General features: G+C 43.5%; 2 protein-coding genes across 4 annotated transcripts; both read left to right on the top strand.

Annotated features, from left to right (window-relative positions):
• Window positions 1-5,579: 5,579 nt before the first annotated feature.
• dnm3b (dynamin 3b) lies at window positions 5,580-28,381 on the top strand. Its single transcript, XM_084369244.1, has 21 exons — window positions 5,580-5,918; window positions 6,391-6,753; window positions 9,392-9,465; window positions 9,682-9,831; window positions 11,241-11,444; window positions 12,117-12,215; window positions 12,429-12,589; window positions 12,914-13,056; window positions 13,253-13,388; window positions 14,987-15,054; window positions 15,669-15,807; window positions 15,932-16,018; window positions 16,474-16,544; window positions 16,723-16,777; window positions 18,222-18,335; window positions 22,855-22,964; window positions 24,119-24,233; window positions 24,830-24,994; window positions 25,147-25,379; window positions 25,480-25,653; window positions 26,651-28,381. Exons 2-21 carry the CDS (start codon window positions 6,593-6,595, stop codon window positions 26,691-26,693), a joined length of 2,502 nt encoding a protein of 833 aa, XP_084225370.1. The 5' UTR covers window positions 5,580-5,918; window positions 6,391-6,592; the 3' UTR covers window positions 26,694-28,381.
• Window positions 28,382-30,638: 2,257 nt separating this feature from the next.
• Window positions 30,639-44,955, top strand: LOC311266955 (SUN domain-containing ossification factor). Of its 3 annotated transcripts, none has more exons than XM_084369683.1 (24): window positions 30,639-30,893; window positions 34,205-34,319; window positions 34,471-34,590; window positions 34,898-35,130; window positions 35,343-35,456; window positions 35,565-35,703; window positions 35,791-35,908; window positions 37,007-37,131; window positions 37,220-37,287; window positions 37,383-37,490; window positions 37,780-37,885; window positions 38,338-38,358; window positions 38,988-39,043; window positions 39,798-39,880; window positions 40,161-40,226; window positions 40,354-40,419; window positions 40,574-40,667; window positions 41,016-42,332; window positions 42,437-42,524; window positions 43,105-43,209; window positions 43,390-43,547; window positions 43,881-43,972; window positions 44,088-44,143; window positions 44,262-44,955. In XM_084369683.1, exons 1-24 carry the CDS (start codon window positions 30,829-30,831, stop codon window positions 44,727-44,729), a joined length of 3,981 nt encoding a protein of 1,326 aa, XP_084225809.1. In that variant the 5' UTR covers window positions 30,639-30,828; the 3' UTR covers window positions 44,730-44,955. The 3 variants fall into 3 exon arrangements, with proteins under 3 accessions (XP_084225809.1, XP_084225808.1, XP_084225810.1); XM_084369682.1 differs by having other exon boundaries at window positions 35,562-35,703; XM_084369684.1 differs by lacking the exon at window positions 38,338-38,358 and having other exon boundaries at window positions 35,562-35,703.
• Window positions 44,956-59,405: the final 14,450 nt, after the last annotated feature.

The raw sequence follows: 59,405 nt of genomic DNA, 5'->3' as shown, positions 1-59,405 counted from the left end.
GTAACGTGCATTTACATGGGTGCCAGTCTGACTTGTTGATGTGCAATGCAACGCAGACATGATGCATTCCCTCTCAAGAGGAGTGTTGAGCAGTTAGCGGTTTAACACCTTGCAACACATCCTCCCACCTCAACGTTTAGCCGGAGAACAGAGTTCGAGCCTGAGTTGTGTTTCTCTGAATGTCTGAGTGTGAGACAGTCTTGACGTTGTGCGTGTGTTGTGACGTCAGAGTTCAGATGAGTCGTGTTTGATTCATAGTGATCCATTGCTGACGCAGCCTGATAATCAGTGTTTATAGCTTCACGGAGTTCAGTTAATGGGTCTACATGAGGTGCTTCTGAGAAAGCATTATAAATGGCTCGCTGTCTGCTGTGTCTGTGAGGGTATAATCACATTGGATCGCACGCCCACACACACGAAACCTCTCAGCAGCACAGTAGGTGTTGTTTGGTCTTTGTCAGCTCGGTGCAGGTGTTACACCAGAGGTCCTCATTACTGATGCAGACATGGCACCAGAGTTTCCTTTGTGAAAACACAGACAGCCGCACATACAAACAGATAACACAGCAGTGATGCTTTCCATGGATGCCTCACAGGAATCTGAGGTATTTCCAGCATGTGAAGGTGGTCAGTCGTCAGCATAAACCAAATGGCGATTAGTTATGGAGTGCAGATTGATTTGATTTGCTTTGATGTGCAGAAGATTATGGGAAATACACTTATTTGTTTTCTTGCCAAGAGTTAGATAAGAAAAAACTTGCCGGGCTCTGTCCAAAGATAACAAAATCTGTTTTCAAGTATGTCTAATGTTCACTAATTAAAGGTGCAATATGTAAGAACTGACCACCTGTCGAATTCAAAACAAATAGGGTTCTAGCATATTGCTGGAGCAAACACTAACTGCTGCTAACTGTAGCTGCCGTTAGCTAGTTAGCTCAGCTAGCCGTGCAGCTAGCAGTCTGAAGTGGGAGTTTTAGGGTACCACTGGAGTGTTGGTGTTTACACCATTAGCACAGGAACTTTAGACCAGTTGGGGCTAGCTGGTTAGCATGCTAGATGACAGAACGTCAGAACTGTTATTCACACTTATTGATCTTTTTTTTATGTTTTCATCTAAAATTCTGACATATTGCACCTTTAATGAGTTTGTTTGGCACAACTTTGAAGTTCCAGTTAGTAAGATAGTTGAGTTGGGAACAAGAGCCAACCATCAACTATATTACAAATTGGACCATTAAAACAGTAACTCATCGTTTATACATTTTGTTTTTGTATCGACTGAACAAACAATTTTATTGACTCTCAGGTCCAGGAAGTTCAACTGCCTGTTAACTGTATTTTCAAAAAACATGTCAATATCAAAACGTAAATGCTAAGCATGCTAACACGCTAACAATGACAAAACACATTAATGGTTAGCAGGTATAATCTTTCCCATGTTCACCACCCTAGTTTAGAATGTTAACGAATGTTAACGGCTGCTAATTAGCACTAAACACAAAGTACAGCTGAGGTTCATGGGAGGTTCAGTTAGATTTGTTGGTGTTTGGTCATAAACCAAATTTTGGACATGATGATAACACTGAGATGAGTCTGTGACATCGATGTTTGGACCAGATTTAGTGATAATCCATCCAATACTTGAGATAGTTCAATCTATAGAGTGCCGCAGGAATTAAGTTAGCATCTTTGCACTTCCTGTTCCCCTGTCTCGAAGTCAATGGGTTTTTTGAATGGGTTTTCGGTTAAATGCCTGAGATAGGGTCTGTGGTTAACACAAGCTGAAGAGCTGAAGAGCTGAAGAGCGTGCTAGGAAGCTTAGTGGTGTGATGTTGTGTCATACAATCACAGTGTAGTTTGGTTATAGCCTAACATTAGCTTTTTACTTCTGGCAATTTCATTTGCCAGGACACCAGGGCGATGCTAACTTCTGGGTAAAAGTACGTTATCCTTGCAGCACAATATAGTGGTACAGCGCTAGCATGACTAGCAATGACAACTGATCAGTCTGACTACAGTTAAATAGGCTGAAAGTGTAAAGGATTTAAGATCCACAATATCACAAAAATAATTGACGTTCGGCTGAGAAAGCTAATATTTTCAGCCTCTACGTCTCAATATTGCCTCGTGACTTGTGCATAGCGAATGTTCGTGTCTGTCTTTTTGTGACATTACGTCATGTAAACACACGGTGCAGAGCTAATGGAACTTCTGCTGGTTGTAATTCCAGTATGTCTCGGGAGCCTCCCCCTCCAGGCACGTTGTTTTTATAAGTATGGGTTTACAGGACTCCACGAGTTCTAATACGCACATTGAACAGATTCGGTAAATTCCTCTTTTCCAACACAAACTGTCATTCCACGTGTGTGTTGTGTGACTGGACTGTTTAAAGGTGTGCGTTACGTAACGGGGCCACTGTTTTTCCCCCTATTGATGACAGTTTAACAACGGGGCCCTTCCACTGCGATCCAAGGCAGGCAAGCCACCAAACTAGCAAAAAGGAGGAAAATGAACGAAAATGTGAGTCTGTTAATTGAAATATTTTCCTCAAACAGTTGAGCCAGGAATAGTTTGCGACCTTCCACAGCTCAAACACTCCTCTGTTTTCATCTTCAAATGACAGGAGCTCACATATTTCTTCTCAGCTCAGCTCAGCGGCCTTGTAATCTCATCTGAAAAAGGAAGAAAGGGCAAGTGAACTGAATTCCTCTCTCGTAAACAGATTTAAATCTAAGGCTGTATTAAATTTGGCAGCTGTGCCTTCAGTACTGCCTTTGACTTCTTGTTGGGCTCTGTAGAAAAGGAAACACTGACTTTACCTCTTGTCCCGCTCAAACCGGACACAGTGAGGTCATTCAGTGGACTCAGACAGCACCATCTTGTCCAAACACAGTGCTGCAATGAAGCACGGGTAATGGATGATTCAGGGCGATGATGGAGTGGCGCATGGAGACCGACATGTTGATTACTCTCCCTGGTCTCCCTCTGACCTGAAGCCAATAATTTGTTTTCCACCAGCGCTCCACCATCTGTCTCTTATTCAAAACATTGGTAGAATCTCAAACACACACGAGCACAATGTCCGGTATTTCATTTAAACACGTGTTCATCATCCACCTGATGAAACCTACTGTAAACAACTGTACATCTGTGGGACATATTGTTCTGTACATGGGACAAAGTAGACAAAATAATAAAAACACCTCATGAAAAGGACTTTAATTGAGGTCGTTTGTCAGTTATGTATTTTTTCAAGGCAGCCTGAGACAACTAATAGCATATTAAATCATTTGTGTGTTTGAGTCCACAGTGAAAGATGCACCAGTAAGAACATCAGCTATATTATTTTACATTACAATGGGAACAAACATGTATTAATGTAATACTGGCAGTGGTAGAGGGAACTAAGCACATTTTTTTTTTAGGTACTTAAGATTTCCTTGGATACCAGCGAGCAGTATGTTGTGATGTAGGACTATATATAGCGAAAAGAGGGCACTTCACCACATTTTCTCCACTGGAAGGGCATTTAATCATGTTTCATTTACCATCAGGGCACTTTGTGGTGCTCAATTCGAACATGGGGGCACAAGGGGGGTTTGATGACCTGGAGACGAGCCATATGGAGCAATTTTATGTTGTTGTTGTTTTTTTTTATTTTAAGTCTCCATCTACTTCAGCTGTTTAGGACAATTCTGAATCGCTGTTTTGCTGTAAAGAGTTTTCTTTCTTTTTTTTCACGTATTCATGTAAAAACAAAACAAAATTACACAAGTAAAATTGAGAATCTAAGACATAATTTTTTTTAAAAATACATAAAATATAATACAAATAAAATATGATTTAAAATATAATGTTGTGGTAGACTGGTGTACAGCAGTGATAAAACTAATAAAATGATGTAGACAGTTTGAGCAGTGATGTACATACTTAGTGAGTACTATTTATGTACAGTATGTAGACACGTCGCTCACATAGATATACTGTGATGGTTTAACGGCATGTAAACACCAGTGAAATAATTATAGAAAATGTAAACTGCAATGTGTGTCGGTTTAAACAGGTATAGTTTCTATATCATACACATACATACAGGTAAACACACATATGTGCATGATATATAACACAATAACAATAATGCCATTCTACCATTCTGTGTCATTTCATCTGCGTTCCTATCAGTCAACAAACTACACTGTCACAAAAGTGATCTGTGTGCAGGTGCAGGGGCTTCCCTCGGATATCTACCACCTGAAAACACCAACAGTTCTGACACAATCAATAAGTATAATTCCTGGAATAACCCGGAGACGCTGTTCAGCTCGAGCCCCTTGGATCATCCAGGGCCTCCCTTTGGCGATGTCAAAATGACTGCTGCTCCTGGTCTAAAAACAGGCCAACCTATATCTTTAAGCCTTAAATACTGACCTGGAGACGACTCTCCTGTCAGCCTGGATACCTCAGGAAACAGGATCTTTGGCAGGAGATGAAAGGGACGGTTCAGACGGAGACGGAGAGAGAGGTGTTGGATTGATGTTGACGTTACTGGATACCCCTGCTCACACATCCTGACTCTGGTAGGTAAGGTCACGGGGGTCAGCCTGGGATGAACCACAACATTGGTCAGTCAGTTTTTATGTTGGTATAACTCATTACTCATAGTACACTAACAACAGATTCAGTTACCTCCACTCCTGTTTTCTGAAGACACCAGAAACGCAAAGAGCAGCAGACATTTATTTATACACTCCTGTTTTACCACCTAATATCAGTTCTTGAATGATGGAAGTGTCCACCACAGAGCTGCAGTGGTCAGGCCTTTACTGCCACCTAGTGATACCACAGCTCACTGCAGCACGACTCGACCCATCTCAAGAGGCCTGACCATAATGAAAAGGGCAAATACTGACTAAATCGATGAGATTTTACTGTCACAGGCAGATGGAGGGGGGAAGCACTGAGCTCTGCCTCTTATGTCCTCCATGCATATCAGATCTCCCTCCAACCTCTTCTGCAGAGGAAGCAAATTAGATCTGTCCTCACAGATCATCTCATGAGAGGCGGATGTTCACATCCAGCGGAGGAAAGAGAGACACTTGTCATGTGGCACAGATGTTGTCCTGAGAGGGGGTTAAGGCGGAATGGCAGCGTCCTTTCCGCATGACCGCCTCCACCAGCCTGGGCCTGCTGTGACAATCTGGGACCGAGCGTCACACTTTGTGTTGTCCGGTTAAAGCAACCCCCTCCTGGGCTTCACATGTCATAAAGGATGCGGCTCACCACCACGGCCGTGCTTTAATGTGAGACTTAAAAATGCCTGCCACGGCCTGTAGCATGTATGACACGGTGGTGTATGTAATTTACGACAGCTGGTTTCTGCTCCTACTGCGGGGATCTGAAGGAGCGCATCCACCTCTTCTGTTGCAGCGATGCGCAGCCGTGCCGCATGACTCACAACGGCAGAAATGGCACGGATGTAAACAGGGGGCGGGCTCAGGTAGGCCTAACCTGTAGCCGCGCGGCCAATGGGAAGCGCGGGATCGCGGACGAGGCGGAGAAGCGCGGCGTCCCATTGGCCCTCCGCCGCGTCGATATGCTGTAGGAGCGAGGCGCAGCTTCGCAATCACACCGCGGAACCGAGGAGAGGGGCGAAAAAATGATTAATCTGTCAAAGGCGAATTTGTGTTCGGGATGAGACCGCGCTGACATTCAGCCGACCGGAACGAGGCGCACAGGCGGACGCATTGGATGCACAGGAAGCCGACATCAAGCCGATGCACCGCCATAGCAGGTGGTGCTTGTATAATCGTCCAGGGTCTTGTCACTTGTCTTTGCTGCCTGATCTGCGCGTCGTTTCAGCACTGGACAGCGACCGGGACCATCGGCCACTGAAAACACCGAGGGAATCCTGAGGCGGGGTAGGCGCACAGAAACACGGCACCTCGGTGTGTGATTGTGACCGTGATGTGCTCTCTGTTCACTGTTTTTCTACTGTATATCAGCGGCTGTTTTGCACGCACGGAGCGATGCTTTTGTTTTGCCGTCATTACGCGTGATTGGTGCGTGATTTGTGGAGCCGTGAGCGCACGGGTCCGTCCAATGTGACTGTGTGGAGCCTACGGAGCCGCGCTCACCAAATGCCCTTGAAACTATAGGCTTCGTGCGGCTCGCTGTGTGTGTGTGTGTGTCTGTGTGTGCGTGTGTGTGTGTGTGTGTGTGTGTGTGTGTGTTTATGCAAGAAAGAGAGAGGGGGGGAGAGAGAGGTTATGGTGGTTGTGGTAAGCAACTGCGCAATTGTCTGTCCCTGTCTATTCACATCTCTCCTTTCTGCACCTCTCTCTCTCTCTCTCTCTCTCTCTCTCTCCCCCTCTCTCTCTCCATCACCCACAGTCGGTCCGACCCTCGCTTGGCTCGGGGCAACGCGCGGCTAGATGACTTCACTACATCAACAAGCACCGCGGTATCCTGGACTAATATAGCAGCGCCACATCTCCCCCCTCCCTCCCTCCTCTCTCTCTCTCTCTCTCTCTCTCTCTCTAGCTCTCTCTCTCACTCCATTCGCTGATCCCGAGTCCCTCCGTCCAAAGGCACCATGGGAAACCGTGGCATGGAGGACCTTATCCCGCTGGTCAACAAGCTGCAGGATGCCTTCAGCTCCATCGGGCAGGCCTGCAACCTGGACCTGCCGCAGATCGCGGTGGTCGGCGGCCAGAGCGCAGGGAAAAGCTCGGTGCTGGAGAACTTTGTCGGCAGGTAAAGATGACCACCAGAAATAGGATAATCCCTTCTCCCGTTAACCTTGAGGATGACATAAGAGGCCTATGGAGCCAATCTCTCTGTGCAGAGTTCAAACCATCTCTGCCCAGCTTTGCAGCGCCTCCTCAGATATGTTTCTGTGCTGTGTGTATATATTTAAACACACAACACTGTGATGTGGCCACTTTAGCAGAGCAGTGCAGGGAAGTGGTATTTGGGTTACAGCAGCACCTGAGGGATTTTCAGCCCAATCAGCACCAAACTGCAGTCGGGCCCCTTCACAGTCCTAGAAACATCCACCGCTTCTTCAGTTTCCAAGCATCCTCTCTCACATTCATTAATACTGCGCTGACCCTATAAAGAAACAACACTGTCATGTTCCCTGCTGTATGAAATGAGTCCAGAGGCTGCATGTGTCCATTTTAAATCATCATCCTTACTGCACATGCAGCAGCGTCAGCGCCCACTCCTGAAAACACATGAATATTCATCATCTCGCCCTGGATTTTTGGTCACTCACAACAAATAAATTATGAGCAGCTGCATTTTTTTTCCTTCGATGTAAGGATCAGGCGCTTCCCCAGTGAAACCAGGACTGGATTCTGTCTGTAACAACTAGTCTAGTGTTTATTTAAAGGTGCAGTATGTAAGAATTCTAGTTGAAAACAGTCGACAAACAGGCAAATGAAATGATCAACATAATGCGAAGAGATAACAGTTTTGATGTTGTGACGTCTTTGTGTTGTACTGCAGGGATAGCTACTGGGGTTAGCATGCTAACCAGCTAGCCTCAGATAGCATACCAGTGCAAAGCTCCTGTGCTAGCGGTGTAAACACCAACACTCCCCTGGTGCTCCGAGCTTCCAGTTCGAGCCCAATAGATGCACGTTTTACCAAGCTAACTAGATAACAGCAGCTCTAGTTAGCAGCAGTTAGCGGTTACTCAGGCGGATATGCTGCCTGCTGCTTGAAGTAAGAATTATGGAATCCTATCAAAGATGTAGCTATATATTGCGTTGCACAGATATCTGGTGAAGTTAGCATGCTAACCAGCTAGCCTCGGCCTGTCCTTCTTCACAATATGAGCTCCGAGTCTGGACCGATAGCTGCAGAGCAAACTCAGCTCATAGCGGCTGCAGTTAGCAGCCGTTAGCGGTTACTCTGATGATATGCTGTCCCCCATTTGTTTGGAGTATGATTCAAATAGGTGGCCGCTTTTACACACTGCTCCTTTAAGTAGCACTTAGAACAGAGTAACCGCTAACTGCTGCTAACTGTAGCTGCTAACTGTAGCTGCTGTTAGTTGTTAGCTCAGTTTGCCTTGCAGGTAGCGGTCTGGACTGGGAGCTAGTATTATGAAAAAGGACAGGCCAGAGCCAGCTGGTTAGCATGCTAACTTCAATAGGTATCTCGAAAGCACAAATCTTTGATACAACTCTTATTTCTTCACATTCTGTTGATGATTTTTACATTTTGAATGTTTTCAAACAAAAACTTGTACGTATTGCCCCTTTAATCTCAGAATTTTCTGAAACATTAACTCTCAAAATTGATTCATTTATTGTTGCATTTCATTAGCTGTGCCGTGGCTGCACCAGGTGATATAATATGTAACAAATTAAAGGGTCACTCCGTCCGTTTGACATATAAAGGTCAGTTTATTCGTCAGCACTCAGCCTGTGACATCAGTTTGTCTTCTGCGGCTCTGGAGGGAGCTCTCTAATGTCTGAGTAAGTAACCTTGATGATGTCATCAGGGTTATTTTTGATTACGTCCTAAGGGTTGTCTGAGTAAGGCTGTAGACTCTGAATGTTTGGCAGAAAATGTTTCATAAGCTGGGGGTCTCGAAGACAAGAGTAGGAAAGGTCAGATAAAAGACGCTTTAAGACGCTCTTATTTCAATCTGTCTCTTCACCGACTTTGTGGACCTCTTTATCGCCATTTCAAGAAGACACAGTCACAGGCCATTAACTAGATTGTCTTCAGTGTGACCAAGTAGTTTGTGTCTAACAAACATGTGCAGTTCCAGATGGACGCATTGATTTGTCCTGTTCCAGCCTCATTGAGAGTCGTGATGCTGAGTAATGGTCCATCTGTCCAGAACTGGCTCTGCACAGCGCTGAATGGACAAGTGGTGGGCCGGTCTTTTTTTAACTCGGCCCACTTGAGGGAGTTCCTAGGGTCGATATGCGTTAATAAGGTTTCTCAGAGCAGACCTGTAGCACGTGAGGGTTGGCATGATGGCTGCCATGACTAGTGGACAAGATGAGCTGGTGTGGAACCCATCAGGCCATGTCATCGTTTTTAATTGAGAGCAGTGCAGCTCTTCATTTTGAGCACTTTGTTGCGGCAGCAGCTGAAAGCTACAGGAGCTGTTGTTTTAAAATGGCACCCACTACACTCACACTGTGTTGAACTGGCTCATAGCATACCAGATGAGTGACATTGAAGGCTGTACAGAAGCTGGCATACCATTATAAAGACTGCAATTATAAGAAATGTGCCTTTCAAGAGTTAAAAAGACAAAAAGCCTCCAGATGAAGATATCATTATGCCCCATATAACCAGCCCTGCACTCTATGATACATGTTTACATTGGGGATGGTTAAATATAATGAGCAATGTCTTTCCTTAGGGACTTTCTGCCCCGTGGATCTGGTATTGTCACCCGCAGGCCCCTGGTTCTGCAGCTTATCAGTGCCACTGCAGGTGGGCGCACACACATTACACACCCACACATGCCAGCATGCACACACATACACACATACGCTCAAACGCGGCCTCCCCCTCTCCCTGTTTTAAATGCGACTGCTTTTTTCTCCCTGGCTTTTTTCCCTCTCACACTGGCATTATTTTCCTCTTCATACAGACGGAGCACAGCCACCACTAATCTCACTTCTGTGTTCTTCATTTGCATCCTCTCAGAATGGGGTGAATTCCTCCACTGCAAAGGGAAGAAGTTCACAGATTTCGACGAGATTCGCCAAGAGATCGAGGCAGAGACGGACCGCATCACGGGGGCCAACAAAGGCATATCTCCCGTCCCCATCAACCTGCGGGTTTACTCCCCTCACGGTATGAAGCCGTAACTCAGCTCACCTTGTCGGGTGACATCACGCAATAACACTTCTGAGTCATAGTAGACTGTGAGAAGCTGTGAGTCATCATATTCTTTCTCTTTGGACTAATTGCTTTTTAAAAAATTGGTTCATTCATATTCAAACACACCATACTGAGGCTATACTAACGTCCTGATTGTTTGCTCTGTTAAAGTGAATAACCAGAGCCTTGACGTGAATTGAATTTGAAATGGTGGACTAACTAATCAGCTTTCTACCATCTGTGATCCTTTGCCACTTAAGCTCCATTTAAACTGATACTGTGAGTTGTTTGGCATTAGCTTACTGCTGTTAGCCCTTAGCATATACTTATGATGTACAACAGTTACTAAATGGAGATTTAGCTTACACATGCACTAAATTACAACAAGTTATAAAACAGAAACATTGTTGGACGTACGTGTCAGCTTTGATATTTACACCAACAAGCTGCCAGTTGTGCTAACTGTTGTGTAGGCTAGCTAATGGAAACCAAATGATGAAGCTTGCTTGCTAACGTGTACGCTGTTCAGGATGAAGAGCAGTAGAGGTAACTTAGTTAAGGAATATGGCCAACGTATCTAACCCCATACTAGATTTAAATGCTGTTTGATAATAATGTAAATCCTAACTTACAAAACGGAATGCTAATAGCGTTAGCTTAGTTGACCAGATGTTGTTGGTTTGGCTCAGTGGCGGCTTGTGACTCTAGAAATTGGGGAGGAAAGGAGGAAAACTGACCCACCATGTTATGTTATTTAAATACTAATAGCAAGAAAAATGATTTTATAAATGACACTGAGACCTGGTAATGTTTTACTTCAACCAACTACTATTTTATCGCTCTTGCATCTCAACAATGGAGAAGGAGCTACCACCTCCGCCTCAAGGCTAGCATAGTCAGACATTTTCCTGTCCTACTCAACTACATTAACACTATGAACTAACTAACTAACAAACTAATATCTACATTAACAAAGGGTTGTAAGATAGCTTGGTGAGCATATAGCTTGTCCCCCTGAAGCTATATTCGGAAATCTAGCAATCCAAACAAAGACATCCATGAAGTTTTAATGGTGCAACACCATTGTAATGCTAGTTTGAAGCTAGCTGGTTCCTAAGAACTTGGAAAAGGCCTGATAAACAACTTATTGATGAATTTATCATCATCAGTTTAAAGACTAACTGTTATGTGGATTTTTATATATTATTTTCAGCTTCTTTGTGTGTAAATACAGTTCTGATTGTTAACGTATTTATTTTTTCCTGTTTTAGAGGGCAATGTTGAAGAGGATGAAAAAATGTAAATAAAATCCCTCTCCGGCTAACAAAATGTCACAGTAGTATGGCTCGTTCTCCTTATTTTGTATTCCTCTGACTGTGCAGTGCTGAACCTGACTCTCATCGACCTGCCGGGGATCACCAAGGTGCCGGTCGGAGACCAGCCCGTGGACATCGAGCAGCAGATTAGGGACATGATTATGCAGTTCATCTGCAGAGAAAGCTGCCTGATCCTGGCCGTCACTCCGGCCAACACTGACCTGGCCAACTCTGACGCTCTCAAACTCGCAAAGGATGTGGATCCTCAGGGTAAGGACAGTGGGAGTGAAGGAGCCTGCAGGGGAGATGTGGAAAGAGGAATGAATGCATATGAACGATTGGCGAGGCGAACACATCAAATCTGTATCAGCTGCGGGATGGTTCTCAGTGTCTGACCTTGTCCTTTGACCTCTCTGATTGTGGAAACAGAATATCCCTAAAGGGATCGATCAAGTGTCACATTATTATTAGAAACAAGGGGCTGAGAGCAGGGGAAAATGGAGGATAAGGGTGGCGTCAAAAGATAAATGGCGAGACGTAAGAAGATAAATCCAGGAGATAGAAAAAAAGACACTGGGATAAATACGAAGGGTAAGAAAGGAGAAAGAAATCAAATTAATTCAATGCCCAAAGAGTTTGACCTTCAGACAGAAGAGGAGGACACAGGAGAGGAGAGAGGATAGAATTAGCCAGACAGAGGAGGACTTGGACTAAATAACCTTGCGGGAGGGATGAATGACATCAGACAAGGAGAGTGAGTTAAAAGAGATGGAATCAAATCAGAGTAACAGTGAAGAAAGAAGAACGAAACAACAGTTTGACACCAAAACATTCAGTTTACGATGATATAAAACAGCAGAAAATACTCACAATGAAGAAGATGGTACCAGAAATTGTTGCATTTTTACATCCTTCCTTTGCTCTTTTTGAACCCTTTTAAAGGTATGAGGACCATCGGAGTGATCACCAAACTGGATTTGATGGACGAGGGCACAGACGCTCGAGATGTGCTGGAGAACAAACTGCTGCCGCTACGAAGAGGTGTGTGTTGCACAGCACAGTGAGCTGAGCCAGACACGTCTTTTGGCTCTTCTACTTTCTCTTTCTCTTTTGTCCAACATCTCTGTCCTCATCCTACCTTCTCTCCTCTTCCAATGCTTGCTTTTTCTGTTGATCTTGCTCGTGCCACTGCTGCCTTTCTCTGCTGGGATTGTCATTCATTATTTCTCTCTCCGTTTGTTTATTAATTCCTAGGTTATATCGGAGTGGTGAATCGCAGTCAGAAAGACATCGATGGGAAGAAAGATATCAAGGCGGCTCTGGAGGCTGAGAGGAAGTTCTTCCTGTCCCACCCGTCGTACAGGCACATGGCTGAAAAGATGGGCACCCCACGGCTGCAGAGAGTGCTCAACGAGGTGATCCTAGATTTACTCGTAGTGCTTTCCCACAGCGCACTTTACATAATTAATACGAGGGTAGACTTTTTTTTCACTTCCATTGTACGGCATGCCAACGTGGGTGAGTGTCAGTAGGTGGAAAACGCACTCTCTTTCTAGTTCAGCTTGTAATAATTTATCATTTCACTCAGGCGTGGATTCCACATTTTTTCGGCATTGTTACTGTGTGACACACTCTTGATGGTAAATCTCTGCAGCCAGTGCAGCCAACATGCCAGTAACATAATCTACTTATCGGTGCTCCTATGCGATTGTCATTTTTCCGGCTTTGTGTCTCCATAGCAACTGACCAACCATATCCGGGACACGCTGCCAGGGTTCCGTAGCAAGCTGCAGTCCCAGCTGTTGGCTCTGGACAAGGAGGCCGAGGAATACCGGGGATACCGACCTGATGACCCGTCCCGCAAAACAAAGCAGCTGTTGCAGTCAGTACCCCAGTTTGCTCACGACAAGAGCGTTTACATTAGATTCAGTGCATAAAAAATGAGCGTCGTGCAAAAACATCTCACTTCTGTAAAAATGATACTTTCCTACTTGGCAACCGTTGCTTGTCGGCTTATGTCCGAGAGGTCAGACGTCGTTGCTTGCCTTTTATTTATTGCACTCTGTCCGTTGTTTCAGGATGGTGCAGCAGTTCTCTGTGGACTTTGAGAAAAGGATCGAGGGTTCAGGGGATCAGGTGGACACCGTGGAGCTGTCTGGTGGAGCCAAAATCAACCGAATCTTTCACGAGCGTTTCCCCTTTGAACTGGTCAAGGTGATATATTGCACATACTGCACTTTTGACCTCTTTCAAATACCAGTGGTGTTTTTCTTTAAAGGTGCAGTCAGCGAGTCTGAGACGATACACTTTTTGTCAAACTGAGTGAATATCTCCTCAGGCTCTGTGTGCCATTAATGCATATTAATTTAGGAGAGGGCTATAAATGTAGATATTAATTCTAGCTATGTGAAGAGAAATCTACTGTTCATTCGCAGCCTTGGGTCTGAAAATGAGGAACAATGTGGCTTGGACAGTACTACACAACACTATTCTAGCCAATCAGCAACAGAGGAACCAGTTGCACACTGCCCTCCGCCTGGTCTTCTGCCAGTTACTCTTCTGCATCCTCACCCGTGATGAATGGAGATACACCATGATTGTAATGAAAGATATGAAAGCGATATAACCACGCCAACTTTGTATGAAAACAAATGTAAATCTTTTTTATTATGCCAATAATGGCAGAATATTTTTCTGTGGCTGTTTTATGGCTTTATATCGACAGGACAGTTTAGAGGTGATAGGAAATGTGATGAGAAGGGGGATGACATGCGGCAAAGGGCGGCACACTCGAACCCTGGGCCGCTGCAGCGAGGACAAAGCCTCTGTATGTGGGTCGTCGCTCTACCCCCTGAGCTACTGGGGCACCCTGTATCAGTTTTACTTGCCACAGCAGACCTCACGTTCGTTCACTTGTAATTTCTCGGCAGAACCTGTGTAACATTACTCACAGGTGCTAACCTACCCCCGGGCAGCAGACACTCCGAACTCGGCCATTTTTTTGTTACAGCCGGCCAGTTGTTAGTGTCGTTGCCATGGCAATGTGCGTCCAATCCATGCATTTGGGGGGCGGAGCTTCTGAAGGAGCGCTGAAGGCAGGCTGTGTTTGTTTGTCTGTTGAGTTGAAATAATATCAACAATCTTTCTCCAGAATCGCTTACTCCCCCTTTAAATTGGGCGTTAATGTCTTGTGTTTTTCTTTAGTGCATTAACCGGATGCCTGTGGTCCTGATTTTAAAATGAACGAGGGCCCAAGCCTTTCAAACACACCCTCAGAAAATTCTGACCATAAGGCAGTCAAATTTAAGTATAATGGATCTCTGCTCCCTCATTTGCTAACAGAAAAAACAGCGTTAATGACCTCAGTCCTCACTGACAGCTATTGCACTGAGTCATCCGCACGATTCTATCTTGTTTAAAGACAGTTACACTTTCCTGAAACTGCACAGGGAGCAACTGGAATAATAAAACTCTTTAACACTTGGTTGAATATTAGACTAAATGACACTTTTTACACTCAGTTTCCTCCTTTGTTTTCTTTGTCATCGTCATGTTTCCTCCCATCTCCTCATGCACAGCCTCTCATGTTCTCTGATTCACTGATTGTCTCTTGAATGATCCCTGAACAGCTTCACTACTGTCAGTGCCTGTTCAAACTCATTGTACAAATACAGCTTTTGGTGCTGTTTTCCTTCTTTTTTTTTAATATTGTAATTATTCTTTGTATCTCTTGATGCTGTCTCATCTTTTACAGTTTCACAACTCCACTCCCTGTGTCCCCTGTCTAAACTACACCTCTCTGTTCCCCTCAGATGGAGTGTGATGAGAAGGAGATGCGTCGGGAGATCAGTTATGCCATCAAGAACATCCACGGTATCAGGTAGGACTCTTTCAGCCACCAAAAAGTCCTCCAAATATTTAAGATACACTATTGGGTGAATCTCCTCTTTCTGCCTGTTAACATTATAAAGGTACGACTGCATGTATTCACAGTCCGAAGACAGTCTTATGTATTAGCGTTGATGTAGCAAACATCATAACAAGTAAAAATACAGAGGTTTTTAATTTGGTTTGCCAGCAGCCTAAAAAACATGGTCTGTGTGGGGATTTGTGAACAAGGGAGGAGCATGCTGTCCCTCTTTGTTTCTTCTTTTAGCTCAGCCTCTCCGTGTGTTTCTATATTGACTCAGCAGCGGTTAGCCACCATAGCGAAAAAAATTGCCACCCAAGTGAAAGAGAGTCCGACATTTAAAGAAACACCACATTTCAGCCTGAATTCTCTCCAAAAAAAATAGCAGGGGCCGCTATCTGCCATGAAAAGAAAGGTTTTGGCAGTAACCCTTTTATTATTATAGCAGCCACTGACTGTTCACTATAAAGGCTATGGTTACTACTGGAAGAACCAAATTAAAGATAAAAATAGACGTCATTGAAAAGGGAATCCATATTTCATCACAATTATATCCTTCTTCTCTTCCTCTTGGTGTGTTTCAGGACTGGACTTTTCACCCCAGACATGGCGTTTGAGGCCATCGTGAAGAAGCAGATCATTAAGCTGAAGGGGCCCTGCGTCAAGTGTGTGGACATGGTCATCCAGGAACTGATCAACACCGTGCGTCAGTGCTCCACCAAGGTAGTTCATGTGGTTTTTACTGGGGTTTGGAAGAGGGAAGGAGGGGAGGATAGTCGATGATTAAAAGTGAAATGTGTAATGCAAGTACGTGTGATGAGTGATAAGCTGTGTGATGTGTTTTCAGCTGGAATGCTTCCCAATGCTGCGCGAGGAAACAGAGAGAATCGTGACGTCTCACATCCGAGACAGAGAGAGTCGGGCCAAGGACCAGGTGACACTCATTAGTTTGTAATTATGGAGATACACACTCGCTTTTGAGGGAAGATCTGTGACACGCATACGCAGATATGTACGCAAAGCAAACAGCTCAGTCAGTTTTTCTTCATATGGAGAGATCTTTTAATTCTATGTCAAGTGCTTTAAAACTTGGCTAAATAAATACTATTATTATTATTATTATTATTATTATTATTATTTCTTTCTTTCGCTTAAATAAATTGCATTTAAGATGGGCAAATGGTGCTCGAAAGCTCATGGCACAAAATTAAAAACATGGTGGAAATTTACATATTTCATGGGTTTCAGACATGGGGGTGACAAAATTGCTCGCTAGGGCCCCTTAAATTGCAGACTTCTTTCACCTACATGTATGCTGGCAAGTTTTTATATAAGTATTTGTTTAAGAATAAGTTACACTCACTTCATGTTCATTGTGTTGTCTTCCAGGTTCTGCTGTTGATAGACGTCCAGCTCTCTTACATCAACACTAACCACGAAGACTTCATTGGCTTTGCTAAGTAAAGACTCTATCTATTAGCTCGGCCTCGCCGCAATAATAAATTATTTATGATCATGAGGCTTGTGAAAAACAAATGTTAAGACCTCCTTTTACCCCTGTCATGTTTTTCCCCCCCTCTCTCCCCCGTCACCCCGTCTCTCCTGCCATCTCCCCGCGTTGTTGTCTCTCCACCGCAGTGCGCAGCAGAGGAGCAGTCAGACTAATAAGAGCCAGAGTTCAGCGGGAAATCAGGTGAGCGTTTGTCAAGTCTCGTCTGTCATACACGAACAGCAGAGCGCAAGGTCAAGGCAGGACGGCACGTCCACACAGCAGCAGGGTGGCTACTGCAGAGAGAGATGCTGAAATGAAAGAGATCTGATCCGCTTTCATTTCAGTACATCTTTCACATCGCACACATTTTATGTTATATACATGTTTACCTTATGTTTTCTTAGATTCTATTATTATGATTTATATTTAAGTCATGCATGCTGTATTATGTTTAGTGGGGCACCAGTTGTGTACAGTGGTTTGTTTGCTTCTCTATGATTTTATCTGAGTAGTAGAATCACTTTGGGTTCTATTACTTTATGCCACCATCATCACTGGTGTTGTTGTTGAGACATTTCCCTTTGTTTGAACCCCTCCTGTGTCATCAAGGTGCCACTTTGCATTTCATCCCCATCCCTTAGTGAGAATCTCAGCTGCCCTCTTATGGGTGTCTGTTGGTGAGTATCGCTCATTGTGGGTTATGGTTTGCAATGTCATTTGTGCCTGCAGTAACACTTCTGCCCATCGTGTGGCGCTCTGCCGCACCGCTGCATAGAAACCTGTCATTTTCTCGTTTCCCACTCTGACAGGCTGTGTGTGGGCAGGGGCATTTTCTTTTAGACGAGTTGCACAAGAAAAGCTGCCATTTTTTTAGTGCCACCAGGTTTCTAAATCCCCCACATTCCTTCCTGTTGCAGGCCTCCTCTCCTCCCGCATCAGGCCTGATTGTAAGAGTTTACTATCTAACCGTTTAATCTCTAACACCCCCTCCACCCACCAAGGTCTGCAGACTACAGGGGGTTGCCACCTAAATAGAAATAAAATTTTCCTTGGTTTTGGCATTTGAAATATCAACTTTTAGTCTGAAAGTGTGAATCCGTGCACAACAGCTTTCTAATTTGCGCCTATGACAGAAAGGCTTTGTAATGATTTGGGTAACCTCCTTAGTGGGTCTTAGGCGGTGCAAGACTGACAGTAATCTAACCTAATAATCACTTGGCACTGCGCCCACAGGCCTGTTTATGTAGGGCTTGTAGGGTTAATACACCTAACACAGATAACACACACACAACAACACGCGGACACACGCTTTATTGTGTGCTCGAGGCACTTAACACAATGGCCACGTAACGAGCTCACACGGGCCTCCGCTTGTGACGTTGTGAACACAGTTGCTTGCATGAGACCGCACTGACACACAGTCACATGCCAGGCTCTGAGTGAGTCACAAAGACACACCTAACCCGACCTTCACACACATTCCCATCGCAACTCATGCATCGGTGACGTGCACAGATTGATTCATCAAAATTAGTGTGGATGAAGAGCTCCTGTCGTCTTCTTGTTTTCTGAGTTTTTATTTTATTTACCTTTTTTTTTTTGCATCAGAGCTTTTTCTGACTTTCTCACCTCACCCTCCCCTCAGGTCATCCGCAAAGGCTGGCTGACCATCAACAACATCAGCATCATGAAGGGAGGAGCCAAAGAGTACTGGTTTGTGCTGACCGCCGAGAGCCTCTCCTGGTTCAAGGATGATGAGGTAAGTTTATATATTATTGTCTCTATTTTCTCTAATGACAATGGATCAGATGACTCTGTAAAGTGAAAGAGATCGAGACTTTTCACCAGTTCCCCTCAACTTTACAGAGCGTTTTAGTGTCTTTTGGCTAATTGTTTTGTCTTTTCCGAGCAGCAACTCTACTGTTTTTGAGCAGTGTCACTGCTTTGAACAAAAACACTCTGTAAACAAACAGCAGAAGGGCGTATATATTCTTGATTAATCGATTAGTTGTTTGGTTTATAAAATGTAAGAAAACTGTGAAAAATGTCAATCAATGTTTCCCAAAGCTCAAGATGGCGTCCTTAAATGTCTTGTTTTTGTCCACAACCCAAAGATATTAAATTCACTGCCATAGAGGAGTAAAGAAAACAGGACATAATCACTTTAAAGGAGCTAGAATCAGAGAATCTTGCTTTTAAAATGTTTTTTTTCTCAAAAAAATACTTAAATATATTTGGCATTTAATTTAATTGAGCCAATTAATAGATTGAATTCAAACAGCAGACTTGTTCAGGAGTTTAAGGGTTTGTGGGCTTGTCCCCATTTGTTTTTCAATTTCTTATTTCAGACATTTATGTTGAGATCATCTGAATGTCCTCTGAGTAAGAAGGGTAAATATTCTTTGTGGTATTGCTGTTCTGATTTACAGGGGCGCTGTGTAGTTTTGAAGATGAAATTCAAACTCAAATTTTAATATTTACCATATGAATGAGGTCATAATACAAACTGAATAAACAAGCTGTTCTCAGAGGAAAATAAGGTCCCCAGAACACAGTATGAAGTTGTGTTAAGGTCAGTTTGTTTATTCAGTTTATTCAGTCATGACAATGAAGAGAGGTTGTTTATTTAGTTTGTTTGGGCTTAAAAGAATCAGTCAGTGAAGATCTTTCTCTTCTCATTAAAACATCTTCCCAAAAACTACCATGTGCATCTTTAATTCTCTTTTTAAATTAGAATTTACTGCAAAAAAATGGAAACGAAATCAACTGAAACTGATGGATGACAGTCTGATGTTGTGCAGAGTGGAACAAGCAAATAACTTCATACATACCAACACTGGATAAATGACTTGGACGTCTTTGGAACAATTTTTTTTTTTAATCAGAATTTTTTTATTTTTGTCCTCATTATCATTGATAATACATCAGAAAGCCCAACAATGACACACAGGGGACAGCATGGACAGGATGCAGCATTTGGTCCGTCCTGCTGGCTCACTCGGCGGGCTGACGTCTATCTGCCTGTCTGTGCCTGCTGTACAGGTTGGAAGATATTCTGCACAGCAAGTGTAGATAGGCGGACACACTGCAACTCATTGAGCCAGTCGGTGTTGCTGCTGCTCTGCTGTTTGTTTGTTGGACCTTGTTTAGTCTCTTGCCAGGATGAAGCTCCAACAGATACACAGAGTAGAATCTGCAGACAACAGTGATTTCTCCGGGCTTGATCGTAAAACAGATTTGTACGTGTGGTTCCACTTGAATGTAGGTCAACTTAACTTGCGTCCAATTTACTCTCTGAGAGCATTTAGCCTTTGTTTAAGAGGGGATCACCGCAGTGATGGAGCAGTTTACTGTACGAGTTACGTATGTGGCCGTGGTTCTGTCATTCACTCGTTCTTTCCATTCATTTTTCCCTTTTGTCTCGGAGTTTCCCTTCTTTCCTCTCTTTCTTCTCTCCCCACCTCTTTCCACTGGGAATTCAGGCATTTGCCTCTTCTTTTTGCAAATTTGGATCGGTCCCAATTCCGACCAAATGTTCACTCGCAGACACCCAAAATATATGAAAGCATACTCAGACGGCGCACAGGCCGCAAAGCGCTGCCTGGCCTACAGATTGTCATGTGATACGCCGGTGTGGTAATATAGGAAATTATAGACTCCGCAGCTTCGCCTTGTATATTTCTGGTTTTACACTCCGTGAACTTTCTGAAGTCGCGTATGCATGTATGTGCACACGCGCGGATGCACATACACACATCCGCGCACCCTCCTCCCTCTCTTGGTGTGGTTGGCAGTTGCTTTGGAGCCGCTCGCATTCTTGGCAGGAAAATCACAAGTTTTTAATCCAAACATCAGCCCCCAATGTTTCAGCAGAGAGAAACCCTTCTATTAAATATCAATACCCCCCCACCCCCACCCCGAGCTATCACTTCATGATGATGAGTCACTGTTTTGACTCTGAACAATGCAGAATATCCCTCCTGAAAACAGTGAACAGTCGCATATTTTCACCTCAAAACCGACAACAGAGCCTCTCCTAAGTCTCATTTAACTGAGCAGTAGTTATTTTCTTTGTGCTTTCTTCCTTTCACCATCTGCGGGACACTTTTCCTACGACTTCTCTTGCAGTTATTTGACACCACAGAAATTTACACCAGTGTCCTTTCCTTTGCCTCAAGTCTTCCAAGCCCCATTCTGGCCACCCACAGAAATAACTTCACTGGAGGTGTCTGACTGTATTTTCAAACTCCACTTGATTGATTGGCCCTCGTTCCTTTTTGGCCCGTGTTAGATGCTTTGCAGCCACACTCGCTCCTCCTCCTCCTCCCCCCCCCCCTTCCAGTGGACCACATCTTCATCAGAGCACCAGGCTAGCAGCCTGCACACTTACTCATTCATGCTATAAATTATGAAAGCTCACTATTTTGTGAGCTTTTGGCTTCAGATCTTTTTAGAATTTGGATTTTTTTTTCTTTTCTTTCTTTTCTCTTTTACACTTTGTGTTGTCAAATCTGCAGTTAGTGTTGGAAAGTGGTGCTGTATGTTTATTCCAAAAAGCAGTGAAAAGGAAGTGGTGAGTGTTAGAATGCACTTAATACAGGTGGACATAGATCACATACAGAGAACAGCAAAGGGCGAGAAGGAAGGAACAGATGCAACAAATTAAAACACACATCTCGGATGCCAACAGAGAGACAGAGAGAGCGACACAGAAAGACAGACTGACAGACGAGGGTCCATGCCCAGTCTAACCAATGTGCAGACTACTGTACACCAGTATGACAATGAACAGGTAGTCTGAACACTGGGTGGACGGAGCCGGAGTTAAGAGCCAGGCCTTGAGTGCTGTTTTTCTGCCATTCCAGATGCTCTGTGCCCTCCCTTCGCCCCTCTCCATTTTGCCAGCAAGGATCCCCGTCTTATCGAAAACCCCCTCAAAGCCGCGAGTCGCCTCATCCGTGTTGGCCGCTCTCTGGTGCACGTCTCTTTCTTGGCGTGTTTGTTTGTTTTGCTAGATGTTTTGAGCTCTGGGTCCCCTCGCGGTCCGTTTCGGTCACGCCGGCCATGAAGAGTATCCAGCCTTGACGTGGCATATTCGCTCAGACGACTGGGACAGACTGGCTGCACGTTCAGGGAGGGGATATTACAAAAAAGAGGGAAAGAGAGAGACGGAGGGGGGGAGTGAGTGAGTGAGAAAGGGAGAGGAAGAGAGAGGAAGAGGGAGGGGACCCGTGTGACCATATATGGGCCGCAGTGACCCCTTGGGGAATACAACCCAGAAGAGTGTGCAGACTTTTCTTGTCTTCTCTTCTTTCCCCTCTCTCCTCATCCTCCTTAATTCTTACCTGCGACCTTCTACCGCCACTTTCCGGACCTTCGGACCAGATGTGGGCTTTCTTCTGCAAATCTTTTGCAAATCCACTTTTGCGCTGCTTCTTCTCGGTCTCTCTTCCTCCTCCTCCTCCTCCTCCTTCAGCCCGCCGTCTCTTTAACTTCTCCCTCCTTCCCTGGTTCTCTGTGTGCTGCTAAGCACTACCAGATGTTGAGTTTTAACGCCAGGCTGTCATTTAATCTCTCTCCCTCTCTCTCTCTCCCTCCTTCTTCAAAAAAAAATCAGGCAGGAAGTGGGCCCCTCTGGAATGGAAAGAAAAAATATTGAAAAAATATAGAGGGGGAGGGATAAAAGAAAAGAGACGGAGAGAGTTAAGAAAGATGGAGGCCGGGATGGAGTGTTGGAAAGGAGAGCGGAGCTGCTTCGGCCCGAGCATCCGTCGCAGGCTCTTTTTGAGTCGCGTCACAGCCGCGACCTCAGAAGACGAACGTTGTGTTCGAGAAGTTCCTTCTCTGGATGTCCAGTGTTTACACATATCAGCTCTTTACTCAGCCTTTAGCTACCAGCTCTCCCCGGCAAAAAACGCACCGTGAAGAACGACTGTGTCTTGACCCACACTGTAATGACTTCCACATGTGCTCTCCTTCTCTTTCTCTGTTTCTGCTTCTTCCCCCTTCTCCACCCCCCCGCCCCAACCCCCCACTACCTCCCACCCTCATTTCTCCCCCATTCCTCCTCTCTCCTGTCACCCCCTTTTCTCTTTGCTCACCCCCCCTCCCTCTTTAAAAACCTGATTTCACCTTTCTCTTATGGACCCGATCTCGTCTGTTTTTTTTTTGTTGCAGCAATTTGATTGCACAACGATTTAGAAAATAACAAACAGAGCAAATCGCATTAGTCATGAGAGCGCTCACGATCCGTACCCTTCTGTTTTTCTCATTCTCAGGAGAAGGAGAAGAAGTACATGCTCCCTCTGGACAACCTGAAGGTCCGCGATGTGGAGAAGAGTTTCATGTCCAGCAAGCACATATTCTGTATTTTCAATACGGAGTCAAGGTCAGCTGTGGGATCTTCAAATTAAAATTTCTGCGTCTCTTTTTAAAAGAGATTCTAGTTCCAAATAAAACTTTTGACGACAATCACGTGCTGCAGACGGAGTTAGAGAGTTCAGGGCCCGTGTGCTGGTGCAGCGGCTGAAATATGTTTTAGATTATGTGTTTAGTACAGTATGTATGCTTGCATGTACGACTGGGACAAACTGGAACCATTTCCAGTAGATACGCAGCTCAGTTCATGGAGTTTATCATTTGTATTTGTGTTAGAGGAATACAAACATTGCGACAAATTAGTACAATAGCATGAAATAACATTTTTAAACATTTAACAGTTAATTCGAAGAACAGAATTACATGAAAATGCTGTAATATTAGGTTGATGATAACAATGTAGGAGAAAACAAACAGCCCTGACAGCACTGTAATCATAACAGGGTGAATCTATGTAAAATGTTTTATATCAGGCCCGAGCTTTGAGTCATTGGTGAGGAACGTCGTGTAAAAAGTTTTATTGTAATTCATTCATCCATTTGAAGAAGTTCTTGGCTCGAAACCTAAAAAAGAGCTAAACAATAAAATATCCCATTACCCAATACTGTCAGTACTTCCAGATGCTTAGAGTTTAAATGTTTTCTCTAACTCTTTTTGTAACGTTTGCTTCATGTCAATCATTTTCAGATAAGTTACATCAAATTATAATATTTATATAAAGGTGCAATATGTAAGAGCTGGCCCCTTGTAAAATTCATACTCGACAGATCATCAGACTAAGCCATAACTTCTGCTAACTACAGCTGCTGTTAGTCATAGTAGCTGACTCTGCCTGGACAGGGAGCTCAGAGCACTGGAGAAGTGTTGGTGCTGTTTACTGTAGGACCAGAGGGACAAAGTGGTGAGGGGCTACCTGGTTAGCATGCTAACTTCAGTAGATATCTCTGCAACACAGTACATAGATCCAAACTGTTATTTCTTTAAACTCTGTTGATAATTTTAGTAAATTTTATAATGTTTTAAACTAAATATCTTACATATTGCACCTTTAACTAAATACACTTCTATTCTTCTGTATTTTGTATCTTTTGATGGAGTTGAACCTGAGCAGTTTTGTTTTTTTCACTTTCATGAATGCATGTTGCCCTGTGTCATGGTGTGTAGGAATGTGTACAAGGATAATCGCACCCTGGAGTTGGCTTGTGACTCTCAGGAAGATGTGGAAAGCTGGAAGTCGTCTCTCCTACGTGCTGGTGTCTATCCTGAGAAGGTCATTACGGTGAGTAAACTCATTCTTTCTCTGATCTTGTGGACCTTTACTTCCTGGATGACGAGCTGTGGTTCCCTGTCCCCCCTCCAAGATAGTCGTTTTTACTAACCTTTGCCTTTGAAACTTGATGAAAATGAATTTGGACTTACAGGACTGTTATTTCAAAACAGAATGTAAGCATTCACCATTAAAGGTGCAATATTTAGGAACTGGCATCCTTTCAAATTCATATTCAAAACATACAGGGGGCAGCATATCAACAGCATAACCACTAACTTCTGCTAACTGTAGCTGCTGTTAGCTAGTTAGCTCAGTTAGTTAGCTGTGCAGCTAGGGGCCTGGGGCTAGCTGGTTATGCTAACTTCACGAGATATCTCTGCAAAATAATACATAGACATCAAAATGTCATTATGTCGACTGTTATTTCTTCACATTCTCTTGATAAGTTTGGTTATTTTTTGAATGTTTTCAACTGAAATTCTTGCATATTGCATCTTTAAAGACTCATACAATGCACCCATTTTTCTTTTGTAAATGTCGGCCCCTCTTTTCCCGTGCACCTCTCTCTCATTGTCTCATTATATTTCTCCTGTCTCCCTCTGTAGGTTGAGAGTGAGACCACCTCCACCTCAGATAACTTCTCCATGGACCCTCAGCTGGAGCGTAAAGTGGAGACCATCCGTAACCTGGTGGACTCCTACATGGCGATCGTCAACAAGTGTATCCGGGACCTCATGCCCAAGACCATCATGCATCTCATGATCAACAATGTAAGAAAAGATCCTTCAGATGTTTGAAGACAGCTTTTTTTTTTTTTACTGTATTAAAGATTCTACGACTATAATGATAAAAATGGTGAAAAAATGACCATAATTCTCACAATTCTGACTCGCCATCCTGCGTCACCTCTTCCTGCCAATAGGTGAAGGAGTTCATCAATGCAGAGCTGTTGGCCCAGCTATACTCTGCGGGTGACCAGAACGCCCTGATGGACGAGTCCCAGGAGCAGGCCCAGAGGAGGGACGAGGTGCTGAGGACCCACCAGGCCCTGAAGGAGGCGCTGGGCATCATCGGTGATATCTCCACATCCACCATCACTGTCCCCGTACCTCCGCCTGTTGACACATCCTGGATGGGAGGCCAAGGTGGTCGCAGGTAAAGTTGGCTGGAATTGAACTGATCATATGAACAAAAACTGTTGCTACATGAGCTCTTTTCCTACGAAACCACATTCAATACTATATCCTTTCTCCAGGTCACCTCCACCCAGCCCCACCGCCCCAAGGAGGATGTCTTCAGGCCAGCGCCCGGCTCCCCGAGGGGCCCCGCCACCACCAAACCGCCCAGGACCCCTGGGGCCCTTTAATAACAGTGCTGACAGTCCTCAGGCTCCCAGCCGCCCAAACAGGGCTCCTCCTAGCATCCCCAGGTAAACACAGCCTTCACATAACTGTTCTGTTAGGTGGATGTTGTGTATGTTGCATATTAATAACAAATAAATTGAATCTTTTCACATATAATTGAATTGAACGACATAATGGAAAACTAAAGAACATGGAGCATTCTGGAGCAAACAACAAGTCTGGCTCCATCCAACCTCTAAAGCTCACAAATTAACACTTCGTATCTTTTTTTGTAGTCGGTACGAAGACTAAAGTGTAAAACAACACCCCCCTCGTCCTCCTCAGTTTGTGAGACACGCTCAGGACATAGAGAAGAGAAAGAAATACTCAAGCAAATTTCCAGTGAAGAAAATAATTCCTGTTTCCTACGATAGTTTTAAAGGAATGTGGCATTTTGCGTAATCTGCTGGGTCAATATTCCTGTTAATCACGGGGGTCCCACTGCGGCAGTCATCATCGAGAGGACAGTGGTGTACACAGACCATCTAAGGGGCAGGGGCAAAAAATTCTTAATTATATAACATTACATTTCTGTAACAGTTTACCTATTGTTTTATTTTCATTCTGTTAAAGTCGCCAGAATTCAGGAAGCAAAGTCTCTGAAATTGTCAGTTTTTTGAGTGGAGGACTCTTGGGGGGTCTTGCTTCGGTTTTTAAAATCCCCCCTATTTTTGGGGTCTCAAGGCTGGCAAGTAAGAGCACGGTGACACACAAAACGGCACGTTTTAAAGGGAGTTATGTAGCACTCAGAATCTTTATGCTAAGCTAAGCTAAGTAGCTGTTGGCCGTAGCTTCATGAGAGTTGTGTCGATCTTCTCGTCTAACACCTCATTTTTGTTTTTAAGAATCTTTACATTTCTAATTTTGACCGTTTGTGTGAAGTTTTTTTTCACCATTTTGTTCTTTGAAGACCCTCTTTTTATTTTTCTAAACATACTGTAGCATCTGTTAAACTTGTGTGAAGACTGAAAACTAATCTCTTCTCTTCTCTTCTCTTCTCTTCTCTTCTCTTCTCTTCTCAAGCCGGCGACCTCCACCATCTCCTACAAGACAAGCCCCACCATAAACATCTGAAGGGCTTCCACACACCCCCATCACGTCCCTCTCTCATCCCCTCCATCCTCTCCTCTCTCAGCCATGGCTCTGCTGTCCTGGTCTCTCCTTAGTGCAGACACAGAAGTCTCTGACCCTTTGACCCTCAATTTCCTGCCAGGTGACGATGTCCATATATCTATGTACAGTATGGTACTTGTCTTGTGGTGTATGTGTATGTGCGCTTGTTGCTCGCCTTCGGTCCAGGTTTGCTTTAGCAGATCCACTACCCAGTATCAGTCCCTGGAACCTCTACACCCCCATCCACCCACCACCACACATAAACCCCTCACCGAGTCAGCCACTCCCCCCACTTGCTGCTTCTACATGAGGATACGCTCAGCAGTCGTACTGCCCTACTCATTCCAAAATGCAGCATGGCACATAAGCTGCTTTTATTGCATGGGAGTGTGTGTATGTAGAGTGTGCGTGCGTGTGTTTTGTGTGTGTGTATACAGGGGAGGGACTAATTTGCCTATATGTAGGCTGAGTATGATTTAGTATTGTATTAATTTATTGTATAATGCCCCATTAAGTGTTAATTATCAGCTTAATGTTCTCTTAGGAACACAAGTTGTATCTTAGTATGTGTGTGTACGTGCGTGTTTGTGCGCGAGTAACTCCGTGTATGTGTGCGTAAGGGTGTGTGTGTGAGGAACACGTGCGCATGTGCCGTTTGTCTGCACGTTTGTTGGCGTTTCAGTTGTATTTGTTTTCATGGTCGAAGCTGTTAATGATGAATCATAAAACCCACCGGGGGTAAAAATTTAATGTTGGACTTTTGTGAGTTGTTCCCGTGTTGTAGTAGCAGCCATACACACATAGCAAGGCTGAGGAGCACCTTCAGTACTCTCTATATGGAAACAGCCTCAATAACGCATTTAACCCCGTCATAGGTGTCCACCTGTGCTGTATCGGTGGTCAAGTTGTGACCCTCGCAGCCTTAAGCTCCGATACAGACGCTGACACGTGCGATGGAACTTGCCACTTGAAAGAAAAAAAAAAAAAAAGTATTTTGTTCCTTCTTGAACGAACAGAGAACATGTATTTACATGTTTCCATTTAGCCTTTTTCTCAGGTTCGAAACATGCAACTCCATGCACATCACAAACTAGCGCTCTTTCTCTTCTCTCGACTCGTCTGACCTCTCTTATTTCCTCCGCTCTCACGACCATTGAAGCCAGTCTGTAAGTCAGCGTCTGCGCCAGAGCTTAAGGTGCTGTCGTCAATGTTCAAGTGCTTCTCTGTCACTTTGTTATTGTGTATGTGGGCCTAAACTGTGTTCTGATGTATATAGGTAATGATAAGGAGATACTGTACCTGTGGACTATAAAGACCTCATCAAGGATCCTAGCGCTTTAATCGTTCTCTGTGTCTCTATTCACTAAATGCTCTCTTCTCTCTAATTTAGACTGCCTTACCGGCATGAATTACAATTCTGTATTGCCAAAGCTAAATGTAGAAAGAGAATCGGAAAAGTGGAACAAAAAAAATAATAAATAAAAAAAATCTGCTGAAGACCAACGACAACAACAAAATGGTACCTGTTGTAGTGAGACGGCATTGTTTAGCAGAGGGCATAATGTTAAGCTGGGAAATGCATCAGTTGTTATTTTCGGTGTCTCTGTATCACTCCTCAATAAACTTCTTCCTCATAATGTCTCACTTTGTCCACAGAGTGTTTATTGTTTAAACAACTGGGTTTGGAGTCAAGTATATATTTATGTAGACCTCTCGCTGGAGCGCAGTAATAACATGTCAGTCACAAATACTATGCTCTCGCTTGCTGGCTTACTGATGAATACCGAAATTTCACATTTCAAAAATTATCTGCAAAAACAGTCATTTTGCAACATATTCTGTGAAAGCCTATTGTATGAATACTATAGTCCCACTGTAGATTACTATGCACGCTTTAGTGGTGTTATTACCACGTTCAGTGAATCCCAAGACGATGAACAAGCCTTGAATACATCACCAGTGGTATTTTCATACTGTGGGGCTTTCTTTCAGCCAGAAGATGGCACCAATACATCATGTACGACGCTATGAGGCGAGGCTGTAGCTGTGGATTTACATGGAGGGGGACGGGGAGATCAAATCTCCCAGGGAAATAATCGCTTTATGATTAAATTATCATTTTCATTGAAAAACAAAAACTCACAATCAAAAGTGGTAAAGCCTGTGCATCACTCATTACGCTCTAGTTTTGCACTTTTGTGTACATGTGAAAGGAATGAAATGGAGAGACAGGACAGTGTTTGACATTGATTGGATCGATCCTCAGCAGGGGAGCAACTGCTTCTGCTGTGGTGCGACAACACCACTTGGAAAATATGACATTTTGGGGCATATTTGAATGTGAGGGGGGATTACAGCCCTGCTATGTGGAACTGTTGTATACACAGGCGTACAACATCAACATATAGAAGATGGATACATGAAGAAATTTAGTTTAGTTGTTTTTTTTACAGCCTAAAAGTATCAATCACTAAGCGTTGTAGAGATAATCTTTATCTGTGTCTACATTGAAACTTTCCCCAAATATGTATAAACTACATGAAGTGGTTCTGTAGTCTATTATTAATAACAATATATTAAATTGACTTCCTTAAAATAACCTCTAAACCTTAAAATAATCTGCTGGTGGGTCTTTGGAGATCATCTTGCCCTGGGCACAAGCAAGACTGTCGATTAAAAGAATCAAGCATGTATAATAATAATAATGTACAGCTGGCATTGCTTCACAGGGATGCATGTGCTGTTTACATAGCCTATAAACTCCGAAACTATGTAAATAAGTAGATAAGGTGACCCTATAACAGCCAAAATGCTTGATACACCATCTGTTGTCTATCACTAACATGGTTTTTGATGTGTTGAGGATCAAACCATTCACTGAAGGTACGATCTAAGAGAATATTTAGCTTTAACTGCTTTAAGAATCAGTATATACTGTATCTATAGAATAGTGGATAATGGAGACTACAGCAGAAAAATAGCCCCTTCTCACTGCCAGCCACATGCGGCAGCAGAGAGGCCTGGTTGAACTTTGACCTGCTCTTTCATTCATTTAAAACACGTGGCTTACTGTCATTTTGGAATTTCTTTTACCTTTGGGCACAGCCTTGCTCATGAAGGAGGTGCCCACTGTCATTGATCCCTGTGAAGTCAGAGGCCACTAGCTCTGAAGTTTAGTGTCCTGACCATGGTGGTTTCAAATCATCTTTCAGGCACCTGGGCATGTGAGTTGAGTAGAGGGCGAGGGCTCCCTCTAGTGACCTGGACATAGAAATGCTTCTTACTGCCTCTGAGGCAAGGTTGGAATCCCGCCCTGAACATCATGTCCTGCAAGATTCTTGCTCTTTGAAAAGAGGTGAAACCACCGACCGAAACTACCGCAGGACACTTTCTAGCACTTGCAACAACCTGTTTTGTAACAAAATGATGCAACAGTGCAACAGTTTTAATTTGCACAATGAGTGTCATTTCACAAATTACTGCATACAAATTACACCACTCATCAAGCTCCTCCTGTCGAGCATGGATGTAAAAGGGAAAAAAAAGTCTGATTTCTTATTTTGTTATTGTAAGGTTGCAGTTTTTGCATCAGCTGTTGTTGTTGCTTCGGTATTAGTCACCCATTAAACACGGAATCTCGGCCACTAGTGTGACAGACACCTTTATCACTACCTGGGACTACTTTTGTCAAATTGAGTCGTAAGTATCACTGTTATGATAACATCTGAAGGCATGACTAGCCTCTCATACTCCTTTTAAATACTCCCTCCAAGAGAAGCTCCGCCTGCACGGGCGATGAGAGGCTACGAAACGAGCGCTCCCAACGCACGCTCGGTTTGAACTGCGCAGGAGCCCCTCTGCCTTCTCATTGGACAGCCGGACGATGACACGCACTGACAGTTGATAGCAGGTTGTGTGTGGGTGACAGCGGCTAGCATCACACTTCAGCCGTGAAACTGCGGACGTTAGCCAAGTCACAAGGAAACTGCGGTTGAATTAATGTTCAACATAGGTCAGGAGCCCGCCAGCTAAAAGGATAAAACTCTATTTCTGAGTTCGGCGAGGATGTCTGTCCCGGCAGGAGAGGGATGAAGATGATACCACTGTTATGGCGAGTTGTGTCAGTGTCGCTATGTGTAGCTGTAGTCTGTTGGTAAGTTGGTTAAATTCGTCCCATTTGAACTGTGTGTCATTATTATGAAGTCGCTAACAGACGTTAGCTTTGGAAACTATCACACTGTCTGGCTTATGTTAACCAAGGTACAGGTAAGTTAGCTACAACGCATTATATTAGCTAGCTAGCTTATACTGTGATGTGGCACCTGGCTGACTTCTGACTTGTTGTCATATCGAGTTAGCTTGAGTTGCTGACCATAAGTACAGTATTAGCTTGTTAGCTAAGTTTAACACTGCTAGCTAGCTAACTAGTGAACGAGTTGTGCCTAAGTTAGTGGCTCTCTAACATGTAACAATAACCCTCCACCTCCTCATGATATTGCAGTACCTTGTGATTTGGCAGAATGATCTAGGTTTAATCAGCCGCTACAAGTTTGTGTCCTGTATTAATCCTCTATAAAACTCTAGCTGACACGCTTATACTGTAGGCTTTACACTGGACTGCTGACTAAAACATTCTCAAGATCTCTGCCACACACTCTCACACATGAATCTGCTGAGTCTACATCACTGGCTGTTTATTCCCACGACCCATACTGTCACAAAGCTAACGTTAGCCGACGTTACACAGATTTGGTTCATGACAGGATTAAAGGCCTGTCACGTCAGTCATGTCAGTCCTCTTGAAAGCTGGAGGTTGTGGTCTGTGTAAGTCTGACAGAGCACAGTAAAGCCAGCAGAAAGGGAGATTATGTCGGATGATCATGGGCTTTAGCCATGATGTTACAGGATATTAACAAAACATTGACTCTTGTACTTCACATAGAGATGGGAGGGAGGGACATGATGTAATATGGTATTAAGATCTATGTTGGTGATGATTTTGACCTGACCTACTTTCATTGCATTAGCTCTCATTTTACAGTGAAGCTGAGTGAAGGGTGTCTGCTATACTCTCCTGCCACACAGTACATCACAGTAAAATGTTAAGGTGCCCTGTGATAGTTCATGCTGTGGTCTTCACTCCACCACACTGTGGTTAATAGTTGTCAGACATGCCATTGCAGTGGAAACATTCAAGTGTTATTAATAACATAATTAACAGCTGTAACACATTCAGGTTCTTCAGCTCCAGAGCCATGTTATAATGCATGCTGGATAACTGGAGAGGCAAACTGGGACACTTGATGGAGGAACTGAGTTGTAATGAATGTTATTAATCACACCTGTGCTTTTCTTGTTATGACATGTCCAGCTGCCTGCTGTGAGAAGGTCTTTTTGATGATACCGAAGAATGAACAAAGACTGGATTTTTTTTTCTCTTAAATTGTTGCTCTCAAATAGGGTTGGATGGATATTGGCTGACAGACATTATAAATTAGGGATGCATGGTATACATTATCAACTATCGGCTGATCATCAAATTAAAGCCGATAAGGAGGAGTGAGGGGGAAAAGTCTACAAGTTTTAACAAAAGAAATCTCATAAGAGCTATGAAATATTAACTGATCCATCTTTTCCCATTACAGCTTAGCCTTTCTTTTCCTCAGTATCGACCATGAGAAGCAGGCAGTCATCCGTTATTGGTATCAGCTAAAAAAAAATACATGTCACGCATCACTAATATACATTTTCACCACTATTGGAGAGTTGTAATGCCATTGTATGTATATATCCATTTAATGCATCTGGTTGTACCTGTATTAGACCACTGTGGGGCAGATTTTATGGCAAAATTGGATTTTTGTCTTCAATTTAAAGGATTTGAATAAGAATGAAAGGAAAAACTCATTATACTATTACAGTCATTTGCATAAGATAAAATAAAGCACTATCATAGCTCAAGTGATTCATGCAATATGCCAGTGCATCAGTATTAATATATAATGCATAATATATGATTTCTATATCTCTAATTCCTTTAGTGCATGAAATTATAATCCCTGTATGGGTGACATCATATTGTCATGTTGTCAGGTCATTAGTCAGGTCAGAAATTGTTGTAGTCAATGACACATCATGTGACAAATGTTGGAAAAACTCACAGGTCACTTGTCAGTCAGAGGTGTGTCTGAAAGATGTGTCAGTCAAAGGTGTGTCTCAAGAACAGGCTTGATGATGGTGGAAACGTGCACGTGACCTTTGCACTTGTGGGGAACACGCTTATCTTTTTCATTTTTTTTTTTTTTGCATCATGGGCAACAGCTCCTTCCTTCATATCCAGCCTGCTCTGTAAATGCTCTCTTCTCTGTATTTGATAGCTTCTGCTGTCCCTGAAACACTACATCCAAGTCTACTGCTTTAACTTGGTCTGTAACCGGTTAGTTAATTATTTAGTGAGTCGTGCCTTAAGACCACTCTTGCTCCTTTGGGAGTTACATTATGGCCACTGGCTTTCAATTAGAAGACAAAGCTCTGTTGTTGACTAAAGTGTTTGTGATTAGTCTAGCCTCCTCAAGTCAGATCAACAAGGCAGTTGCTCCATCCAGCCCAGTAGTAAGTAAACTACTTGACCTAGAATCCAGACTACAATCCAGATAATGGCTGGGGTTGTTGACAAGTTGGAGTGTGGCCTTTGAGACGGGATCAGGAGGACGTTTCCCCCACAGGAACGTGCCGTTATTATTGTGATTATTTAAAGCCTTGTTACTGCTAATTATTGTTGATTTCCTGCCAGGAGTGAGGACATCAATGTGACCCTGACCGTTTCTCTGGCTCAGTGTCACCTAACAGTACTGTGGTGATTAAAACAAATAGGGTTATTACTGAATTAAAACTAATAAAGAATATAAGTATCAAAAAATAAAACAAATAGGGTTTTCATTTCTCTATACACAGAAACTCAAATCTAATTTTAAAAACGGAAGCGAAAGAAGTGAATGTCATTTATTCTTTATTTTCACTTTCATGTGTCTTTTTTAGCTAAACAGATGACAGATCCAGTAGTTTTCAGTTAATAGACAACATACAGAAACAGAACATTTTAAAAATATCGCAGATTTCAGGTGTATTTTTCAAGGCCTTACAGTCGCGTTGAGCAATGTACATCTTTTTTGAGGCGTGTCTCTTGACAATGTTCCCTGACTTTGAATCCAGATAAGATAAATTGTCTACGTTGGGGTACAGACCACTGGGACATTCTCAGTGCGTCACACTGGGACACTGTGTATGACTCACTGCAGTCAAATACAAAGTTTAGTGTGCTGTTTAGTTTAGTGTGTGAATACTCCTTATACTGATGTTTCTTTTCCCAGATACCAGGATATTTTTCACACACAAGTGACCCATATTCTGACAAATTGACTCAGTGCTGTTATGACACTCTTTGTCTTTGCCTTTGTCTCGTAGGTACCCTAGTTGCTATGTTGGTTGCACGGAGCCGCACCAAGAGGCCCAGAGGCCCGAGTCCTCACAGGACGTCAGTTCGGCGGAAGAGTCAGGGGAAAAGGTTCAGCCTCACAAGGTAGCGTTAGCTGTTTACTCTCTTTCTATATTAACCACACAGGAAACCTGCTGCCATGCTAGACATGTATCAGATCAACACCTCTTTTACAACCGAATGTCTGAATATAGGGGCCAACAAAAATAGTGTGTGTGTGTGTGTTTATGTCTAGGTCGAGGAAAGCTTGGTGTTACCTGCCCAGTCCCTGCCTGAAAATGAACAGTTGATAGAGGATGATCGGCAGAAAGAGGAGCAGACAACACAAGAAGTGGACAATAAACAATATTCAGAGGTACACTATAGTTGTAGCATTTCTGTAAATTAAACCTAGATTTGGTGCATCCCCCAGCTTAATACTGCAATGTCCTGTGACATTTGTGTAAGACATGTTTAAGCTAAGCTTTCTAAAGGAACAACTCAGCAGTTTCAGACCTGGATAAGCAGTCATGTGCATCGTACCATCCAGTTTTTATTATTGATCGTTCCTGGAACATCTGACGCTTTAAGTGTTTTGTTGATCAATCCAACTCTGCTTAATGGTCCAGCCGTTTCAACATTTCCCTTGACAGCTCACATATCTCTCTCCGTTTATCCATCAGGCCTTTGAAGCAGAGGAGCCTGCTGTAGAGGTAGAGCTGGAGGCAGACAAAGGACTTTCACAACCTGAGCCAGAACCTGAGCAAAACTCAGAAAATCAACATCCTGAAACTTCCATCACTGAAGACCAGGACTCAGCCCCCCTGCTGCCTTCCCCCGACCCTGTTTCTGGTCCTGCTGCTGGGCTTAGAGACAACCCTGACATCCTTGATATTCAAGACAACATCCCAAATAGGCAAGATATTAGTTCATTTAATCTGTCAGTTATCTGTAAAAATAGCAAAAAAGAGCTTGTTTTGCTGTGTCTCATTATTTTGTTGTTTCAGAAAATGTGATGTGCATTGCTTAAGGTTACAGCACTCCGTTAGAGTTCCTTTAAAATATTCATGTTTTCCTTGATGTCTCCCTGCTAATAAGAGAGCAACATTTGTTGTTGTTTCATTTCAGTGCTTCAGATGACGCGTCTGAAGTGGCTGCACCTGAGGTTAGTGATTCTGACCAGCCCCCAGCTCACTGTGAAGAAGAAGAAGAAGAAGAGAACAATCCATATGACAGTGAAAGGTGGGGACAGTTCATCTTCTGCCCTACTTAGTGAGCAAAAAATATACACTTGTCTTACATTGTTGTCAAGTTGGTATAATGTTAATGTATATTTTGTTCCCACAGCAGTCCTCCAATAGTTTTGGAGAACACTTCCAATGTTCACATCGCAGGAACTAAAACCCACAGCGACCCTCCTCTGAGTCCTCCGGCTGGTCACAGCACACAGCGTGTGGAGGCCAACACATCTCAAACGCTGAATGAGCAAGTAAGGAACTCGTACACCGCATGAACTATTTTCCTCTCTCTACCAAAGGAGGTGTCCCAGCTCTCATTTTCTCATTATCTCTGACAGGACCCGAGCTCCCCTGTCACCACAGACACAGATTCCACTGTGAGCAGCAAAGACCAAGAGGACATCCCCACATTTGATGAGTGGAAGCGGAAGGTGATGGAGGTGGAGAAAGAAAAGAGTAAGAGTTTAGTTTATCCTGCTTCTAAAGTTGTGTTAAGCTTGCTGATCCAGAATCTAACAGTCTGGTATCTGTATCAATGTACAGTGTTTCCTGTTACAGTGTTTCCCGTGATAACGAGTTCATTTCATTTGTTTTCTCAAGATCTTGAGTTATTATCTCGGAATAACAACTGCCGTTTTCCCGAGATAACAGGATAATTTTCTCGAGATCTTGAGGAAACAAAACGATAGTGTAGTGCATTAAATCATTGCAGGAAACATCATTCAGTGTAGCAATGTCAGAGGAGCAGGAGCATATCGATCACCGCGTCACATATCTTTTCAATCAAGGCCTGACACAGGCTGAAATAGCATTATGTCTTGTTATTACAGATAATATACACATTAGTGTGTGTAATCTAAAAAGACTTAAGCTATATCGGCGGCGCAATCTCAGTGAGCCTGATCTTAACGCCGAGATCTCGAATTAATTATATCGTTATCTCGGGACAACAAAGTTTCGTTATCTCGAGAAAATAATCCCGTTAACTCGGGAAAATGGCAGTTGTTATTTCAAGTTAATAACTCGAGATCTCGAGAAAACAAATGAAATGAACTCGTTATCACGGGAAAATGGAGGAAATAAAATGTATGAATGCATGGCCCTTTAGGGCTTCCGTAGTTTCCCACTGAATGAATGAATAATATTAAATAATACATGACTCCATTTCTAGTAGTCCTTTCTAGTTCTTCCTTTTTCACCAGTTTAGCTCCACTTAATTCTCCACATTGTTTCAGTGTTTACTGACAAACTAGTTTAATCTTCTCACCTCGCTTTTCCCTTCAGTTCTCTTTTCCCCCAACACACACACACACACACACACACACACACACACACACACACATGCATTTCTGCTCTCTTTTAGCACACACACTAGCTCGTATACTTTTTTTGTCAGCAGTATGTTTTTTTTTTAAAGTTTCTTAAAAACACAACTTGCAATTTGGGATTTTTAAACCAAAGGATTTTTAACCTGCCACTGTGGCTTTTGGGTTGATCAAATTCACCTAGCTAATTTCCCACCCTGATTCTTTGTTATATTCATCCTCTCAATAGCTCAGTCTACTCACACTTCTAACAACGGGGCCACTAATACAGTGAAGAAGGTCCAGAAGAACTTTAATAACTACGCCTCAGTGGAGTGTGGAGCCAAGATCCTCGGTGCTAACCCAGAGGCCAAGGTACTGTATATACATTACTACATCATCATCCTACGGAGGAATCTGTTGAATAAAAGCGTGTATTGATTTGTGAATTTGTTCCACACAGAGCACTTCGGCCATATTGAAGGAGAACATGGACTTGTACATGCTAAACCCCTGTAGTAACAAAATCTGGTAAGAGGCAGCTCCGGCTTTGAGTGCAGCGATGCTCCCTGAGATTTCTGAACCTGAAGCCGGTGTTTGACGCTTTGTTTCTCGTTCCTGTTCAGGTTCATCATTGAGCTCTGTGAGCCCATCCAGGTGAAGCAGTTGGATATCGCTAACTTTGAGCTCTTCTCTTCTACTCCCAAAGACTTCCTTGTCTCCATCAGTGATAGGTACTATAATGTGTGCACTGCAGCTACCAGACACGATTTTTATTACAATATGGGAACATTTATTTTTTATCTTAGGGGAACGTTTGTATCAAACTTATAATCTATCGGTAAATTACAACTGTTAATTTTTCTTTTATTGGTCGTTCATTATAGAAAACATCAGAAATATGAAATCAAATTTTTATGATCAAATCCTGTATTCTTTCAATATCATTAATTTAACTGACTACAGGCTGTGATCCCGAGATGTCCACATCACTGAGCTAACTGTGTAAATCTCCTCCTGTAGATATCCAACAAACAAGTGGCTGAAGCTGGGAACGTTTCACGCTCGGGATGAACGCACAGTCCAGAGCTTCCCTTTAGACGAACATCTTTATGCTAAATATGTGAAGGTGAGTGCAATATATTTTATTAGTGTAACACTACCACTGCATCTGTCTCTTTTGTATGCTAAAGTAGTGCTGAATCAATGTAATCTCTTATTGCAAGTGAGCATTTAATTGTGTCTGTGCACTTTCTTTCCTTGTTTTTTCCCCTTTTCCTTACAGTCACAAGGTCCGTAGAATCAAAAGATTGTATTATATTATCTTGGTGTTTCATTATTGCTCAGATTAGGCATTATTCTGGATATGGGCAGCAGAAGATTCCTGAAATGTAGAATGTGAATAGTCCAATTTGGTCAGTGTTTCATAATCTGGATATCAACATGGCTAAAATGATGGTATCAGGATTATTTGGCGTCTGAAGTGACTCCAAACCAGCATACATATCTTTGGTCCTGTATTAAATGCATGTGTACTTCTCTTTAATTTGATCTCTCTGTTTTCTGTCTTTCTTGCCTCAGATGTTCACCAAGTACATAAAGGTTAGCCTGCTTTTCTTGTAGAGTTCTGTGAGTGAAAAGTAAACTGGGAGGCGTGATGGATTTTGTGTCTTTTGTCTCACGTGGTGCGATCACCTCTAAACAGAGCCAGATCTAACTTGCTATGCTAGCTGCTAACCCATTAAAACACCAAGAAATACTATGAATACATTCATATAATCGTACATAATTAGGGCTGCACAATTAATTGAAATATTATCAAGAGTAATGTGGCCAAGCACAATATCCAAATTGCAGAAGCTGCAGGTTTTTTGTAATAATGTGAACAATCACAAAATCTGTCAAAATTATCACGATAATTTATTTTTTTGAACATATTGTGCAGCCCATAATTAACGTTTGATGCCCACCAGTTGTCATTTAAATAATCAAGTATGTGAAATGATCTAAGTCACCCTACAGTGAGATGTTCCTCTCAGATTTACTGACATTTGCCAATCAGCCTCTCATTGTCTCCTTCTAAACCATCTTATTGATTTTTACAATGAAACAAAACCATGGCTTTGCTGTTTGTAAGTTACACAACCACTGCTGAGTGTGTTGATTTGGTGTGGGTTATAATACATCATACAATCCCATTATAGTATCCAAATCATTTGTGCACTTTTCAGGTAGAGCTGGTGTCTCACTTCGGCTCTGAGCATTTCTGCCCCCTCAGTCTCATAAGGTACGTGATATTCAGGCAACGCCATGTTTTTCTAACATACTCTTATGTGTTTGGATTGGGTGTCTTAAAGCATGTTTTCCAAATGATAGCTTGCTGCATTCTGCATGAGCTCTAGATGGTGTCAAGTGATATTGTGTAATATTTGGCCTGTGGTCATGGGCAGCTCCTTGTTACAGTGTTAAGCCTCTGGTGGGGCCGAGGAGAACTAATGCAGATGTAAGAACTTGGGTGGATCCAAGGGCGGGGCCACAGGGGTGTCGGCCCCAGTTGAGATCTGATTGGCCCCTGAAATGCCCCCTGTTCGCTTCAGAGCACTGCGTTGGCTGAATTTTGAAGGGATTGGGGGGACTTTTACTTGTCCACTCAAGAAATAACATTACTGTCTGGCACCTGAATTTTGACATCGCCTTTTCTCTGTCCCAAGTTGATTTGCTGTTAGGTAGGTTGTGTGGTTATTTACATGCATACAATCTCACCGAATGTAGGAAATGAAGTGTCTAATACACACGCTCTAGAGCCCTCGCATAATACCTGGCCCTTCTGTGTAAAGTATGGCCCTTCAATTACAAAAACCCTAAATCCGTCCATGTGCTGGATGCTGTTTGTTAATCTGGCTGAAGCTTCTGCACAAAAGAGGTGGCAGAAATGGTAACAACCAACATTTTTAGTGTAGCTCGCTGCCCCCTACAGGTTGTCAAAGACCATTACATCAGCCTGGTTATAGAAAGATTTTGATGATTTGTTTTCCCCCCAGGGTGTTTGGCACAAGTATGGTGGAAGAGTACGAGGAGATAGCTGATCCACCAGAGAGACCCGATGATCAGGATGATGACTTGGGTGAGAACTGAGAACATCACATATTTTATGATTTTCTCTTCACCTGTAATAAATTGAAGCATTTACACAAGTGAAATACACTCATAGCAACCGATTTGGTACAATTTGTATCACTAATAAAATAAATAAACAAATTATAATGAAATGACCCCATTCATTTGTATGTCAGGTATTGTTTTATAATGTTCAGTGAATTTAAATGAAAATGGTTTTACACTCACATTTATCATTGTTTTGTTGTAAGATGGATGTGTGTTATTAAGTGCACTGCTCCCTACAGATTATCCTCCTGGATATGTACCCGGTGAAGTCAAGTCATCTAAGAATCTGATTGGATCAGCAAAAGGTAAATATAGCAGACATGGATTTCTACTGCATATAATGATTAATGAGTATTAATGTTCCAAACCTGGACTGTATTAACTTTTGACTTTTTTGACTGGTTTTGACTGGTGTTTACATTTTCTCTTCAGATGCCATTTTGAACATGGTCAACAACATTGCTGTCAATGTCCTCGGTGGAGGCCCAGAAATGCAAGGTATGACCAGCGGAAACAGCTGCAGCGTCCAGCTTTGTCTCACAGCTTCTGTTTTTTGAAGGAGATTTACAGTTGACAATATGTTGATGAAGACTTTTGTAAAATAATTTCTGTGTTCACTCCCAATGTAGTTTATTTTCTTTTACTTTTATAGGCAACCTTTCATCACAGGACGTAAACATAACTGAGCCATCAGCTCAACCTGAAACCACCACTACTACCACTACTGACCTTACGTCACCATATGTGTGAGTACATGTAGTGAGTCCTGTAACATCTTTCACAATCCAGAATTGACCTCCAAGAAACTTTAAAGATAATAGAATGGGAAATACTTTTTGTGAAAAGGCAGACATTTGTCCTAAGGTACATTAAGAAAGTCAAGATATTCACATTCAAAAAAAGGTAACATTAAAACACATTAATATGGAGACACATTGGCGCTACATTCACGAGAGTGCTGCAAATCTGCTGTCTTTTTTTAGTTTCTTGTATCTGAAATCTGCTTTTACATTAACCAGTGCTTTGTGAAATAATACAGTGCTGTAATATTATTTATCATTTATATGTACTATATTGTCCTTCTCCCTCTCCAGCCCTGACTCTGAAGAGAAAGAGATTTTGATGGACCCTGATATCCCTGCAACTGTAGTCACTTCCCCAGAGACACCTGTGGCTGAGGCACCTGCTGCTGATCCAAGCGAACAAGAGCTCCCCCCAGTGGAGGAAAAAATGGTCACTCCCTTAGAGAAAGATAAAGATGAAGAAGAACCTATCAGCTCTACAATCACCCTTTTGGAAAAGGAGGAGGAGTTGGATGAAGAAAAGGAGAAAAGGGACCATCATGAGCGGCAGCAAGAAATCCAAAACTACTGTTCACTACTTCCTTCATTTTCTTCCTTTTGCTCTTGCGCAGCGTCCCTCGAGGAGTATCTCCATCAGCAGTGTTCAGCTCTGCTGTCCAAAAAAAGGAAATGCCAAACTGTGGACAGAAAGCAAATTGTTTCTCCAACACCCGCTTGGCTCCAACCTCTGTCCCCCACTGCCTGCCCTGAACCTCAGCAGCCGCCCAGTGAGGTACATCAGCCCCATGAAAAAGAACAAGCCTCTGAACAGGAGCCAGAGATCAGAGCCAGCCCGTCAGAAACACCACAGCCTCCTGGGAACACAGCAGAGCCTCAGAAAGAGTCAATGTCCGAACCTCCTCTGCTGGAGCCCAGTCAAACCTTGAACCTCCCCAGACCCAGTGCCACTGACTCATCCTCTGCCAAGCCTACACCTATTGTGGAGACACCACAGCTGTCTTCTGAGGAGCCAGCGAAGGAGCTGATGCCAGAAAAGAGCCAGGATGTGCTGGCTGAGGAGAAGCACATTGAGCACTCAGCCTCGGAACAACCCAGTGTTAGTGCTACAGTGGACGAAGCCTCAGTGGCACCAACAGAAGAGGAAACTGATATTAATGTTTCTCAACAGGACATAAATGCCCCCATCCAAACCCAGGATAAGACAGATCAATCTCAAGTTCTCCATCCAACCACCTCCCCAGATGTAGAACATCACCCTGACCCACCAGCTGTACCCGAAAGCGGTGCCGCTGTCACTGAAGTGGCCCATCCCACTCCAGACATCGTCACAGAACTTGAACTCTCTGGTGGTCACCCGGTCATCACAGAACCTAAAATGGAGGATTTCTCAGAAGACATCTCTGCATCGTCACCTTCTCCTCCCTCGCCAACCTCACCGTCCCTGTCGGACATCTATGCAGATCCCCCCAACGGCACAGAGCAGAACGGGAACCCGGTGCATGGCTCCAGCCAGAAGGAGTCTGTGTTCATGAGACTCAACAACCGCATCAAGGCCCTGGAGATGAACATGTCCCTCAGCGGACGCTACCTGGAGCAGCTGAGCCAAAGGTGAGGAACAGGGACACGCACCAGTGTGGGATAGTTATCCTCCATATTTATAAACTGAGCAGAGGGAGATATTAAGACTTTACACATCCATGTTTTGATTCAAGGTATCGAAAGCAGATGGAGGAGATGCAGAAGGCTTTCAACAAAACCATCATTAAACTCCAGAACACCTCGAGAATAGCAGAGGAGCAGGTGAGCAATAAAGGGGCACAACTATTAGTCCAGACAGAGAGACATACAGAGATGAATGCTTCTTGTGTCACTTTGAGACAGTTGTCATATTTATTGAAAATGCAGTTGAAAATCTCGAGGACAAAATGGCCACCGATGTTTATTTGGAGTTTATGTTACTTGTATTTTCCTCTGAGGTCAACTTGTTTATTGAGTTATGGAAAAAATAAATATTTCTGAGTTTGTATTATTATCTTATAAATATTATAAATATTAAAATTCTGAGTTTGAATTTCTTCTCCATAACTACATAGTGTCCCTTATAAGTTGCACTAATCATAGGAAGTGTGAATAGGTGTGTGGCTATGTGGCCATCCAGCAGGTTGTCAGTCAGTTTTGAAATGAGTAAAATACCTCATACCAGAGGCAATGTGGCACAGCTCAGGAACCTTCTGTTTGAATTGCAAATAGACCCTGCTTCGCTCCGCCTACGTTACATGTATTCCCATCCGTGCCTCGTGTATTTCGGCTGCAACACCTTTCCATACCGTTTCAGTGATGTGTGTGGATGCTGATCTTGTAGCCCTGTTTGCTCCCACAGGACCAACGTCAGACTGAATCCATTCACTTGCTGCAGGGCCAGCTGGAGAATGTGACTCAGCTGGTTCTCAACCTGTCTGTCACAGTCAGCCAGCTGCAGATTGAGGTAGATACAATGCTCCAGGCACAAAGCCTTCATTTGTAATCAGGGTTTTTTTTTTCTTTTGTTTTCAGCCTGATTTTTTTTCAGTGGTACTCCATTTTCTTCACTGTATTTTTCCGTCTCTTACTTTGTCAGACATTGTCGCTGTGTTGCTGTTAATATAATCAATCCTCTATCGGCCAGGTGTCAGACAGGCAGAACTACCTGCTGCTGTCTCTGGTGTTGTGCCTGTGTCTCGGCCTGCTGCTGTGTGCCAACTACTGTCGCATCACCACTGTTCCTCCTACCACAGAGCCAGAGCCACCCATGGCAAAAAGCTACACCTTCTGCTCTCCTGAAAGGTAGCAAGACACTTTCTGCAAAAAAAAAATACATGTAATGACAAATACTACCTTTATAACAAGATTCAGTAGTGTGAAACCTTTTAATTACAAAGAAAAAGCTCAAGTTGAGCGTGTAGATGTGAGTAAGCATCTCCAAGCGGGCCTTTACAGCTTATGGGCAGAGGTTACAGTGCCTTGAATGGCTCCTACTCATTAAGCCAGTTTATTGATACAATCTTTCATTGAGAACGTCGCAGCTGGAATCTTAAGTGTTCACACAGCCGTGACTCATGTCCCCATAAAGGCGCTACATGCAGTCTTTTACCTCAACCATTACTGTTTCCTTAATAGGCAGTTCTCTTCTTGTGATGAGACGGGCTTGAAGAGGAGTGCATCCTATCCCCTCATACACTCTGAGTCATTCCAGTTAGCCACCACTGAAGGTAAGCAGAAGTGGCATCTAGATAATTGTTCTAATCGGTTTCAAGGTTTTTCTCAGGTGTCTTGAATGGTAGCCAGTCAATAAAGAATTGAACCATTGCTTTTCTTGGCTTGCAGGCCCTGAAATGCTGCATGCAGATGACACACAGAGTCTTTGTCCGGCTAACAGAAAGGTGTGTAAAGACATTTATTGCATTGCAGAATATTAGTGTAAAATATCCCTTTAAATTACTGGTGGTAACTGATGAACAGTTAACAGATGTTCTATCTCCCTAATCTTTTCCCTCACAGAGGAGACGCCGTAAGATGAAACTCATGGAGAAAGTGGAGACTCTGAAACCTTCTTTCCACGCTGCTCCAGAACTGTGTAACGGAGGGGTTGTATGTAATGGTGTACCCGTCATCACAAACCCTTCACCTTTTGCAAAAAGGTTACTTCAACCTATGTTTAGAGACTCGCCGTCAGAGGGCAGCTCGGAGGGATCCTCACATTCAGACGACCCCTCCTTCTGTGGCATCACCACAGCCTGCAGCCGAATCTGTGACGGGCTCCCTCCTCCCAAGACCCGGGCGGAGAAGCGGGCATCAAGACGCAGGCGTCCTAAGCCCAGCTGTGCGGCGGTGGACTTGCTTCAGGCCCCGAGGAGGGACAAGAGCGAACAATTGCCCATCTCTACCATACATGACATCATGAACAGGAAAAAGGAGCAAAGCTCTGGGACATTTGGGGTGAACGTCACCCTCTCAGGTCCTGTTTGACGTCTCCACTCCTTCTCACTGACTGCTTTCCAAAAGAGGACGGATGTTTATTTCTGTAGCCAAAAGGTAGCTGTACGCTTCGACATGAGACAATCCCTTCACTCTTAGTTTAGTTTTGTGTTCTGTTCCTCCTCTATGTTCGGTTCTTGTCAGATGTTTATATTTGTTATACTTCAAATCAAAGAAATGTCTTCCCAGCTTTCCATTAAAGCTTTTCTCTTCTGTTTGGAAATACTGTTACTGTTCACCCGGTAAATTGAACATAATGATAAAATAGAGTTTTAGTTGACCTTTTCTTTTTCTTTATTTCGTAAAAATACAGTTCTGTCAGGACGTTGCCTTAGAAGTCCAGTGTGTACGATGTAGGTAGGTTTAGAAGCAGAAATTGTCCATAACAACCTAAACTAGGAATCATGTGTTTGTGACCTTTGTATGAACCTTTCATATCTACAGATGGAGCAGGTTCTCTTTAGTCCTCCATGTTGGACCGCCATTTTCTACAGTAGCCCTGAACAGACACACCAAACACTGGCCTGAGAGAGTGTGTTTCACTGTCACAATAGGGGTGTGTGAGACAAAGGGTGTCGCTGAATCCTAAATCCACATTTACACTTTTAAGGACAAGCAGAGGAGGTTTTTCTTAAGTCAGCTTACCTTCAAAATAGAAGCACAGAAACAGTGACATATCAGTGTATTTAAGAATTTTTATATTGATAGCAGAAACATAGTGCTATAAAACACATACTTGATAAACAGTGTTACTATCATGTAGATATTATATTTATTACTTTTATTAGTTATTGATCCAGTGAAGCTGAAAGACAAGAAAGATGGCGCAAAACATGGAAGAACTTCAGTGAAAAATGTCTTTTAGTGATTTAACAGACAGCAACTGGTGCTGGACCGAGCTCACATGTAGAGTTCTGTCGACACCAGAACTGAAATACTCGTAACAAAATTGATCTGTCATCAACTGCACTCAAAGTCCAGTCATGTAGAAAAAAAAGTTTTAAGTAGATTTTCATTGTTTGCAATAAAATACTATGGTGTTAGATAAAAGTGAAACACGCTGTGTGATGGCTCGAGGCATTTCTACATTAAGAAATGTGTGTTTCTGTCGTTCTGTTAAGTCTGTTATTCATCAAAATAGTTGTTTACAGTGAGGCACCTCGCATTTTCTGAGCTCAAAATTTGATCATTAACAAACCAAATATCTGGAATAAATGTTTGCACTGAACCTTTCTGCAAACCATAGATATGTTGAAACTTTACATTTCTTTATGTTTAAGTTCAATTTGGAATTGTATGTTGTGACACTGTGATAGTACTCTGATTGGGTTTAGGCATAAAAACACTTGGTTAGGGTTAGGGAAAGAACATGTTTTGACTTAAAATACCTGGTTCTGTCGCCACGAACGAGGTTGGAAATGGTCCAATCCAATGGTGACACGCTTACAAATGTTAAACTCTGTGCGCCCTCATCAAAAATATCTGGTGGTTTCTTTCACACTTACAAATGTTGAAATGCAGCCTTCTCGCCTGCAACTCCACCACCATCACTTCCACCTGCTAATAGTGCATATTACCTACTACTAGTCCTTACCTCATGTTGCTGCATTGCTCAGTAATCTGAAGCATGATTGGCTGGTGTGTTTGACTCTCCTGGAACCTCACAATAATTTTACTCATGAAACTTGACTTCTCCGCCTTTGTACAAGAGCATGAAGCTGAAGTCTAATTCTGAGTGATGCTGCAAACGCCATCGAGGGGAAAATTTGAATTGATTGCCATGATGGATTTGAGCTCAGACCTTCTTAGAGCCGCGAGCAGCCACTTCAGTGAAGTACCTCGAGCGGGCCGGCGAGCCCCTCCTCCCGGCCTCAGGAGTGCTGTTCGGTGACTGACCCTGAGCGCTGGAGGAGAATAATGTGAACCTCTCAGCCTCAAGAGACAAATGTCCCCGGTGTGATAACACGGTCAATGTTACTGGAAAGTGACAGTGACAGTTCAGGGTTCTTGCTCACTAGTGTTAATCAGATAATCTGCTTAATATTTGGTGCTTATGCTGTTTGTACAGTTGATTACAGTGAAGAGCAGTGTTATATAAACATCTGGGACACTACAGGGTCAACTATGGGAAAGAAAAGACCAGCAATACAGCTGCAACTCCCAATCAGGTCACAGAGAATAGGTCACAGAATGTGGTGTAACATCTTTTCCGTCACATTGACACGCAGATACGCTCCTGTGATTGGCTCAGTGATTTTTTTTTTAGCACACGGTTTATTTTGCAAATCCTCTCAACCTTTACACTTAAAGCTGCAGACACAACTGAAATGGGAGTGGAAGAAAACACACACACACACACACACACACTTGCAGACCTCAGTTCTGACACTCTGGTCTGCAGGTAACAGCAAACTGAACCACAGTGACGTCTCTTATGTAAGTGTCTTGTTGCTTTGTCCAGCAGGGGGCAGTGTTATCTTTGGATAAACCTCCGTTGCATGATTTTTTTGATCTACCATCACCATCATTTTCCATGTGATGAGTCATTACACAGAATGGAAGTAAATTAGTTCAAGGGCTAACACAGCTCTCCACCATGCCAACTCATTTGCTTCTGCCACCGTGTGAGCCCCTGAAGCTGCTCTCCTTATTATCCCAACTGTGTTCTGATATTAAAATGTACTTATTAGAGTCTGAAACACACTAAAATGTGCTCCCCGTGTAGCGCACATTTGAAGTATTTCAGGGAAAACAGAAAATGTGTTTGAAGACAGCATCTTTTGATGTGCAGCAGCGTTTATCATATGGCTCCAGCTGTGTTTTCAAGTCGGAAAAACTGGATTAATTCCGTTACTCTTCCACACGCCGCCTCTCGCTCGCCGTGGTCAGGCACGGTCAGAGCGCTGGTGGATGTGAGAAATTAGGTTAAAACCTCTTTATTCATCTGACCCGGTTGGGTTGCAGGAGCCTTTCAGAGATAAGCGTGCCTGATGCTCTTTTTTCCCCCCTCTTCATTTTGTTAACAGAATTCCTCGGTTTCTCTTTGCCCTACCTCGTTCCAAAGATTATCTGTAAATGCAGGGCTGCAATCCTCTTTTCCCGGGCACTCTGCTTTTATCCCAGCTCTGTTGTGGGCCGAATATTCTCTGTGTATCGGTATGTTTGTGTTTTGGCATACAGGTGTCTGCTACTTTCTCTTAGCTGGCTCACTCTCTTGCATGATGTAATTAAGCCTTGATCCTCGCCAGGAACGTGTTTCCGACACTCTAAATACTGATTCAAGTGGCCCTCCACCAATCACACACACAAAGGTCAGTTACTTATCATGAGATGTACTACTTGGGAACAGGTGTGTGATATGTCTTCTGATTCTCTGGAGCAAGCTTTTTAAAGGCTAAAGATGTGTTCAGACAGGAAGCAAAGCAAAATGGTGTTTTTTGTTTGAAATCAACTGCTGGACTGTTTCTGCAGTCTCTTTATTTTCCCCTCATCGCTATAAACGGAGAATGCAGAATCTTTTGGCAAGGGACATGATTTTGATATTGATATCATTTGGTGAGCCGGAGAGGCAGAATGCATTGGCCGAACTGCAGCCCCAGAACTGATTGGCTATCGTCTTTCTTACATTTGTCTATAAAGATTAGTCGAAATGGTGCGAACGCAAGCGCAAGTCTTGGACAGATATCCGTTATCCAATATCTGCTGCCTCAGTTGCCCTCAGAAGTTAAATTGTTGTCAGATGATAGCCGATGGGTTCTGAGATTGATTTGCCCCCAAACAGCCAATGTACCATTTTATACAGACATTAGCTGTAAGCTAGCCTCTGACTGATCTCAGAACTCACCAGGAGTTCGGTTCATTCTGTTATTTCTGTCACTCTCCTATTTCCTTGGTACGCTGTTTGAATATGATCCGACGCTAAATTCATAGGTCAAGGCATAAACGTAGTTTTGTTTTCTCGAAATATTTTCAACTGGCAGCAACAAGTCTTCTTGAGTTTTTCACCGTCATCAGGGTTTCTTGAGCCTGCAGCACAAACTGTGGGCAGATGATTGTGGGTATTTACAAGGCAGGAAGGGTCAAACCAAATTATGCTGTTGGTTGCAGCTTGGGTAATGTAGTGTGATAGCCCGACTACAGTGGAGGTTATGGTTGACTAATGGGTCACAGGACTGAGACTGGTGTTTAACTTTTCTTTTCCTAAACCTGAACCTGTAGTTTTGGAGCCTGAACCTAACCAAACTGCAACCATAACATGTTTGTTTCTGTTACAATGACAATGAAGGTCACCTGACTATGGATCTGCTCTCCACAGAAGTTAATGGGAAGAATCGGTGTTATCACCTGCTAACTGGACTTTGGCGAGAGACTGTGTTGGGTTACTCTCTGTATTGTTGTCAGGTTGCCCGTTCAACCTCTTAACCTTCACTGTACATCTGGCATTCACAGTATGTTTCGAATGCTGACCTGGTCACCATCAAGAGGACGAGGTTCACCCACTTCAACGTGTGTGAGAGTGTAGGCAGGTAAAGCTTCTCAAGTGCCGGCTCTCGTTGGGTTTGTCTGTCCTTTTAAAAGGGCAAAAACTCTAACCCTCTCTTTCTTTTTTCCATCCATCCAGTTTCTTCATTACTTTACTTTTCCTCCCCACATCTCCACATCACTACTCACACCTTTAGATGTACAGTTTTTCCCCTCGGTGCTCTTACCCTCCTTCAGCTCTCCTCTTTTCCTCTCACCACGCAGACCTCTCCCTCTCTCCCTCTCGGTGTGGGAGGGGGTCTGTTTCGTGAGGAGTGGAGGATCCCGTCAGAGTGTGAGCGTATGCGATTGGAGGAGAATAATCCTCTGGGTGCTTTGCTTTCTTAGATTTTTGTGTGAGAGAGGAGTGCGAGGCGATGGGATTGGGGGGGGGGGGTTCTTTGATGTTCCTGCGGATACCATTTGAGACCGCGGCATTAAATGCGGCTTTACAATTTCTGTCATAGATCCTCTCCCTTCCCCTCCCTCCGACGCCTTCACCAGTGTTATTGCTCATTTCCTTCCTTTTCTTTAAATTGCACCACTCATTATACTCCCACGACCCAATTTCCTGCACTTCCGCCCAGTGTTGGACACCACAATAAAAACTCTTGTAGTTGTGATTTAGCAGCAGTTAAATCTTCTTCATGGATGAGCTACAATGGCATCCTGACAGGCCGTTTAGCAGGGTGCTTAGCAAGAGGCCGATAAGGCGTTGGCAGCCACTCGGAATCAATTCGGCCATGCCTTACCCTCAGCAAGCCCACAGTCGCAGGAGTCCCATTCCCATGCGCCTGTGATTAAGCCCGGTGTGTAGGGCCGAAGTAGACAGTCAAATCGCTGCAGCAGACATGCCACATTTGATAAGCCCTCGGTTGGAGATGCATGTATATGAATAACAGTCTCCTCCAGGGAAGCTTCTGCTTAATGTTTCATGGACTTATTTCCTCTGTGCCTCACTGTCATCTGAGATTTGCTGCTGTCTGATGCGACGCACAGAAACATGAGGTGTTCCCTGTGATCATGGCTCCTCTGACACACAAGCCTGAGGTGTGTGAGGGGTAATAATAGATATACTTTCACACACAGACTCACAAACCCCGCATTCCCGTGGCACGGGCGCAGACGTGGACATACAATATTGAGTTCGCATTCGCAGGGTCACGCCGCGTTCTCACGCGAAGCCCACGCGGCTGAGACGCGCACACACACAAAAGCACGGCCAGATGAGATGTGACATGTTGACTAAATACAGGATAGGATGCACACCATTCAGCCTAGAGTAAAGAATGATCATGCATGACGTGCACTTTCACAGAAGCATGTAGCCTAACCTTTCCCCCGCTGATGAATGAGTCACAGCCCAGATGCCAAATGTGACCTTACTCAGAGTGCGTCTCTGAACGGAGCCGAAAGTCTTCAGCATATCACTCTGATTGTCAATAGTTTCATCTGAATTGCTCGGTTTTTAAAAATGGAGGAGAATCGTACATATTTCAGACTCATGCTCCATCTCGACACATCCTGACTGCACCATTTAACTCACATCTAGCGTCAATGTGTTAACTGATTATATAACATAAAGCATGTAGTTAAATATTAATCTTAATGGCTTGTGCCATTCATGAATTAATAGTAGACTCTTAATGAAGATACTGCTTCACTTAACAAGACAGAGTGTAAAAATGGAAGGGTGAATTAATCATGAAATAAATATGCATTCCTAATAACAAGTCAGACTGTGTTCATATTACAACAGCTACATTTGAAAACTGGCCAGCTGTTGTAGGATGTACTTAAAACAGCATATCACCAGAGTAACGGCTAACTGCTGCTAACTATAGCTGTCGTTACAACATTTTTTAACAAAGAAATGGAATATAATAGTCATAATTATGTTTTCATCAGTGTATAATCACCAGAAAATTAGACTTTTTTTGTTACATTAGAATGAGCTTTTGATATCTGTAGTCAACAACCATGTTTCTACAGTAGCCCAGAATGGACAAAGCAAACACTGGCTCTAGAGAGGGCATTTTGTGGGGTTATTCCCTCGCATTTTTAGGGGACTGTAACGAGGGATGTTAAGTTATTTGCAATCTGGATGTACAAAAGATGTGTGTTTAATGCAGATTTACCCACAATTTAGTTGTTCCCGTTTAGTTTTTTCCATCCCTGCCACGACATTAAGCCACAATTTCATAATTTCAAAGCTATCTGAGAAAATAAACATATGTGCAGCATATGTATATTGATATAGCTCAATATATGAGTGGCTGATTATTTTGAAATTCATTGTCATATTGACTTAAAAGGAGTGATACAGAGAGGCTCACAGGCAGTTATAGAAATGTGGTTACAGTAATGAAATTTATTTAATTCGGAGGTTGACTTTTTGGCTTTCTTACAGGGAGGTAAGGTTAGCAGTTAGCCACTTACCAAAAGAGTGGAGAAGTGACTCCAGTTCCAAAACAGAGTTAGTCACATGCTAAACATGTCTTAGACATTCAGGCGTCACAGCTGCCAACAGCTGGATTGAGACTTCTACAGAGCTGAGTGCAGTCACCGAGGTTAAGCTAGCTGCTGCTGGATGGTCAGCACATCCCTCAAAACTGTAAAGGTGCCTGCGAAGTCTTGTTTTACATTAGTACACATGTACTAAACTTTGACTGTTTCACAATGTTAACAGCTCAAAATATGTGAAATGGTGGTGAGCAAGCTAATATGCTAACTGCATATGCAAAAAGTGATGCTAGAGGGGCAAGTAGAACAATGAGTGTGGTGTATTTGTACAGTAACTGATTGTAACTTGCCTAACCTTTACAGGTAACACAAAGTTTTCTTCTTAACTTTACTACCACACAACCCCTGAACAGGTTTATTGTTTCCCTAAAGTTCAGTTTCCTTCTCACCCACTAGTGCTAAGATTTACCCAGTTTGTAGACTTTTTTCAAACATTTCTGACATAACTTGTCAAAATATGGACATACAGTCAGTATGATGCTTAACTTTACTGGTTTTCTTTATTGGTTTTCTGCCATCTCGCAGCTGATTCATATTTAATCAGGAAACATTGAGAAGTGAGTGTGCAGACAGACAGATAGCCTGTCAAAGAACTCATCTATAGTTACTGGTTCATCCATAAAGTATGTGAAAATGTGGGGACAAAATAATGGAAACGCCTGCCAAAATAATATCTACCGCGTGAGACCTGCATGAATGTAATTTCAGTTCAGCTCAAATCACCGTCGTCTCCTGAAACTGGATCAACTTGACCATTTGATGCTGCGTTGTTGCCGAGCAAACCTGATTCACTAGAAATATAGACAACCACTGCGTCGTCTCGTGCTTCTCTGCAATGTCCTAATTAGTATTTAAATGAATATGAGTCTCTTGTGTAGCTGCCTTTGTTATTGTGATTTATAGTGCTCAGAACAAACAATGCAAAACGATGTAACGTGGCTGGGGAAAAATCCTCAAAAAATGGCGTGCTGTGTGTCAAGACAGGAACACTGCACTCGCAAAAATACATTCAGAGCTGTTTTCAGTCAGACTCCACACGTGTGGAAACAAACATGGAAAGCTGTGAGCCGCAACATGCTCATGTAGTAATACTAAGTAGTTTTCTCTCTATAAAAGCGCAGACAGGCAGTCTGAAGGCCACTGCACCGACCCTGATCGCTCAGATTGTCACCATGGTTACACACAGTGGGGGGGTGGAGGGGTGGGTCTTACAGATGAAGATGTGATGATTATGATGATGATGATGATGGTGATGGTGATGATGGTGTTGGTTGTCAGAGTGTGTCCCCGGGGCTTCTGCTTTCGCATCAGGCCCACCATCCTCCGCTCATGACCTCTGTCACCTACCCTGGGGAGACACTCGCCAGGTGAGAAAAGCACGCAACAGGAATTAGAAGGACCGGGTCGACTGTATGTGCGCTCCCCCGAGCAAGGTTGTGCTCGGCTGATATGTCTGTCCTTTTCTTGCTCATTTTATAAAAAACGAGGCAGGTTATTATGCTCCAGCTCAACCATCGTCGGGGGATGCACCAGCTGATACATAACGAGCAGAATGCAGTCGCTCTTAATGAGATTTTACTGTCTAATCAGATTTAGTTAACTTCAACCTCAAACCCACTACATCGCATTAAACATCTCGTGAAAATCTGTTTCCAGGCGGTGAGGAGGTTATCCTTGTTTAGGTAACTGATTGAGACAGTTCTACATTGTTGATAGTAGATTTCTGTCTTTCCCTGCGCTTCTCTCGATGATTTGAAGTGGGCGAGGATCGTTGGAAATAAAAATGAAGTCACAAATATTTCCATGCACCGGTTAGGATCTTTGTTTGTCATTTAAAACTCAGTGCTCAGGTTTTGTAAATTCATAATTTAGTTTAAAGTTATATTTCAGGGTGCACAAACTTTTTTTCCTTGGAGGGCAAAAACCCAAAACTCAATGGTGGACCACGGGCCTGAGGCAACACCCATTGTAGTGGATTGTACTGCTGCAATATGCAAAATGGTACGAGGAAACCAAAATAATTCACAATGATTAGGGTTCCTGCATATTCAAAGGGCATTTTTTTTCAATTAAATTATACACTTTTCCACTAGAAACAAAATGTATCCTTATGGCAGGCCACCTTTGGGAAGCCCTGCTTTAAACAATTAAGTTATACATATACATTTACATATTTTCAAATCCAGCATACATGAAGCAGCAACAACATTCATTAAGAGTTTTGTTTCTGGTAACCTAGCAAATGTAGAAAAGTCAGAAATCCACCCCCCTTTTAACTCTGTTTTGGTCTCCACCAACTCCGGCGGTATAATATCAGGCTCATTAGCTGCTTATTGCTTCACTATGTCCAGCTAGTTGCTAACTGTCTGTCTAACATTTCTGGCTGGGCAGGTAGTGTACACTGGGTTTATCAGAACTTTTTCATTGAAAACAGCTGCCTGCAGCACCTGGAGCGAGGTTGTTAAGAGTGGTGACAGTGAACCAAATACATAAAAACATGGTGCAGCCTTACAGAGACCAGAATCTAACATAAATCTGGACACAGAAGAAGAATTTATTATAACAACCACTGTTATAAACCAGATAACCTGCCCAGGAAGTCACCTTGAAATACTGATGCAGCATATCCATCCTGGCAGCCTCCCTGTATCAGTGGAACGACTCCAACACTTTCCTGTGATGGCCCATCACCACATTGGCTCTCTATTTTTTGTCTTTGAGTGAGAAATGTTAATGTTCATATACCAGAAGTGAACTTTTCAAGCTCACAAAGTGAGTCATGTTTCTCTTTACTGGCCTGAAAGGAGAGAGAAGTGCGTTCAGTAGCAGCAACCTGGCTAAAAATACCTTAATTTATATGTATCTAGAGTGAAAGACAGCCCCGCAGTGCTCTCTGAGACCATCTTAATTAAACCTCACTCCCTCCCTCTTTAGTTTTGGGTTATGCAGAAAGATGTTGTTGCTCAGGTTCATATCCACTCGTCTTGTATTGGATCATGTTGATGCCATGTCGGCCCTAGGCTCATACATTGTGCAATGAGGGCTGATTATTCGGTTTGAGGCTTCAAGAAGGTGGTAGAGGAGAAAACGTCCCAGCAGGTTTCCTAATGGGCAAACGCAGACACGTGTATTCTTTAGTTATGCAATAACACACCAAGTTTGATTTTACTTACCTGGGATAAGACATGACAGACGGAGATCTTCTGTCATTGCTTCCCTGCTTATTCTATTTTCTATTTTCGTGTTGTCCATCATTGTTACAGTTTGTCAGACTGACAGCCGCTTAACTGTTGGACTGCCATGACATTTTGTACCATCTTTCATGGTCCTCAGTGGATGAACGTAATTTACTTTGATAATCTCCTGCCTTCTTCCTCCAGTGCCACGATAAAGCTCCATCATCGGTGCTTATTCTCAACTGTCCAATGTTTTTGTTCATGACCATCTTAGTTTGCTTACTCTTTTAACTATGACAATATTTACCATTTTAATATAGCTCGCTAGCAGGCTCAACTAAGGCAATGTTCACCATTGAAGTTTAGCCTGCTAACGTGGTAGACTAAAACTTTTACCATCTTAGTTCGCTAACACGCTAAACTAAGATATTGTTCACCATCCTAAATTAGCCCGCTAACGCACTACACTTTGACAACATTCACCATTTTAGTTTAGCATGCTAAAACACTAAACTGAGACGTTAACCATCTTCGTTCGTATGATAACTTAACTTTCACCATTTTCTAGCTTGCTAGCATACAAAATTAAGATGTTTGCTATCTTAGTTTAGCGTGTCAGCATGCAAAACTATGATTTTTAAGATCTTAATTTAATAACACACATTAACACTAAGACATTGTTCACCATCTTAATTTAGCATGCTAACACCCTAAACTAAGACAACCTTTACCATCTTAATTTAGCATGCCACACTAAACCAATATTCTCAACATGGTAAACATTACCTGCTAAACGTGACATCATTTGCATTTCATTGTGAGCATGTTAGCATGCTCACATTAGCAATATCCAAGTTTTTACATTTACATCAACTTCAATATCATTATTACGACTAGGAATATGTATGGATGCATCATAGCAGACACTACTTTATTGTAGATGGTGTTTTGTCAATGCACAGTATTTTAAACCTCAGGACCAACTCTGTAATAATACAACCAATCTTTCCCATCCTACAGTCCAACCCATACAGCCTCACACAGCCTTAAGTATACAGACGTAGACTCTTAGTCTGCAGCGAATTAAATGCTCTGCTGACACGAGTCCAAATCCTTCCATTTGATGAACCTTTACGTGGTCTCTGGCGTCTCCAGAACCACATGGTCTCCTCTTTGTGCATCAGATTGTTTGTATATGTACGTTTGTGTGTGTGTGTGTGTGTGTGTGTGTGTGTGTGTCTGATGTAGCATATGTGGATTCACTCCCACAGAGACCCTCGGTCTGTTGGGCCGAGCAGGCCTCCTCTACGTTGCTATTCTTAGTCCACCAATCAGGACTCGCAAACAGACATTTATGCTAAAGTTTACGTGTGAGCCGTGCTTGAAGACAACGCAGTGAGCTGTCTCATGAACTTCCCCCTGCCAAAATGATTAATCCAGTCTTTTGCCTTTGGGTCCAAATTCATTAAAACACTGTGTGAATGTGCTTGTGTGTTTGTGGGGGCAGATCAGAAATAGGCCTGTGACTTATTTTGGATTCCGACTCTTCGAATGTGACCGACCACTGTGTGCCGACTGATCCGTCAGTGATTGTTGTACGTGCTCTTAAATGAAGCCGTGTCCCTGGGTGGGCTTTTAGAGGAACAATATGCCACGTCACACGTTGAGATGAGCTAGCGAGGCCATTCGCCGACCCTGTGTTGAAGGCAACACACGACTCCTGACGATAGTTCTGGTGCACAGCCATCAGCAGAAGTAGGCTGCTACACACTGAAGCAGCTACTGTACAAGTGGACTCCTAAGGATTGCTTCCTGACATACCCCATAAGCAATTTAATTCCTCCAGAGTGACTTTGTGCTACAGTCCTATCCACTTGAGAGCCTTGACATCATTAATCCATTAAACTTTAAATTCCAGAGGATTTTTAGCCCTCCTGCTCCCAGATTAGCAGTTCAGTGCGTTTCTGTGTCAGTTCACTGGGTTGAAATTAATTTCTCGACTAATTTAGTAATTGCACGCCAAAGCTTTTTTATCTGTGCGGAGGATAAGCTGCGTCGCACTGGAACTATATACTGCAGGCAGGTTAGCTGTTTGGGAAAACTGCGGTTGTGTTCGCTCCGCCACACCGGCTTATTATTACACTTCTGGCATCGGCTGCTACACCAGTCGGCACACAACACCTCGCGCACGGGCAAAATAACCGACTGACCCGATCAAAGGCAGCTGAAAATGGGCATTTTCTATTCAATCTGTGAAATCCAGATTGCAGAATATTGCACGCCGTGACCTGTCACTGCGAGAAAGCCGGCATCGGGATGTGAAACATGATAATTTGCGCTTTTAACCACTTCCTCTGAATGTCTGCTCTAACTGTGAGTACTGTATTATAAAGGATGGCTCTGGATAAGTGCTTGATTCACTGCTGCAGCCTGCTTTTCCCATTACGGATAAGCCCCTCTGACACACTGATGCCGAGGCTACTCCTTTCATATGCTGTTATATGCGCGTGAGAGCGTGTGCGTAAACTCGGCGTGAATATGCTCTTAGTTCTGTGGGTGGTGTGGGCTGTAATGAGGGAAGCGGAGGAGGGTGGGGGGGGGGGCGACGTGGGCACATGTGCGATGATGAGTGACGCTCAATCCTTCTCTCCCTCCCACCGTGTCTCCCTCGGCGCCCCCGCCACTCTCCAGCGTGGATGTCGACGCACGAACACACACACCACACACACACCAATAACAGTTGTGTGCTGGCACGGGACGGCTGGACGCTGTCTCCGCACATCAGCGACCCCGTCTGACATCTCTTGCCTCTCAGCGTGACTGGAGCTCACAGGGGTCGGGGGCGTTATACGAGCATGCCACCCCCCCCCCCACACACAAAAAAACTGCGCGTCTCCTCAGCTTGCAGCCTCTGAAAAGCATGACAGCGTTTGAAATGCACATCGCCGCTGTTGTGACACTGACTAGAATTACACTAAATTACCAGTTTGGAGCGAGGTGTAATAACAGCATTGCTAGTCATTGTTCCCATGGCGCCGGCTGCGCTGCTTCACTCACATGAGGCCCATCTGCAGCTCTGTCTTTACGAGGCGTGCGTGAGCGCAAGGTGCACCCTGTTATCACACACACACACACACACACACTCACACAGACGCACACAGATGCACAGAGGCGTGCTTGCCTGAGGTGTGAGAGTCCTGATAATGGTGTGTCTTGCAAACCCAGTCATCACGTGTCACTTCTGACAGTCGCTGCTCGCCTCCTCTGCTCGCATACATGCACCCGCCGTCACAAATGTGCGCTTGTTGTCACAGAGGTATGAACAACAGAGAGGAGAAGGCTGACAGGTTGTGATGAGGAGTCGTGTCGTCTTCTCGCACACTTTATTCAGACATTTAGGGAACGTCTTTAACATATTGTAGCCGAATCCAGTTTGCGTCCTCTCCTCAGGTATCTCCACGAGAAACAGTTATCATCTGTTGATAACACTCGTGGCGGGATCTTGGGGCGACCTTCTAAGCTGCCATTTGTGGAGCCAGTGCCTGGCATTGTGCGGTTGGTTAGAACGGTGTTTTCTCTGCCATCATCCCTAGTCATCCCTAATCCTGTGACTGCAGCTGTACACACAATGGGTAATCCCATCATGACTCAATTGTGTGTGGAAATAAAGACACACGTTGGCTACGAAGAGGGGAGCTATTTGTTGGAGCTCAAAGGGGACAGGGTCTGTTGTTGTGTTTACCGGGGACGGCTGAATGGTATTAAACGCTCACCTGCCAATACGGCGCCGCTTGGACGGGCTCCAACGCGGCCCCGCTCGCAGAGCAGGAAAGGTTTTTGCCGCGCCGTGAAAAGAGGGTGTCAACCTTTTCAAAGAACTGTAGTCGCTGGATAATGCAGACTAACGCGCGTGGTGTAAGGTTAACAATACACCGCACACTGCAAACACAGGCTCTGCTCAGGGTGAACATGCCTTTTATCCGTCCTGTGCCTTTTGCTAAATACATTATTGAGCAGACAGACTAAATTAAATTCGAATATTTCTGCTAGCAGGTTATGTGCTCAAGGAAGAAAAAGTCCAGTAAGTGGAATACTGTAGCTGAACATTTCACAGAGGGATTTCCTGTTTACAGAGGACTACCACGCACAGCTTGAAAGCTCAGTGCAACCAGAGGCTGTCTATGTTGATGCCTGTTTGTGGTGTACGCGGCCACTGACCATGCTTGTATGTGTCAGCCTGCCGCGGCCTCTATTCCTGCTCCTGCTTCACTGCATCCTGTGCACTGGCTCAGATAACGAACGGTCCAACCCAAGGGGGACAATTAGCTTCTTAATGTGTCTGATCTGATAGACGTTTGCCGCGGTGAGTGGAAAATCCCGCGGAGGAGCGAGCGCTGCCACGCTAGGGCCGTCGCAGCCGCAGAAGAGTCTGGCACGGTGACACAGA

This window comes from Pagrus pagrus, assembly GCF_965226575.1.
Source record: "Pagrus pagrus genome assembly, chromosome: 12".
NCBI classification, from domain to species: Eukaryota; Metazoa; Chordata; class Actinopteri; order Spariformes; family Sparidae; genus Pagrus; species Pagrus pagrus.
Note: the sequence above shows the minus strand (reverse complement) of the source record. Positions and strands in the feature narration are given on the sequence as shown.

Coding starts and splice junctions, on each gene's coding strand:
- LOC311266955 (XM_084369682.1), top strand. CDS start 30,829: ATGAAGATGATACCACTGTTATGGCGAGTTGTGTCAGTGTCGCTATGT. Junction 42,333..42,436: donor CTGGAGCAGCTGAGCCAAAG/GTGAGGAACAGG, acceptor TTTTGATTCAAG/GTATCGAAAGCAGATGGAGG. Junction 44,144..44,261: donor TTTGTCCGGCTAACAGAAAG/GTGTGTAAAGAC, acceptor TTTCCCTCACAG/AGGAGACGCCGTAAGATGAA.
- dnm3b (XM_084369244.1), top strand. CDS start 6,593: ATGGGAAACCGTGGCATGGAGGACCTTATCCCGCTGGTCAACAAGCTG. Junction 24,234..24,829: donor ATCCTGAGAAGGTCATTACG/GTGAGTAAACTC, acceptor CTCCCTCTGTAG/GTTGAGAGTGAGACCACCTC. Junction 25,654..26,650: donor GCTCCTCCTAGCATCCCCAG/GTAAACACAGCC, acceptor TCTCTTCTCAAG/CCGGCGACCTCCACCATCTC.